General features: G+C 36.0%; 1 protein-coding gene and 1 long non-coding RNA gene across 4 annotated transcripts; both read left to right on the forward strand.

Annotated features, from left to right (window-relative positions):
- The first annotated feature begins 27,177 nt into the window (after positions 1 to 27,177).
- On the forward strand, positions 27,178 to 41,211 carry LOC142234576 (uncharacterized). 3 transcript variants are annotated; one of them, XM_075305743.1, is made up of 4 exons: positions 27,178 to 27,534; positions 27,596 to 27,777; positions 39,977 to 40,528; positions 40,600 to 40,757. In XM_075305743.1, exons 1-4 carry the CDS (start codon positions 27,441 to 27,443, stop codon positions 40,612 to 40,614), a joined length of 843 nt encoding a protein of 280 aa, XP_075161858.1. In that variant the 5' UTR covers positions 27,178 to 27,440; the 3' UTR covers positions 40,615 to 40,757. The 3 variants fall into 3 exon arrangements, with proteins under 3 accessions (XP_075161858.1, XP_075161857.1, XP_075161856.1); XM_075305742.1 differs by having other exon boundaries at positions 27,179 to 27,534; positions 27,713 to 27,777; positions 39,977 to 41,211; XM_075305741.1 differs by having other exon boundaries at positions 27,181 to 27,534; positions 39,977 to 41,211.
- Positions 41,212 to 56,760: 15,549 nt separating this feature from the next.
- On the forward strand, positions 56,761 to 57,220 carry LOC142233968 (uncharacterized). The gene is made up of 2 exons (XR_012721526.1): positions 56,761 to 56,962; positions 57,025 to 57,220. It is a non-coding gene; the product is annotated as an uncharacterized LOC142233968 (long non-coding RNA).
- The last annotated feature ends 14,869 nt before the right edge of the window (positions 57,221 to 72,089 follow it).

Genomic DNA, 72,089 nt, shown 5'->3' on the forward strand with positions numbered 1-72,089 from the left:
TTCGATGCTAACAAACTTTTTGTTGCCAAAAATGAAAGAACTGAACTTGGTTGACATGTGGTTTCAACAAGATGGCGCTACATGCCACACAGCTCGCGATTCTATGGCCATTTTGAGGGAAAACTTCGGAGAACAATTCATCTCAAGAAATGGACCGGTAAGTTGGCCACCAAGATCATGCGATTTGACGCCTTTAGACTATTTTTTGTGGGGCTACGTCAAGTCTAAAGTCTACAGAAATAAGCCAGCAACTATTCCAGCTTTGGAAGACAACATTTCCGAAGAAATTCGGGCTATTCCGGCCGAAATGCTCGAAAAAGTTGCCCAAAATTGGACTTTCCGAATGGACCACCTAAGACGCAGCCGCGGTCAACATTTAAATGAAATTATCTTCAAAAAGTAAATGTCATGGACCAATCTAACGTTTCAAATAAAGAACCGATGAGATTTTGCAAATTTTATGCGTTTTTTTTTTTTTAAAAGTTATCAAGCTCTTAACAAATCACCCTTTATATAAAATTCAATCTATGTTTGTTTATTTGTTTGTTTGTTTGTTTGTATGTACCGAGTTGGCTCCGAAACGGCTGAACCGATTTACTTGAAACTTTCAGAGATCGAAGGGGGCGTTCATGTGGTGAAAATAGGGTACCTGATTGTTTGACACCTGGTCGCGGAGGGGGACCTCCCCTTTGTCGGACTTTTTGAAAATTGGACTAAAGTTGACCGATTTGGTTGAAATTTTCGTTGAAGATTGGGGTTGGCATCTAGACAAAGATCCGCTACTTTTTATTTCGATATTTGGTGGCGGAGGGAGGCCTCTCCTTTGTTCGACTTTTTTTAAAGTACAGTGAAAAAACTAAAATTCTCTTATCTGAGATTTACAGAGAACATGTGGTGAGGTTATGGAATTAATATGGGGTACCCGATGATTTCATATGTGGATGGGGAGGGGGACCTCCCCCTTGCCCTACTTTTTGAAACTTGGAACAAAATTATACGATTTGCTTGAAAATTTCATTGAATGTTGGGTTTGGCATGTAGACAAAAATCCGCTACATTATTTTTCGATATTTGGTCGGGGAGGGGGACCACCCCTTTGCCCAAATTTTTTTTTGAAAGTTCAAACAAAACTAAACTCCGCTGACTGAAATTTTACAGAAAAAATGGGTTACGAAATTTATATCAAAAAAAAAAAAAAAAAAAAAAAAAAAAAAATCCTATTCAACCGTCGAACGGAACGGACGTGTTTTTTCAATAGCGGATAAACTCATAGTAATAGGTACCTACTACGAATTTCAAGTGTGGTGGGATATTAAGCCACCATGCAGCGAAATTCCAAGTCATCCACTGGGTTGCTAACTTCAGGGCCCAGTGGACGGGTATCGACTGGAGTTATAAATCTGGGCAATGACCAAGAGTTAGGCCCAATTAGTCGACCTGTAGACGGGTCGACAGGTGGCGACACACTGACAAGTCGAACTTTTTCTAAGGTAACGACATCAAAAGGAGGTAATCCCTCACGAAAGAGATTCAAGGAACGCAGACATGCTTTGTTTATCCTAAAGAAGTTAGGATCAGTCGACCCAAGCACGTTGTCGGCTAAACAAAGCGATTCCTTAAAATGGGCTCAAGGAATTCTTGAGACTGGAAAAAGGGAACGATCGCCGGATGAGCTGCCATCCTCCAAAAGGGATCAAAGATCGTTTGCCTCAGTTGCTAAAGATAGCCTTGTGATGGCTATCATTAATAAAGGAGCATTGGACGGTATGGTTCCAAAGCAAAAATGGGGGGAAATTGAGAATGCTCTATCTGTCGTCTACTCACAGGTACTGGAAAAGTTTCCCGGCCCAGATCCTCGACACCAAGAGGCTGGTTGGTATCAAGGACGATTTAAGCTAGTCGCATTTGAGGACCAGAGGTCTATAGAATGTTTTAAAGCTGCTCTGATACTAATTGGTGAAGTTTGGGAAGGAGCTGCTCTAGAGTTAGTCGAGAAGAAAGACATACCGGCTAGACCTAGAGCACATGCCTGGATACCTGCAAACCCTTCTGACCCTGAATCTATTTTAAATAGACTGAAACGATGCAATCCAGATCTTCCAACAGCTGATTGGAAGGTTGGCCGTTTGGATGAAGTGGATGGACCAAGACGGCATGCAGTGTTTATATTGAACACTCAGTCTTTGCCACATCTGGCAAAGTCCCAGGGCCGTGTATGTTATGGCTTTCATTATATCCAAATGAAGGTGTATAAAAACGATCAGCTAAAGGATTCAGAAATGGACAAGCCTCTGTCTGAATCAGAAGTAAGCGGATCCTCTTGCGAAGTCGAGGGAGATACCAAAGTTGAAGACATGGATAGATACCGTATGCGTGAGGAGGCTTCTATTGCCTCAGAACTCACCAAAGTCGAACCTATGGTTATTGCGAGAGTCACCGATATCTCTGAAGAGGACATTCTTGATGACTCGATCGAAGCGGCTGATGTGACGGTTGTTGAAAATCTCGATGGTCCTACGGATCCTCCAGATAAATCTTCATCATTGTAAGGCTGCATGTGCTGCCTTAAAAGTTCTCCTGATGAAAGGGGACATAGATATAGTTCTTATTCAAGAACCATATGTTTACAAAAACAAAATATGTGAATTAAGTACTCCGGGGTTCAAACTATTGCAGTATACTGGTAATGATGTAAATCGAGCCTGTATAATTGCTAAAAACGAGCTCAATTTGTTTCTGCTTCCCTCAATGTGCAATACAGACACTGTCGTTGCAAGTTTAGAAATAGCCAAATGCAAATATTGGGTATCTTCGGTCTACATGGGACATGACAGGGAGATGCCTCCATATGCCGTTAAGATCTTAGTGGAGGAGTCACTGAAAACAAAGGCGAAACTCATTATGGGATGCGATGCGAATGCACATCATAGTATATGGGGAAGTAGTGATACTAATGCAAGGGGAGAGTCGCTAATAGAGTTTATTTTGCGTACTAATCTGGTAGTTTGCAACAAGGGAGATGTCCCAACCTTTGTCACTAAAAACAGGCAAGAGGTTTTGGACATCACCTTGGCCTCGCAAGAACTAAATGAAATGATACCTGAGTGGCAGGTTTTAAGTGAACACAGCTTCTCAGATCATCGCTACATCAGTTTCAAATTTGATGTTCATATCACCAAGATCATATTTCCGCCAAATGTTAGGAAAGCTGACTGGAATAGGTATAGGGAATCGTTCAATATGATGATACCGGAAATAACAGAGACAAATATGAGAAATGTGCAAGATATCGAACACGCAGTGGAGCGGATTACTAAGGCCTTCAACATCTCACTGAAAGCTGCATGCCCTAGAGGAAAGCCAAGGGGGAAACATCGACCACCATGGTGGTCTACGGAATTAAGTAATATGAGGAAATCCTGCAGGAAGCTCTTTAACAAGGCAAAGTCCACCAGAGCCCCTGAGGACTGGGACGCTTACAAGAAGAATCTGAGAGGATACAAGCGAGAACTGAGAAAGGCTCAGCATAACTCTTGGAATGCTTACTGCAGCAGTATTGAGAATACGTCCGAGGCTTCCAGACTACGGAAGGTTCTAGCATCCACCAACTCCGCTCCAGGTTTCATTAAAACATCGGAGGGCAATTGGACAACGTCCAGTAAGGAGACGCTGGAGGAACTATTGGACACACATTTTCCTGGAAATCAGACGGTTGAACCATGTACTGGCGGTGCCACAGTTGCTCAGCGGTCGTTTCCTGTCGAGGAAATTGTATCGGAAACTAGAATAAGATGGGCGCTAAATAGCTTTGGACCATTCAAATCCCCTGGACCTGATGGAATTACTCCGGCGGAGTTACAAGCTGTAACTGACAAAATTATCCCCTGGTTGTCGGTGATATATAAAGGATGTATCAACTTATCATATATCCCAGGAAAGTGGAGGGAAACAAAAGTCGTTTTCATACCTAAAGCGGGAAAAGCCTCTCACTCGAGGGCGAAGGATTTCCGACCAATCAGCTTATCCTCATTCCTACTTAAGACTCTGGAGAGGATGATAGATATTTATCTTAGAACTAGCATCGATTCAAGTTTGTTCTCGAAACGACAGCATGCATACTCGAAGGGCAGGTCTACTGAGACCGCACTACATGAACTAGTCAGCTTTATTGAAAGCTCACTATCTGTCAAAGAATACACAATCGTGGCGTTTCTAGACATCGAAGGGGCGTTCAATAATGTCCATCCGAGCTCGATATTAAATGGACTGACAACTCTGAATGTTGATCCATGTATACTCAGGCTGTTAGACGAACTGCTAATGAAGAGACGTATTTCAGCCACACTAGGACAAGCAAACATACAAAGGTATGTGAACAGAGGCACTCCCCAAGGAGGAGTCCTATCACCTCTTCTTTGGAATGTTGCTATAAATAGCCTTCTGGTTACTCTAGAAAAAGAAAGGATAAAAGTGGTGGCATACGCAGATGATGTGGCTCTGGCAGTCAGGGGAAAATTCCCATCCACAATCAGAGATATTATTCAGAGGGCCCTCCGGATGACTGAGAAATGGGCGAAAGACAATGGTCTTGGGGTAAATCCTGCAAAGACAGAATTAGTCATGTACTGCAACGATCGCAAAACTCCCACGGTTAGGCCTATTTCCTTAGGGGGTATTGAAATTCCCTTTGGTGAATGTGCAAAATACCTTGGCGTTATTTTGGACAGGAAGCTGAACTTTAAGCTTAATATTGAAGAAAGGGCGAGAAAGGCAACTGTAGCTTTGTACTCGTGCAAAAAGGCAATAGGAAAAAAGTGGGGACTGAAACCAAAAATTGTGCATTGGCTATACACGGCAGTGGTTAGACCTATAATGCTATATGGTGTTGTAGTCTGGTGGCCGGCACTTCAAAAACCGACTTGTTTAGATAAAGTTCAGCGTATGGCGTGTTTGTGTATTTCAGGCGCATTCAGCAAGACAGGAACAAATTCCCTTAATGTCGTGCTGCATCTATTGCCTTTAGACATTTTGGCCAAACAGTCAGCTGCAACAACGGCTGTGCGGTTGCGCGAACTATCGCTGTGGTCGGAAAAAGGTTACGGTCACAGTTCTGTCCTCAAAACAATGCCAGATGTGCCTAACGTAGTGGATTACACTTTGGCGAGTCCACTTTTCGACAAAAAGTTTGAGACTCTAATCACCAACAGTGAGGCGTGGTGCACACAGACCCCGGGGAATAAAGAATATATAGATTTCTACACTGATGGCTCCAAATTGGATGGACAAGTGGGGCTCGGAGTATATTCTAATGATCTGGAACTTCGAATAGCGAAAAGATTACCTAATCACTGTAGTGTTTTTCAGGCTGAAATATTAGCAATAAGAGAGGTGGCGAATTGGCTGAGAAGTAATGTTCCAAAAAATGTGGGCATTAATATATACTCAGACAGTCAACCTGCAATAAAATCCTTGGACTCTGTGTTCCTCAACTCGAAAACGGCCATCGACTGCCGCAAATCTCTCAATGAGATGGCTGAGCAGTACAATATTCACCTAATATGGGTGCCTGGCCATAGGAACATACCGGGGAACTGCGAAGCGGATGAGTTGGCAAGGCTAGGGACTACCTTACATATTCCAGGGGAACTAGAATTTGTTGGTATGCCCCTAGCTACCTGCAAGCTCATGCTGCGTGAGAAGGCTGTTATGATGGCAAATGTTCGATGGGAGAATTGCAAGGGTTGTAACGACACCAAGCAAATATGGCCCCATTTCAACTTAAACCGCACACTAGATATGCTAATGTTCTCGAGACGTCAGATATCACTCCTGATATCTGCTATAACGGGTCGCTGCCTGATAGGCGATTTTGCAAAAACTATTGGCGCGAAGTATAATGACTATTGTATGAGCTGTCATGATGCGGAGGAAAAAGAATCAATTAAACACCTCTTGTGTGAGTGTCCTGCATTTTGTGTAAAGCGCAAGCAACTTTTAGGAGCATATAGCTTCAGATTACTGGCGGATCTGGAAAACGTTAACTTAAGCAGTCTGCTACTGTTTTTGGAACAATCTGGTTGGTTCAACAAAGAAAAATAATCAAGAAGGTTCAGCGGTTAAAACTAGAAGTGCCCATATGTAATAGGTACTTTTAGTTAATGTGGTATCACAATGGACTGAATAGTCTAAGTGAGCCTGAATCTTAATCGGGCTGCCACTTTAACCTAACCTAACCTAACCATCAGGTTCCTGATTTTTTAATAAAAATAAAAGGACATAGGGAGACATCCGCTTCTCTTAAGTACATACAGAGTAACAATTAAAATTTACCGAGTTACTTGAAATTTACAGAGGACTGGGGAGAGATCGTAACCTCCGTCAACCGTAATAGTTGATACCTGATTTTGTGATATTTGGACGGAAGAGAGGCCGCCCCTTTAGGCTTATAATTTGCTTGACATTTTCTGGGACGTTTACAAAAGATACGCTAAATCACTTTTCGATATTTGGTTGGGGAGGAGGCAGGGCTGTGGAGTCGGAGTCGGAGTCTTGGAGTCGGAGTCTGAAGATTTGGCTGGAGTCGGAGTCGGAGTCGGAGTCTGAAGATTTGGCTGGAGTCGGAGTCGTAAAAATTTTGCTCGACTCCGACTCCGGCTAAACCAAAATTTTTAAAACACTTCACATTTTTGTAACTAAAAAAGTTTTTACGCAAATTAGTTTCCAATGCGTTATGCATTCGATCAATGTACACCACGATTGGAAATAAAAATCAACTTCCAATTACGGCTATCATTTTATGTTTCCTAGAATGTTAGACTAGCAAATGGGCTGGATCGATCCATTTTAATCCCCATATCAATTTATTTGAAATAATTCGAACAATAATTCGAATTTATTGTTTTTAATTTTATTTTAAGGCTATATACCTACACACATATGACAGAAAAAATTGTCAAAGGTGTTTTTTATAGAAAATTTTGTCACTATTGTATTTATATGGAATGTTTTGTCAAAATTTAATTTCTATAAAAAAATTATTCGAAATATTATTACTATAGAAAATTTTTTTCCTATAGAAAATTAAGTCAACATTTATTTCTATAGAAAATAAAAAATAAAACAAGTATATACAGCAGTATGTTCGTCCGGGCCAAATCATAAATACCCACCACCATGAATCAAATATACTAATTTCCTTAGAAAATTTCATGGGGGTTTGATGACAGATCAGTTTAACCAGTTCGCATCCCGAAAATAAATGCAAAGATTTTACCTATCAGATTCCGGATTTATAAGAACTATTTTTGTTTGAGTTTTAAAGGAATCATAAACATATCCTGTAAATGTGCAAGAAAATTAAGAAAAAATACCTTGATTTGAAATCTAAAATCTATAGTACACCAACTGTTTTATGATTACGAGAAGTAATATCTGGCAAATTTACATTTATGGTAAATGCACCTTCTGTATCCTCAATATCTGAAATCGGTCTATATGGAGGCCTTACCAGCGTTGCAACAACGAATTTTTATTTTGGACCAAATTTTTCCAAAATTCGTACCAGGGGACCAGTTTTCTAATTTAAATTAAAATAATTTAAAAGTTACAATTTTTCTAAAATTTTTCTTCGAAAGAAAATTTTTTCAAAATTTTATTTCTATATAAAATGTTGACCTCATTCTATCTCTATCGAAAATTTTGTCCATGTTTTATTTCTATAGAAAATTTGGTCCAAATTTTATTTCAATAGATTTCATTTTAGCCAAAATTTCAATTTAGCCAAAATTTAATTTCTATAGAAAATGTAGCCAAAGTTTAATTCTATTGAAAATTTAGCCAAAATTTAATTTCTGTAAAAAATTTAGCCAAAATTTTATTTCTATTACATATTTAGCAGAAATTTGTACAAAATTTTTGCATAATATTGTATCCCAAAATTTTTTAAGAAGCTTATTTCTATACAAAATTTTGTTAAAATTTTATTTCTATGAAAAATTTGTTAAAATTTTATTTCTATGAAAATTTTGTTAAAATTTTATTTCTATAGAAATTTTTGTCCAAATGTTATTTCTGCAGAAAAATTCCATTTGGTCTGACCATCGGACCAACTTCAATAATTTTTTGGGTCTATTTTGGTCAATCGGACTAATGGGGCTAAGCCAAAAACATGGAAGGATACGTACAGTATTCAGCACATCTATTGTAGTTCTAGAATATAGACTCCAAAACGGAGGGCCGGTTTATAAGGGGACTATATCAAAAACTGGACCGATACACAATATATTCGGCACACCTCTTAATGGTCCTAGAATACCTCCAGATTTCAAATTTCAGGCAAATTGGATAAAAACTACGGATTGTAGAAGTCCAAGAAGTAAACTCGTAACATCGGTCTAAAAGGGGGCTATATCAAAACTTCGTCCGATAGTGACCATCTTCGGCACGCCTTGTAATGGTCCTATAATACCTCCAGATTTCCAACTTCAGACAAATTGGATAAAAACTACGGATTCTAGAAGCTCAAGAAATAAAATCGGGAGTTCTGTCTATATGGGAGCTATATTAAAACATGGTCCGATAATCACCATTTTCAGCACTCCTCCTTATAGCCCTAGAATACCTCTAGGTTTCCAATTTCTGGCAAATTGGATAAAAACTACGGTTTTTATAAGCCCAAGACCACAAATCGGGCGATCGGTTGATATGGGAGCTATATCAAAACCTGGACCGATCTAGCTCATCTTCGAAATGACGAACTTATTATACCCCTGTCACCATTCTATGGTGGTGGGTATAAAAATATTTTTATGTAGAACATTTTGTCAAAAATTTATTTCTATAGAAAATTTAGCCAAAATTTTGCTTCTATAGAAAATTGTGCAAAATTTTATTTACACAAAAAATTTTCCAAAATTTCTATTAATAATTTTTTCAAATTTTTTTCTATAGAAAATTGTGCCAAAATTTTGTTACTATAGATTTTTTTTTTTATAAAAAATTTATACAACATTTTATGTCGATAGAAAATTTAGTCAACATTTTATTTTTATAGAAAATGTAGTCTAAATTTCCTTTCTATAGAAAATTTTGCAGCATTTTATTTCTTTAGAAAATTTTGCAAAATTTTATTTACTACACAAAAAATTTTCCAAAAATTTCTATTGATATTTTTTTCAAAATTTTATTTCTATAGAAAATTTTCTCAAACATTTATTTATATAGAGAATTTAGTTCAAATTTTGTTTCTATAGAAAATTTTGCAAACTTTTATTTACTACACAAAAATTTTTCAAAAATTTCTATTTATATTTTTTTTCAAAATTTTATTTCTATAAAACAATTTGTCAAAATTTTATTTATGTAGCAAATTTTCTCAAATTTTTTTCTTACTGCTACTCACTGCTAAGTCGAAAACAGGTAAAAGTGACTCAAATTTTGCTATATAAAAAATTATGAATGTTTCCCAAATATTGCACGAGATTTTGTAGAAGTCTGATTTCAGATTTTATCAAAATGTTGATCTAAATACAAAGTTGTGCAGAGTATGTTACAATCGGCCCGCCCGACTTTAGACTTTCTTTGCATTTTTATTTTTTGCTATAATTGTGTTACGTCCCATAACGTTAGATTTAAATTTTAGGTACAGAGATTTTATAGAAGTATATACAATTTTGTCTAAATCGATTCAGATTCAAATTCATGCATATGGGAATATAACCCTTTATAATAATTTTCGTCCACAAATACATATACTGTCGGTATCATCTCATATTATGATGGGTATTTATATCATTATTTTATTTATTAAACATTGCCCTAAATTTGAAATAAAGAGTTTAATTGGTATAAATGCGAAATTAAGACCTTTCTTGCACACATAAATAAATACGATACTTTATATCGATCCATATATATACCCCATATATATCCCCTCAATAGAACTACAAATTAGTGGTACTAAAATGAGATTTAGTTATATTACCCGGAGTCGACTCCGGAGTCGGAGTCGGAGTCGAGCTGATGAAAAATGCTGGAGTCGGAGTCGGAGTCGAGCAAAATTGGCTCGACTCCACAGCCCTGGGAGGAGGTCCTCCTCTAAAACTACAAAAAAAAATTAAGTTTTCTTGAAATTTACAAAGGCAGTGGGGGGGAGGTTATGAACGAAGAGGCAACCTTCATTGCCCCACACTTGAAGGAAAGTTTCAAGAATTTTCAGGGAAGGTTAGGGGTGTCGATATTGTATCGGGGAAAGTGACGTCCCTTTAAAACAATAGAGGGACGTGGCAGGAGGTGATTAAATTTATACATAATTTTTAAATTACTATATGATTTTTCGATATCTGGTTGGGGAAGGGGAAAATTGAAATAAACTTTATCGATTTACTTCGATAGAATTTATAGGGACCATTGAGTAGTTGCGAAATTAATATAGGGTACGTGATAGTCCGAAATCAGGTCGGAGTGGAGCGAAGGTGGGGAGAGGGTTCCCTTTTGTCCGTTTTTTTTTTTCTTAAATTGAAAGTAGAGGGATGTCCGTAAATGGGAACTCGGTACATAATTTTATGATTTTTGCACAGGCTTCTGCCAGACTTCTTTTTAGTCTTCTTTTTAGTAAAGAGAGGGTTCCCTTTTGTCCGTTTTTTTTCTTAAATTTAAAGTAGAGGGTTGTCCGTAAATGGGAACTCGGTACATAATTTTATGATTTTTGTTCAGGCTTCTGCCAGACTTCTTTTTAGTAAAGAACTTAAATTTACATAAAATTGGCAGCCAACGTAGAGGGTGCATCATTTTCCAACATTTAAGCAAATGTTAATGTGGTAAATTTTTTTACTACTTTTGCTTTTTCCGATTTATTGGATGGGAAACAGTAATTCTTTGTATGTTATTATAATATAGTGCTTAATTTTCAGATATGTTGAGGAGAAGGATACCTTTCCTTGACAAACCCCACTTAAAATTCACAAGAAATATAGAAGATTGTCCAACTACTTGAATACAGAACATTATTAAAAAAATTTGAAGGAAAGGGTACACCCTCTCCCGCCGTATTTGTACCTATAAACGAAAAATCAAGTAGTCCGATTTGTTTAAAAGAATTGAAATCTTTTCGAATTTGTTTTCAGCACGAAGGATATAGTTGACTAAGTTAATGCAAAATGTTCCTCCAAATACGCTTCGGAAGGCGCAGCGAAGCGGGCCGGGTTACGCTAGTTTTCTATAAAAATAAAATTTTGGTAGATTATTTTTGGCTCGAGTGGCATCCATGATTATGAACCGATATGGACCAATTTTTGTGTGATTGGGGATCGGCTATATATAACTATAGACCGATATGGGCCAATTTTGGCATGGTTACTAACGGCCTTAGACTAACACCACGTTGCAAATTTCAACCGGATCAGATGAATTTTGCTTCTCCAAGAGGCTTCGGAGATCAAATCTGGGGAACGGTTTATATGGGGGCTATATATAATTATGGACCGATGTTGACCAATTCTTGCGTGTTTGTTAGAGACCACATTCTAACACCATGTTCTAAAATTCAACCAGATCGGATGAATTTTACTCCTCCAAGAGGCTCCGAAGGACAAATCTGGGGATCGATTTATATGGGGGCTATATATAATTATGGACCGATAAGGACCAATTCTTGCATGGTTGTTGGAGACCATATACTAACACCACGTACCAAATTTCAGCTGGTTCGGATGAAATTTGCTTCTCTTAGAGGCTTCGCAAGCAAAATCGGGGGATCGGTTTATATGGGGGCTATATATAATTATGGACCGATGTGAACCAATTTTTGCTTGGTTGTTAGAGACCATATACTAACATCATGTACCAAATTTCAGCCGGATCGGATGAAATTTGCCTCTCTTAGAGCAATCGCAAGCAAAATTTGGGGGTCCGTTTATATGGGGGCTATACGTAAAAGTGGACCGATATGACCCATTTGCAATACCATCCGACCTACATCAACAACAACTACTTGTGCCAAGTTTCAAGTCGATAACTTTTTTCGTTCGGAAGTTAGCGTGATTTCAATAGACGGACGGACGGACGGACGCACGGACGGACATGCTCAGATCGACTCAGAATTTCACCACAACCCGGAGATATATACTTTATGGGGTCTTAGAGCAATATTTCGATGTGTTACAAACGGAATGACAAAGTTAATATACCCCCATCCTATGGTGGGGGGTATAATAAAATGGATTTTAAGCGTCGTTTCATAACTGTTGATGAGACATGGATCCACCACTATACTCCAAAGACAAAAGAACAATCAAAACAATAGACTGAAGCTGGAGGAAGTGTCCCAAAGAAGGCAAAAACAATACAATCGGCTGGTAAGGTTATGGCAACGACTTTTTGGGACTTCAAAGGTATTATATTGATTGCCTCTCTGCAAAAGGGTAAAACAATAAATTCAGAGTACTATTACAACCTTTTGGATAAATTAAATGTACAAATTCGAAATAAACGTCCTGGCTTACAACACAAAAAAATAATTTTTCATCAAGACAACGCACCAGCGCACAAGAGTGTTTTAACAATGGCTAAAATCAACGAATTAAAGTACGAGTTGCTTTACCACCCACTTTATTCACTTGATTTAGCTCCCAGTGACTTTTACTTATTCCCAAATCTAAAAAATTCCTTGCTGGCAAGCGTTTTACCCAAATGAAGATGCAGTTGTAACCACTATTTTGAAGACCTTGAGGAAAACTATTTTAATCAAGGGATATAATTGCTAGAAAAGCGTTGGACTAAGTGTATTGAAGTTTCAGGAGATTATATTGACCAAGTATGTTATATGCGGCCGTAAGTTCGGCCAGGCCGAATCTATGTACCCTCCACCATGGATTGCGTAGAAACTTCTACAAAAGACTGTCATCCACAATCGAATTACTTGGGTTGTGGTATCTTAAAACTTCTTAAAATCGTTTTCTAAATCGTGAGTTAGTCCATACGTGGTATATATTAGACAAAAAAGTTATGTATAGGTAAGTCTACAAATAATTACGGATCGACATGGACTTTTGCACGGTACGTAGAGAGCCAGAATCGAAATATGGCGGTCGCTTATATGGGGGCTATATAGAATTATGAACTTGATATGGACCTATTTTTGTGTGATTGGGGATCGATTTATGTGATGGCTATATATAACTATAGACCAATATGGACCCAGTTAGGCATGGTTGTTAACGGCCATATACTAGCACAATGTACCAAATTTCAACTGTCTCGGATGAAATTTCCTCCTCCAAGAGGCTCCAAAACCAAATCTCGGGATCGGTTTATATGAGCGCTATATATGATTATGGACTGATATGGACCACTTTTGGCATGGTTGTTAAATATCATATACTACCACCACGTACCAAATTTCAACCAGATCGGATGAAATTTGCTTCTCCAAAAGGCACCGGAGGTCAAATCTGAGGATCGGTTTATATGGAGGCTATATATAATTATGGACTGATATGAACCAATTCCTGCATGATTGTTGGATACCATATACTAACATCACATACCAAATTTCAACCGAGTTGGATAAATTTTGCTCTTCCAAGGGGCTCCGGAGGTCAAATCTGGGGATCGGTTTATATGGGGGCTATATATACCCAGCAAAAAAATTGGAAGTTTTTCAACAAACATTTATTTTAAAGCCCATCCCAGAATCCCCCATCGATTTTTTTCAACTTCCGATGCAGTCCTTTTGGACAAGTCCACAAACATTTCTTCTAAAGCGCATCATGGGATCTCCCAATGATTTTTTTCCTCTCCCGATGCAGTCCTTTTGGACAAGTCCACATACATTTCTTCTAAAGCGCATCTTGGTATCATCCAATGCTATTTTTCTACTTCCTCTGCAGTCCTTGTGGACAAGTATTAGAAAGCCTATTTTAAGTGTAAATTTTTAACAATTAAATTTTGAAAAAAAACAGTAAATTAGTAAAAAAATAGAAAATTATAAAAAAGAAAAAAAATAATAATAAACAAAAACTAAATTTCATCTCCGCTGGGATTTGAACCTATGCCGTTTGACTTTTTCGCTTCCTTGGAAGTTCTTTTGCGAAGGTTTTGCAAATTACGAGAATTTTTAATTTTTTTGTTGATTTTTATAATAAAAAATAAAAACGATGCATAACATAAAAAAATATTTTTTTAGAAAAATATTTGATAAAAAAAATTGCCGCTGGTGAGATTTGAACTTGCGTTTCTTATTTTTTTCGTTCATACTAATAAAGAACATCTCGATTAGAGATTCTATTCCTTGGTGTCGTATTACGATCATATCACAAACATTTGAATTAACCTTTCGACGCTTTATGTTCAATGGCGTTTGTGGCTGAGTATGCTAAGGCGTTCTGTTATGGTGCCATCAATCCCAGGTTCAACTCCTGGTCGGAGCGAAAAAGTTTTTCAAATTGTAAAAAATTAGCTAATAGGAAAATAATAGTGTAATAAAAAATATTGTTGAAAAAAAAAAGAAATTGGTTGAAAAAAAAATTTTTTCGCTTTTTAAATTTCTTCATTCAAATTAACTTCCAGGGCACAACTTCTAAAGCAATGCAAAGGATCCAAAAAGTGAGTTCTTCCGTCCTATGACAAGCCCATGTAAAATTCATTGGAGATGATCCAAGTTTGCACTACTTCCGGATCACAGATTGGGGATCCAAACTACTTTTTTTGGAAGCTCTTTTTTTGCTGGGTAATTATGGACCGATTTCGACCAATTTATGCATTGGTGTTTGAGGCCATATATTAACACCACGTACCAAATTTCAACTGAGTCAGATGAATTTTGGTCTTCCAAGAGTCTCCGGATGTCAAATCGGGGGATCGGTTTAAATGGGGGCTATATATAATTATTAACCGATGTGGACCAATTTTTGCATAGATGTTAGAGACAATATACCAACACCATGTACCAAATTTCAGCCGGATCGGATGAAATTTGCTTCTCTTAGAGGCTCCGCAAGCCAAATCGGGGGATCGGTTTATATGGGGGATATATATAATAATGGTCCGATGTGGACACCAACTTGTATTTCTTTCAATTTTGCATTTAAAAAACCTGAACACCCCTCATTTTGAAGGTGTGTGTGTGTAGAATATTGCTCTTATTTTGATTTTTTCACTCTTCAGTTGTCAAAATGCCGTCCAAGCAAGAAGAGCAGCGTATCAAAATTTTGCTCGCGCATCCCGAAAAGTTGCCAAATCAACCGTTACAAACGTAATTAAAGTGTTTGGGGAACGTTTGTCGACAGCCAGGAAGTCTGAATCGGGGGGAAATCGAAAACCGGAAGCCGCTGAGACGACAAAGAGAGTTGCCGGTAGTTTCAAGCGAAACCCTAACCTCTCTCTCCGAGATGCCGCAAATAAGCTGGGTGTATCGTGTACAACAGTGCATCGAGCCAAAAAACGAGCCGGACTATCGACTTACAAGAAGGTAGTGACTCCAAATCGCGATGATAAACAAAATACGACGGCCAAAGCGCGATCCCGGAGGCTGTACACGACGATGCTGACGAAGTTTGACTGCGTGGTAATGGACGACGAAACCTACGTCAAAGCCGACTACAAGCAGCTTCCGGGACAGTAGTTTTATACGGCAAAAGGAACGGGAAATATAGCAGACATTTTCAAGCATATAAAACTGTCAAAGTTCGCAAAGAAATATCTGGTTTGGCAAGCCATCTGTACCTGTGGCTTGAAAAGCAGCATTTTCATCGCTTCCGGGACTGTCAACCAAGAAATTTACGTGAAAGAGTGTTTGAATAAACGTCTGCTGCCTTTCACCGATTTACACGCGTTTTCCCTTGACCAAATCCGAACCGTATCACCCTTTAAGAAAATTATAGAAAATTTTAAAATATTAATAATCCCAATTAACATTTTAATTCAAGTGTTTTTTTTTTTTTAATTCCAATTAATTGTGTCCCTAGTACCACTCTCCGCCCACAAAATGGTTTGGAGTATAAATGCGAGCAATTATGTTAAAAACTGAAAGTGTCGTCGGTTTAGTTCTCCCAAAACGACAAAAGTATTTCTATATAAACAATAATATCAATTAATTAAAAGCGTTGCCCTTATATTTTTATCCAATAAATTATAAATAAACTTTGGAAATAATCGCTTCGGATTGGGCGTGTTGCAGATAACACTACAGGCGTCACAACTATCTTATCATCAAAATTAAACAACACGAGCTGGCACTCGATGAGAACAGTGGTATCAAAAAGTACAAGACAAGATAAAAAATTTATTATGTGTCACTACTATAACATACATATCAAAAGAGAGAAAGTCCCGCACTCCAACAAAATAATGGAAAATGGAAAAAATAACTAAATTGTTATAAAGTCGGGCATGGTGGAGGAGCTCTTCTTGACCATATATCGGTGAGGTGCAGCAAGGAGGAAGTCCCCTTTCCGTTCATGAAAAATCAAAACGGAATGTTCACAGATTCGTCCACGTGCGTTCACGATTTCATGAACGGCTTTCGTTTTTCTTTGGCCAGGAAAAATCTTAAAATATTCGTTAGACATGGCAACTCCGTCGGTGGTGCTATGTGCTAAGGCGACTGTTAACGCGTATGGAGCAGACAATCCAGGTTCGAGTGACGGTAGTGGATTTTTTTCTTATAACTTCGTACCCTTTAAGTTTTCATATCATGAACGCTCATTGTTGTTTTGACAATGCATAATGTCATTTTATCGTTGTCAGATTGACATTGACATGTTCTCAGTTTTGACACCACATCTGTGTTGATTCAATTTCATGTACGGATCGTTCTGAAAAGGGGCATGAATGGGTGTAAGTTGAAGTTTAAGTTAAATTAACTAAAACTGATGAAACAAGTAAGTAAAGTCTAAAGTCGAATGGGGCCATCTCAAGGCCTTCAAATTTGTTGGGAGCTATATAAAGGTTTATGTTTACATATACATACAAATATTTAACTCGGCTAACGCTGTGAAACGAAACACAATTAAGTACAAATATATGGCAATTATAACGCTACACCCAAAGAAAAGTGGACTTCTAAAATCGAGTTTAAAATTTTAAGTAATTTTAAGTAATTTTAAGTAATTTTAAGTACGCAAATTCTAAGTTATACTCATAGTAAGTACACGCTCACAAAAAATCGCTTCTGTAACATATATTCCCAAACATATTTTGCTTCAAGCATATACATTTTTGGCTATTGCCCAAACATTTATATGTTTGATCTCTACCAATATATAATATGTTTGAAAGCATATTGGTCTAAACAATATATGTTTGGGTAGTCTAAGTTCCAAACATTTTGTATTTTTGCATCCAAATTCAATAATGTTGTCTTCCAAAAAACAATATGTTATTATGTGACCATATAATATATTTGGAAGCATTTTGCACCCAAAAATATTATATGCTTAAAAAAATTCTCCCAAACAATATTGTGCTCAAAATTTTATTTATTTATTTATTTATATATTTACAATCATAATGAATTATGAAAATAAACAGGTAATATAGGTGCTAACAACATAGGTTTTCGACCTGAATGCTCAAAATTTTGTTTCTGCCCAATTGTATATTCCCCGACATCTTTCTCACTTCCACGAGATTTTTTAGTTCTTAGCACCTTTTTCTGTAATACAAACATTGTAGAAGAAATTATTCAATTGTATGATTTTTTTATTTTAATTTTACCCTTTGCCGGACGGGGATTCGAACAGCGGACCACACAGTTTGTAAGGATCAAAGAAGTAGCTGATCAATTGCCCAAGGAAAAATAAAATGTTAATTTTGTAATAACAAGCAACAACCACCAACTTAATTCAATATCGCTCCCTGTTAAATAGCGCTCCAAGCTACTAAACACATATATGTTTATAGGCTATTTCTAAATTAATATATGTTTGCATCCAAGCATATTATATTTACAAACATTTTATGTCCCAAACATAATATGTTCTAACATATTAACATATATGTCCCAAACATGTTATGCTAGTTTATGAACATTATATGCTTGCACTTAAAAATAGTGTGTTTAAAAATGTGTGTTCCAAACATATAATGTTTATAGCCAAACATATGAAAAACAGTATTTTTCATCCGTGTAGCTGCCATATATATTTTTCACCGATATGGTCATAATTGGCGTGTATATCAACCGATCTTCCTCAAATTCCGTTCATCCGAATATTTTATGAGTCTCGAAAAACTTGCAAAATATCAGCCAAATCGGTTCAGATTTAGATATAGCTCCCATATATAGCTTTCGCCCGATTTACACTCAAATGACCACAGAGGCCAATTTGTTGCTCCGATTTAGTTGAAATTTTGCACAGGGAGTATTATTAGCATTATAGCTATGCGTGCCAAATTTGGTTGAAATCGGTTCAGATTTAGATATAGCTCCCATATATAGCTTTCGCCCGATTTACATTCATATGACCACAGAGGCCAATTTTTAACTCCGATTTAGTTGAAATTTTGCACAGGGAGTAGAATTAGCATTGTAGCTATACGTGCCAAATTTGATTGAAATCGGTTCAGATTTAGATATATCTCCCATATATAGCTTTCGCCCGATTTACACTCATATGACCACAGAGGCCAATTTTTAACTCCGATTTAGTTGAAATTTTGCACAGGTAGTAGAATTAGCATTGTAGCTATGCGTGCCAAATTCGGTTGACATCGGTTCAGATTTAGATATGGCTCCCATATATATCTTCCCATATATATCTTGACCAGGGGGGCCAAAGTTATACTCCCATTTACGTGAAATTTCGCGTAGATAGCAGAATTATTATTCTAACTATACATGTCAAATTTAGTCAAAATCGGTTCAGATTACGTACGTACACCAGAGTTGGGGAAATATGGTAGACTGTTACACATTTTAGACCCATTTTCAATGGAAGTTTCCTCCAATTAACTGGATAGCGTTAGCCGATTTTAATTTTAATTCTTTAATTTGTGCCAAATTTGGCACAATTACGGATACAACTAAACGTACTCCTTATGCGAAATTTGAAGCAAATCACGGCAAAACCTGGATTTTGAGGCCATATAAGTTCAAATCTGAATCGATCAAATCTGAATCGATTTTGACCATATTTGGCACATATAATAGTATCGTTAAAAGTACCACTTGTGCAAAATTTGAAGTAAGTCAGGGCAAAACTCTGGCTTTTGAGACCATATAAGTCCAAATCGGGCGAAAGATATATATGTGAGCTTTATCTAAATCTGAACCGATTTTAACAAAATTTAACACACTTAACAATACTATTAAACGTACCCCTTGTTCAAAATTTGAAGCAAATCACGACAAAACTCTGGCTTTTGTGGCCATATAAGTTCAAATCGGACGAAAGATATATATGGGAGCTATATCTAAATTTGAACCGATTTCACTCAAATTTACCAAGCATTGGTAGAATGTCAATTCTACCCTCTGTGCAAAATTTCACGAAGATCGGTAGTAAACTTTGGCCTCTGTGGTCATAAGAGTCTAAATCGGACGAAAGATATGTATGGGAGCTATATCTAAATCTGAACCGATTTGGCTGATATTTTGCAAGATTTTCGAGATTCATGAAATATCTGGATGTACGGTATTTCAAGAAAATCGGTTGATAAACACGCTAACTATGACCAAATCAGGGATAGATATAAATGGCAACTATATCTAAATTTGAACCGATTTTTTCCAAAACCAATAGTGATTGTCCCTGTCCCAAGAAACGGCCCTATGCCAAATTTGAATACGATCGGACTTAAATTGCGAGCTGTACTTTGTGCACAAAATTACATGTACAGACAGACGGACAGACAGACAGACAGACAGACGGACATCGCTAAATCGACTCAGAATTTAATTCTAAGCCGATCGGTATACTAAAAGATGGGTCTATGACCACTATTTCTTGGCGTTACATACAAATGCACAAACTTATTATACCCTGTACCACAGTAGTGGTGAAGGGTATAAAAAGTTGAGACAGCATACAAATATTTAAAAGGTAAGTAAAAACAAGTATATACGGCCGTAAGTTCGGCCAAGCCGAAGCTTATGTACCCTCCATCATGGATTGCGTTGAAACTTCTTCTAAACACTGCCATCCACAATCGAATTAGAATAAGTTGCGGTAACGCTTGCCGATGGCAAGGTATCTTAAAACCTCCTAACACCATCTTCTAAATTGTATGTAAGTCCATACGTGGTATATATTAAATCAAAAAAGATCGATCCAATACGTATATAATTCAGTTTGACAAAGTAGACATAAAATTTTGACAAAATTTTCTACAGAAATAAAATTTTAACAAAATTTTCTATAGAAATAAACTTTTGATAAAATTTTCTATAGAAATAAACTTTTGACAATGATGAAAATTTTATTATGAACCGAATAAAATTTTAACAAAATTTTCTCTAGAAATAAAATTTTGACAAAATTTTCTATAGAAATAAAATTTTGGTAGACTATTTTTGGCTCTAGTGGCAACCGTGATTGGACCAATTTTGGTATGGTTGTTAGCGACCATATACTAACACCACGTTCCTAATTTGAACCGGATCGGATGAATTTTGCTTCTCCAAGAGCCTCCGGAGGTCAAATCTGGAGAACGTTTTATATGGGGGCTATATATAATTATGGACCGATATGGATCAATTCTGGCACGCTTGTTAAAGATTATATACTAACACCATGTTCCAAATTACAACCGGATTGGATGAAATTTGCTTCTCTTGGAGACTTCGCAAGCCAAATCTGGGGATCGGTTTATATGGGGGGCTATATATAATTATGGGCCGATGTGGACCAATTTTTGCATGATTGTTAGAGACCATATACCAACACCATGTACCAAATTTCAGCCGGATCGGATGAAATATGCTTCTTTTAGAGGCTCCACAACCATATCTGGGGATCGGTTTATATGGGGGCTATATATAATTATGGACCGATATGGACCAATTTTTGCATGGTTGTTAGAGACCATATACCAACATCATGTACCAAATTTCAGCCGGATCGGATGAAATTTTCTTCTCTGTGAGGCTCCGCAAGCCAAATCTGGGGATCGGTTTATATGGGGGCTATATATAATTATGGACCGATGTGGACCAATTTTTGCATGGTTGTTAGAGACCATATACTAACACCATGTTCCAAATTTCAGCCGGATCGGATGAAATTTGCTTCTCTTTTAGGCTCCGCAAGCCAAATCTGGGGATCGGTTTATATGGGGGCTATATATAATTATGGACCGATGTGGACCAATTTTTGCATGGTTGTTAGAGACCATATACCAACACCATGTACAAAATCTCAGCCGGATCGGATGAAATATGCTTCTGTTAGAGGCTCCACAAGCCAAATCTGAGGGTCCCTTTATATGGGGGCTATACGTAAAAGTGGACCGATGTGGCCCATTTTCAATACCGTCCGACCTACATCGATAACAACTACTTGTGCCAAGTTTCAAGTCGATAGCTTGTTTCGTTCGAAAGTTAGCGTGATTTCAACAGACGGACGGACGGACGGACATGCTTAGATCGACTCAGAATTTCACCACGACCCAGAATATATATACTTTATGGGATCTTAGAGCAATATTTCGATGTGTTACAAACGGAATGACAAAGTTAATATACCCCCATCCTATGATGGAGGGTATAATAAAGTTTATTAGTTCAAAATGGCTACTTGCCAATAAATATGTATTTCATGATATTTAAATTGATTTTGCATACATCTATTAATAAACGTAGCGTCTATATACTAACAAAAAAAAATTTCGTCATTGGTATACCAAGAATAATGTCGGCTTGATTCAAGTAATGCCAACTCAAAAGTCGTCACATCGTTTTATAGAAATAATTGTTATAATTATTTTATGTTTTGAAATATGTTTTAAATAGGGAATAATACTTCTTGTTTTACAACCTCTACTTAATACCAAGGTGTGGAAATGGAAATCCATGCGGGAATTTGTGAAAATAGGACGACGCGGCCCCTCCAAAAGTTCAACAAACGAAATATCACAAGTCATCATCTATGTAACTACTTCATCACCTAGGTGTATTATTTGTATAATGCAGTTTCTTATTTTACATCTTTTACTTTTCATTACAAATGTATGTATCGATATAAAACAAGTATATACGGCCGTAAGTTCGGCCAGGCCAAAGCTTATCTACCCTCCACCATGGATTGCGTAGAAACGTCTACCGAAGCCGATGGCACGGTATCTTAAAACTTCCTAACAACGTAATATATACCACATAGTCCATACGTGGTATATATTAAACTACAAAAGGGCCGATTAAATACGTATATAATTAAGTTTAAAGTTTCTATAGAAATAAAATTTTGACAAAATAAAATTTTGACAACATTTTCTATTGAAGTGAAATTTTGACAAAATTTTCTATAGAAATAAAATTTGGAAAAAATTTTCTATAGAAATAAAATTTTGACAACATTTTCTATAGAAATAAAATTTTGTCAAAATTTTCTATAGAAATTAAATTATGACAAAATTTTCTAAAGAAATAAAATTTTGACAAAATTTTCTATAGAAATAACATTTTGACAATGTTTTCTATAAAAATAAAATTTTGGTAGATTATTTTTGGCTCGAGTGGCAACCATGATTATGAACCGATATGGACCAATTTTTGTGTGATTGGGGATCGGCTATATATAACTATAGACCGATATGGGCCAATTTTGGCATGGTTATGGCGAACGGTTTATATGGGGGCTATATATAATTATGGACCGATATTGACCAATTATTGCGTGTTTGTTAGAGACCACATTCTAACACCATGTTCTAAAATTCAACCAGATCGGATGAATTTTACTCCTCCAAGAGGCTCCGGAGGAAAAATCTGGGTATCGATTTATATGGGGGCTATATATAATTATGGACCGATATGGACCAATTCTTGCATGGTTGTTAGAGACCATATACTAATACCACGTACCAAATTTCAACCGGATCGGATGAATTTTGCTCCTCTAAGAGGCTCCGAAGGACAAATCTGGGGATCGATTTATATGGGGGCTATATATAATTATGGACCGATAAGGACCAATTCTTGCATGGTTGTTGGAGACCATATACTAACACCACGTACCAAATTTCAGCCGGATCGGATGAAATTTGCTTCTCTTAGAGGCTCCGCAAGCAAAATCGGGGGATCGGTTTATATGGGGGCTATATATAATTATGAACCCATGTGGACCAATTTTTGCTTGGTTGTTAGAGACCATATACTAACATCAGCCGGATCGGATGAAATTTGCCTCTCTTAGAGCAATCGCAAGCAAAATTTGGGGGTCCGTTTATATGGGGGCTATACGTAAAAGTGGACCGATATGGACCAATTTTTGCATGGTTGTTAGAGACCATATACTAACACCATGTACCAAATTTCAGCCTGATCGGATGAAATTTGTTTCTCTTAGAGGGTCTGAAAGCCAAATTTGGGGGTCCGTTTATATGGGGGCTATACGTAAAAGTGGACCGATATAGCCCATTTGCACTACCATCCGACCTACATCAATATCAACTACTTGTGCCTAGTTTCAAGTCGATAGCTTGTTTCGTTCGGAAGTTAGCGTGATTTCAACAGACGGACGGACGGACAAGCTCAGTTCGACTCAGAATTTCATCACGACCCAGAACATATAGAATTTATGGGGTCTTAGAGCAATATTTCGATGTGTTACAAACGGAATGACAAAGTTAATATACCCCGATCCTATGGTGGAGGGTATAAAAAAGTGTTGTTCCACCAAGATAACGCACCGTGCCACACACAAGTCATTGAGAACGATGGCAAAAATTCATGAATTGGGCTTCGTATTGCTTCCCCACCCACCGTATTCTCCAGATCTGACCCCCAGCGTCTTTTTCTTGTTCTCAGACCTCAAAAGGATGCTCGCAGGGAAAAAATTTGGCTGCAATGAAGAGGTGATCGCCGAAACTGAGGCCTATTTTGAGGCAAAACCGAAGGAGTACTATCAAAATGGTATCAAAAAATTGAAAGGTCGTCATAATCGTTGTATCGCTCTTGAAGGGAACTATGTTGAATAATAAAAACGAATTTTGAGAAAAAATGTGTTTCTTTGTTAGACCGGGGACTTATCAGCCAACCTGTAATATGGGACCTATATCTTAATCTGTGCCGATTTCAACTAAAATTGACATACAAAGTAAGTTAATTCTACGCCCTGTGCAAATCTAAGAAAAATATTTATTAAACAAATAATTAAAAATTTTATTCGGAATTAATTAGTTTCATGCTATTAATTAGTTCATTAAATTAAAAATCAAATCTAAGGAAAATGCCAACTACGAGTATATACATAATCAGAAAACTTACCAAAAAGTATGAACTCTGAAAGGAAAAATTAAAAAAAATTAAAAGTAATTATAAATAAATAAACAAAAAATAATTGCTCACCTCAATTATAACAATTAATTGAGTTAGATTTCGACCAAAATCTATTAAAATTTTAATTGAACCAATTAAACAATTAATTGAAAGTGCTAGAAGAAGTACATTAATTTTTTAATCAAATATTTTTTTATTTCTAATTAGCTAGAGCATTGCATGAGAACATTCATTCATAGCGCACACAACTGCACTCATGAAATTGTTCGAGAAGACTGAATAATCTTCGTTGATCGAATGAATAGAATGAGAACACTGGCTTGATCGAATCGGTTCGAATGAATGTAAATGTATGAATGAGACATGGTTTGAATCACACCAAATAATTCAGTATCGAGTGAATGTTGTTGTGACGTCACATCATTGAAGTTGTGCATTTGTTTCCATTCTCGGTCGCAAGCAAACATTCGATTGCATTTGGTAAAACGGGATAATCGAGAATACTCGAACATTTAGCGGGAGTTTCGGGAATTTGCAACGTTCTCGAGTATGTTATGACAAAAAATGGAATCATGCTTAATGAGAAAAGAAGTCATACAGTTTGTGTTTCTTTAGATATACGTGTGTAATTAATAGTTAAGCTTATTGACGATAAAATGAGTAATTCTAACAAGGTAAATGTTTAAATTTGTTATGTTTTTATATGTAACTAGCAAAAGTAAATTTATTTTTGTATTTTTTGTCTGTTTTTTATACCATCCACCATAGGGAGGGGTGTATATTAAGTTTGTCATTCCGTTTGTAATACTTCGAAATATTGCTCTAAGACCCCCATAAAGTATATATATTCTGGGTCGAGGTGAAATTCTGAGTCGATCTACGCATGTCCGTCCGACCGTCTGTTGAAATCACGCTAACTTCCGAACGAAACAATCTATCGACTTGAAACTTGGCATAAGTAGTTGTCATTGATGTAGGTCGGATGGTATTGCAAACGGGCCATATTTTATCAAAATTTTATTTGTATAGAAAATTTTATCAACATTGTATTTCTATAGAAAATTTTATTAAAATTTTATTTCTATAGAAAACTTTGTGAAAATTTTATTTCTATAAAAATTTTTATCAAAATTTTATTTCTATAGAAAATTTTATCAAAATTTTATTTCTATAAAATATGTTGTCATAATTTTATTTCTATAGAAAATTTTGTCAAAATTTTATTTCTATAGAAAATGTTGTTAATATCTATAAAAAAAATTATCAAAATTCTATTTCTATAGAAAATTCTATCAAAATTCTATTTCTATAGAAAATTCTATCAAAATTGTATTTCTATAGAAAATTTTGTCAAAATTTTATTTCTATAGAAAATTTTGTCAAAATTTTATTTTTATAGAAAATTTTATCAACATTATATTTGTATAGTTCGGCTTGAGGTCATATGAATAAAAACAGATGTTGTTGTTTTTTTGAGTTGTATTTTTATTTAATATTATCCAATATTTCGAAACATCTCCGATGTTCGTCTTCAGGGAAATTTTTTTAGAAGTAAAGAAAATGAACTTATTCGCAAACGAGTAAATCTATAAAATTTTATTTCTATAGAAAATTATTAACATTTTCTCAAAATTTTATTTCTATAGAAAATTTTGTCAACATCGTATTTCTATAAAAAATTTAATCAAAATTTTATTTCTATAGAAAATTTTATCAAATATTTTATTTTTATAGAAAATTTGGTCAAAATTTTATTTCTATAGAAAATTTTATCAACATTTTATTTCTATAAAAAAATTTGTGAAAATTTTATTTCAATAGAAAATTTTGTCGACATTTTATTTCTATGGAAAATTTTGTCAAAATGTTATTTCTATACAAAAAGGAAAAATGTTTTATTTCCTTTAAATACGAATGCCCCTTATTTTTTATACGAAAAAATTAATTGCATTTTTAACGATTACTTACTATAATGCCCAAAAATATCATCCCAAATGTTTCTACTAAAAACTAGATCAATATTTTGTTTTGCTGTTAATACAAAAGGTACATACATAGAAATGCAGAAGGTTTTGTCCACTTTATGTTATTTTTTTTACTTCATACACAAGCGCCTTTCCATCAACTTACAACTAAACAAACGTACAATACATATAAAAGTTGTTGTTATTGTTACTACGTGAGGGCAAAAAAAGATTCGAAATCCTCGATTCCTTCACTTTGTTTTCGAAAACAATTTGACTCATTGTGTTTGATCCCGAAGACTGAAGTTGTTTGATTGACCGTTTCATACAACACAAACGAGAACGAGTTATGGTTGTATTCGAACTTACAAACATCGGTCCAAACGGGAACGACTACAAATCTCTACCTTACTTGTTGGGCTTCGAGATGTTCTCGAACACAAAAATATATGACCGATGCAATGCTCTATAATTAGCTATACGATTGATATTATCAATTTCGTGATTGAAGAAATTTCAAATAAAAAATTAATTGGATCAATTATTTTCGTGATTGAATCAGATTGTGTATATCGAAAAGCGTAGAAGCGGATTTTTGTCTAGAGACCACATTCAGCCTACCTTGAAAAAGCATTCCTTTCTAGTATTCTTCTTAGTATTTTTCTTAAATTTTCAATAACATTTTCGATTTTATCACCACTGTGCAGTGGCCCCACCAATCTCTCTGGGTGAATTTGATTGCGGGAAAACTGAGTAGTGACACTAAATGTGAAGTCGGTGTAATTAAGTGAGCTGAAATGATATTCGCCCATCGTAAATTGCGAATATTTATTTAATATTTATTGATTTGGTTTGTGGTCCCACTAGCAAGAAAGTTATTTGAATTAGTATAGCCAGTTGTTTGAAGAAGAAGAAGTCAGTAATCGATGTGATTTTCATACCGCAAATCCACTGAACGAGTACGCAATGTTTCCATTTTGAGATTTTACCTTTTAACACGATGAATTGGTCAACTTAGGATATCATCAATTAGACAGAGAAACATGCCTTTATTACCCACAATCAAGGAGGAAGAAACTCAGACATGCTTCCAACAATTGTGGCATTGCCGTTATCAATTGGAGCTTATGATTCCAGGTATAGAGCCAATGGTTTATAGTTGAAGTGCGAATTTTTGGTGTAATAATGACATTTGTAGCATCTTTAGTGTTTTTCGCTGGAGGCTTGAAATTGGCTTGGACCATTTTCGAAGCTCCACCCCCATACTTCGACTATGAGTACAATAGTAATCTCTTGACTGCGGCTTTATTTATAGGCGGATTACTGGGATGCATAACCGCTTCTGCATTTGTTGGACGCATTACCAAGAATATAGCACACGTAAGTAGGTACATTATCATTGACGTAGATAGGGGGAACCACCCCCTGAAAAATGTTAGCACACCCCTCCCCAATCACAGATTTTTTATCGGTATATTTCGTCACACATTTAAATTCAAACATTACTTGTGTTCCTTTACCTACTCGTAGCTAGTACTTTTACCAATTCTCACTAGAACCGTTCCTCAACCCCAAAAATTAGTAAACAATTCTAAGAGAACAATGTAAATTTTTGGCAAGTTTTCTACTAGAAGATACTCGACAAATTTTTCCAAACACGGTTGCCACAGTTTGTAGAATTCTACCAAAAATAGTAGATTTTTTACTGCTTGGTAGATTGGTAGAATTATTGATGTTTTGGTAGATTTTGCAACTAAATTTTGACAAAACATTTATACAGAAATAAAATTTTGACAAAACATTCTATAGAAATAAAATATTGACAAAATTGTCTATAGAAATAAAATGTTGACTAACCTTTCTATAGAAATAAAATTTTGACAAAATTTTATATTGAAATAAAATTTTAACAAAAATTTCTACAGAAATAAATTTTTGACAAAGTTTTCTATAAAAAAAAAAATTTTGACAAAATTTTCTACAAAAATAAAATTTTGACAAAATTTTCTACAAAAATAAAATTTTGACATAATTTTCTACAAAAATAAAATTTTGTGCAAGAAAATTATAAAATAACGTCTTGATTTGAAATCTTAAATCTGTAGAAGTAAAATCTGGATATTTTACATTGAGTTTCCAGCAATTTTCATGATCAGTGCGCCTTCTACACCCTCAAGAAGTGAAGTCGGTCTATATGGAGGCATTACCAAATGGACCCATAAAAACTTAATCCGATACACGTTTTTGTGAGCCTAAAATACCAGAATATTTACAATTTCAGGCAAATCAGATAAAAACTACTGTTTCTAGAAACCCAAGGAGTTAAATCGGGAGATCGTTCTTATGGGGGCTATACTAAAATATGGACCGATACTCACCGTTTTCGGCACACATCTTTATGACCCGAAAATACCTCTAGATTTCCAATTTCAGGCAAATAGGATAAAAACTTCGGATTCTAGAAGCACAAGAAGCAAAATCGGGAAATCGGTCTATATGGGGGCTATACCAAAATATGGACCGATACTCACCATTTTCGGCACACCTCTTTATGGTCCTAAAATACCTCTAGATTTCCAATTTCAGACAAATTGGATAAAAACTACGGTTTCTATAAGCCCAAGACCCCAAATCGGGAGGTCGTTTTATATGGGGACCATACCAAAACATGGACCGATACTCACAATTTTTGGCACACGTATTTGTGATCATACAATACCTCTAGATTTCCAATTTCAGGTAAATTGAATAAAAACTGCGATTTCTATAAGCCCAATAAGTAAAATCGGGAGATCGGTCTATATGGGGGCTATACCAAAATATGGGCCGATACTCACAATTGTTGGCGCACGTATTTGTGGTCCTACAATACCTCTAGGTTTCCAATTTCAGGTAAATTGAATAAAAACTGCGGTTTCTATAAGCCCATGAAGTAAAATCGGGAGATCGGTCTATATGGGGGCTATACCAAAACATGGACACACCTCTTCATGGTCATAAAATACCTCTAGATTTCAAATTTCAGGCAAATAGGATAAAAACTACGATTTTTATAAGCCCAAGACCCCAAATCGGAAGGTCGGTTTATATGGGGACTATATAAAAACCTGGACCGATATAGCCCATCTTCGAACTTGACCTGCCTGCAGACAAGAGACGAGTTTGTGCAAAATTTCAGCACGATTGCTTCATTATTGAAGACTGTAGCGTGATTACAACAGACAGACAGACGGACAGACAGACGGACATCGTTATATCGTCTTAGAATTTCTCCCTGATCAAGAATATATATACTTTATATAGTCGGAAATCGATATTTCGATGTGTTACAAACGGAATGACAATTATTATTATATCCCCGTCACCATTCTATGGTGGTGGGTATAAAAAACAAAACGAATGGGAAAATAAAACTTTGGCAAAATTTTCTACAGAAATAAAATTTTGGCAAAAGTTTCTACAGAAATAAAATTTTGACAAAAATTTCCTATAGAAATAAAATTTTGACAAAATTTTTTATAGAAATAAAAATTTGACAAAATTTTCTATAGAAATAAAATTTTGACAAAATTTTCTATAGAAATAAAATGTTGACAAAATTTTCTATAGAAATAAAATTTTGACAAAATTTTCTATAGAAATAAAATTTTGGCAAAATTTTCTATAAAAGTAATTGTTTGTATAATAACCACAAAAATGTAATCAAGCAATGCAAGATAAGATTTTTCTATTTCCCGTGTAAAAATTGGGGGATCTAAGTAGATATGATTAGATCTCAAAATTGGCCGCCTTGGATCCAAGCAGACTTACTTAGATATGATGAGACACTATTAGATATTATTATATATAATTCCACATATGACGAGATCAAACATTAGATAAAATTTGGTAGATTATTTTTGGCTCGAGTGGCAACCGTGGTTCCAAATCGCTGTTCATTTGCAAATAATTCTGAAACTTCTGAATGGATAAAAATATTACAAAGTTTTTTCTTTGTGTGAAAGCTGATGTGTTCTCCTCTAAGTTTGCAAGTTTTTGGATCTCTAGTTGGTCCACGGGCTGGCGTATAGGCGTTTAAATTTGGTCGCCTCAGGTTATACAATTTTGTTTTAGCTGTCAAATCCGCAATTAACATATGAACCGGTTTCCATCAAATTTCCTATACTAGATAGAACTTTTAATCTCCTGTACAAGAGAGATATTGGTCTTAAAATAATTTTTTTTTTTGCAAACTTTTAACGAAGTTGGATCAGTATTTTGAACCTTGTTCTTCTATTTGCTTAACAGCATTCCTTGCAAAATTCTACGTATTCTAGAGGGAAAAAATGCGTAACAATAATAAAATATTGACCGATTCACACTATATTCGGCAAAAGTACCTCTACGATCTGAATTTTATAAATTTCAGGAAGGTGAAGACCTCCAAAGGTGGTCTGTTTATATGGGGGCTATATACCTAGGCCAATGTAGCCCATCTTCGACCTTGATCTGCCCGTACACAAAATACGAGGTTCATTATTGAATGTTGTAGCCAACAGACAGCCAGACAGACGGACTTCGTTATATGACTATAGATATAAAGTCAGAAATTGATATTTATACACACAAAAAAATTCTGATTCAATCACGATATTTATTGAGTCAATTAATTTTTTAATTGAAACGTCACAGAAATGAAAGAATAAAAATAAACAAATATATACAGCAGTAAGTTCGGCCGTGCCGAATCTTAAATACCCACCACCATGAATCAAATATTATAGTTTGCTTTAAAAATTTCAGCCAGTACGCTTCCCGAAGATAAATTTAAAGATTTTACCTTTAAAAACTAGATCAGATTCTTCATTTTTAAGAACCACTTTTGTTTGAGTTTTAATGGAACTATAAACATCTCTTATAGGTGTGCAAGGAAATGATGAAATAACGCCTTGATTTAAAATCTAAAATCTGTAGATTTTACCCCCATTATTTAAATGATTACGAGAAGTACAATTTGGAAATTATACAATCAGTTTAATGAAATTTTCATGATCAGTGCGCCATCTATACCTTCAAAAAGTGAAATCGGTCTATATGGAGTCATTACCAATTGGACCGATAAAAACTAAATCCGGTACACGTTTTGTGAGTTTAAATTCCAGTATATTTACAATTTCAGCCAAATCGGATAAAAACTACGGTTTCTAGAAACCCAATGAGTTAAATCGGGAAATCGGTCTTATGGAGGCTATGCCAAAAACGTTGACGGATACGCACAATATTCAGCACATGTAATTGTAGTTCTAGAATCTAGACCCCAAATCGGAGTGGCGGTTTATAGGAGAGGGCCGACACACAATATATTCGGTACACCTATTTATGGTCCTAAAAAACGTCTAGATTTCCAATTTCAGGCAAATTGGATAAGAACTACGGTTTCTAGAATCTCCAAAAATAAAATCATTTCTTGCACACCTATCTATAGTCCTAAAAAACCACCAGATTATCAATTTCAGGCAAATTGGATAAAAACTACGGATTCTAGAAGCCCAAGAAAAAAACATCGGGAGATCGGTCTATATGGGGTAGGGTTTCCATATGGATAATTTTCAAAAGACAACTTTCGCTTTAAAAAAAGAGAACATTTGAACTAAAAAAGAGTTTACAATAAAAAAATTCTTTATTAAATATTGATGTTAAAATTAAAATAATAATAGTTTCTAATGATAGAAACAACGAAATAAATATATAATAAAACAATAAAAAACAAAAAGAATCACATTTTCTTAAAAAAATAAACAAAATAAATTGACGACGACAACGTATTGGCGTATTTACGTCGTACGTTCAATTACATATATTTCTAATTTTTACGCCGTACGTCGAAACGTCGCAATTGTGTTCCGGCCTTTAATTTGTCAACAGATTTAACCCAGTAAACAATTAGTGGCGAACAATTGTGGCGAATTCTTATTAAATAAATAAAATTCCATCAATCTAGGATTTTTTTGAAATAGAGTACATAAAGAGCACTGTTGGACATAAAAATCCGGCACTAAAAAAAGAGAGTGAACAAAAAGATATGAACACAAAAAGAGAACATGTTCTCTTTAAAAGAGATGTAATGGACAGCCTAATATGGGGCTATATCAAAACATGGTCCGATACTCACCATTTTTGCCACACCTCTTAATGGTCCTCAAATACCTCTAGATTTCAAATTTCAGGCAAATTGGATAAAAACTACGGTTTCTATAAGCCTAAGATCCCAAATCGGGAGGTCGGTTTATATGGGGACTATATCAAAACCTGGGCCGATATAGCCCATCTTCGAACTTGACCTGCCTGCAGACAAAAGTTTGAGTTTGTGCAAAATTTCAGCACGATTGCTTCATTATTGAAGACTGTAGCGTGATTACAACAGACAGACAGACGGACATGGTCATATCGTCTTAGAATTTCTCCCTGATCAAGAATATATATACTTTATATAGTCGGAAATCGATATTTCGATGTGTTACAAACGGAATGACAAACTTATTATACCCCCGTCACCATTCTATGGTGGGGGGTATAAAAATTAAGTAAAAGTAAAGAAGAAAATCATTGGCGCCATACCATGACAATTTTAACCATACAGTAGTTCATTCTTACTATTTTTTGGAATCGTACGAAAATCTTCTTTTGCTTTAGTTCATATTGAACTTATGTGTACGGTCATTGAACTTTATACCCACGTTTAGTTCATACAATTTTTGAGACATACTTAAAAAAAGTAAGATTTCATTAAGCTGTAGAAAATTTCGAAAAAAAAGTATAAAATTTAACTACTAGCACATAATATTTTTCCAATAAAAATAAGTTAAATTGAGCGTTAGTTTAACTACGGAAATTTTTTTCTGTGTAGAATGGGGGTATATTAACTTTGTCATTCCGTTTGTGACACATGGAAATATTGCTCTAAGATCCCATACAGTATATATATTCTGGGTCGTGGTGAAATTCTGAGTCGATCTAAGCATGTCCGTCCGTCCGTCTGGTGAAATCACGCTAACTTCCGAACGAAACAAGCTATCGACTTGAAACTTGGCACAAGTAGTTGTTATTGATGTAGGTCGGATGGTATTGCAAATGTATAGCCCCCACACGCAGAGAAGGAATATGATCACCTCAAACATGTTTCAAGAGCAAAATGTTATTTTTGTATGGTGACAATGTAACATGTTTGTCACTCGTCAAATATAACCTGCTTGCCGAAATCAGATACATGATTTCCGAGAAAATAACATGGTTACGAAAACCATGTTACATGGTCACCACCCAAAGATAACATTTTGCTCTTAAAACATGTTTGAGGTGATCATATTCCTTCTCTGGGTGCATATATGTTAAACCGACGCTCAGATTTGGCTTGCGGAGTCTCTTGGAGGAGCAAAATTCATCCGATCCGCTTGAAATTTGGTACATAGTATTAGTATATGGTCTCTCACAGCTATGCACAAATTGGTCCAAATAGGTCTATAATTATATAGCCCCCATATAAACCGATCCCCAGATTTGACCTTCAGAGCCTCATGGATGAGCAAAATTCATCCGATTCGGTTGAAATTTGGTACGTGGTGTTAGTATATGGTCTCTGACAACCATGTAAGAATTGGTCCATATCGGTCCATAAATATATGTAGCCCCCATATAAACCTATCCCCATATTTGACCTCCGGAGCCCCTTGGAAGAGCAAAATTCACCCGATCCGGTTGAAATTTGGTACGTGGTGTTAGTATATGGTCACTAATAACCATGCAAAGATTTGTCCATACCGGTCTTAATTATATATAAGCTCCATTTAAACCGATCCCCAGATGTGACCTCCGGAGCTATTGGAGGCGAAAAATTCATCCGACCCGTTTGAAATTTGGTACGTGGTGAAATTTGGTACAATCTATAATCTATCAAAAATGGTATAATCTACCAAAATTTTACTTCTATAGAAAATTTTGTCAAAATTTTATTACTACCCGTGTAAAAATTGGTGGATCTGGCCAGATATTATTAGATCTCCTGCCATATCTGATTAGATATGATAGTATATGTAGGCAGATCTGGACAGATCCGAAAAATGGTAATATCTGATCAGATCTAATTCTAAAGGAATTAGATCTGATCAGATCTCAAATTTGGCCCACATCTAATTATATCTAATTATATCTAATTTGATATAATTAGATGTTAATATATCTAATTATATATAATTTTATCTACAAATTTCCAAAATTAGTGAAATTACAGTAATTAATAAAAAAGATTTATTTTATTGTTTTATAATGAAAAGAGTATTTAATATTATAAGTTGGATCAAACATATGTACATTATATATATGTCTAGGTATAAAAGCCTAAGAATTAAAAAACAAAATATATACATAGCCACCAAGGGTCCTGGCATTTAAATTTCCCAAGGCGTTAGTACATTGCTCTCTGCAAACAGTTCTTTAAATGAGTCTCGCAATTCCTTTATTTTGCTACTCGGAATGAAAACTCTGAAAAATATAAAATATACAGAAGAATTATCAGTATTTAAAGATATATTTGCAAATAATACATATACTTACCAAAATTTGCATCTCGTACCCAATAATTTAAACCAGCGCTGTATTGAATGGTTTGTGCGAAGCTCCAAATGCCATACTATAACTAATTGCACGGGAATGTATCCGGTTCACAATGCAAATCATCTCCAAATTTGTATTCTTTTTGATATTGGAAAATACTTCCTTCTATCGCAACTTCGGATATGGCCTGGTCATAAATCTTTACGTTGTCTTCCTCTGTCTTCTTTTAATCTTATCCTGGGCTACCATAAATTCATCCTCCTAAAACAGAGAAAATATTCAATATATAAAAATAGGAACAAAATAAAAAACTTACCCTATCACAGCTTCTCATACTCCTTTATCTTCCTCGAAAAATGAGAAGACATTCGATTTTTATATGAAATAAAAATATGAAACTCGCATTATCAAATATTTGATATATATTTTTTCAAATTTAATAACAACAGGCGTTGCTAATGGTGATAGTTATGGGGTGACATTTTTGAAAACAAAAAGACGGTTGTGTCTGAAAGTTAAGCATTTTATGAAGACACTTCAAAATTATATTTAAAAGGGTTTCTTGAAACTGTCACAACATATAAAGATTTTTTGGTTATGTCACCATATGTTTTGATGTGCGACCATACATACGTGCTTGTAACCAAGTATATCACGTTAGTATTCTCATAACAAACACATTATTTTTACACACAAACATATACAAATATTTTTTTATCCGTGTTACACAACTGGTTCATGATTTAATGCGATATATATAATTAGATATGGAGATATATATATAATTAGATATGATGTCATATATGACGATATATAATTAGATCTTACCAGATATGACTGATATAAATAGATATAACAACATATATAATGAGATCTTGAATCAGATCTAATCATATATAACACTATACATAACATATCTCCGTAGATCTATTTATATCTACGACCATATCTGAGCAGATATAATTATATATACTTTGATATTATTAGACATGATTAGATCTCTCAATTTTTACACGGGTATACAAAATTTTGTCATAATTTTATTACTATAGAAAATTTTGTAAAAATTTTATTACTATACAAAATTTTTTTCAAGATTTTATTTGTATAGACAAATTTGTAAAAATTTTATTTCTATAGAAAATTTTGTCAAATTTTATTGCTATAGAAAATTTTGTCAAACTGAATTATGTACGAATTTAATCGGCCTTTTTTATACCCACCACCATAGAATGGTGACGGGGGTATAAAAAGTTTGTCATTCCGTTTGTAACACATCGAAATATCGATTTCCGACTATATAAAGTATATATATTCTTGATCAGGGAGAAATTCTAAGACGATATAACGATGTCCGTCTGTCTGTCTGTTGTAATCACGCTACAGTCTTCAATAATGAAGCAATCGTGCTGAAATTTTGCACAATCTCGTCTTTTGTCTGCAGGCAGGTCAAGTTCGAAGATGGGCTATATCGGCCCAGGTTTTGATATAGTCCCCATATAAACCGACCTCCCGATTTGGGGTCTTGGGCTTATAGAAATCGTAGTTTTTATCCAATTTGCCTGAAATTTGAAATCTGGAGGTATTTTATGACCATAAAGAGGTGTGCCAAAAATGGTGAGTATCGGTCCATGTTTTGGTATAGCCCCCATATAGACCGATCTCCCGATTTTACTTCTTGGGCTTATAGAAACCGCAGTTTTTATTCAATTTACCTGAAATTGGAAATCTAGAGGTATTGTAGGACCACAAATACGTGTGCCAAAAATGGTGAGTATCGGTCCACGTTTTGGTATAGCCCCCATATAGACCGATCTCCCGATTTTACTTCTTGGGCTTATAGAAACCGCTGTTTTTATTCAATTTACCTGAAATTGGAAATCTAGAGGTATTGTATGATCACAAATATGTGTGCCAAAAATTGTGAGTATCGGTCCATATTTTGGTATAGCCCCCATATAGACCGATCTCCCGATTTTACTTCTTGGGCTTAAAGAAATCGCAGTTTTTATTCAATTTACCTGAAATTGGAAATATAGAGGTATTGTAGGATAACAAATACGTGTGCCAAAAATTGTGAGTATCGGTCCATATTTTGATATAGCCCCCATATAGACCGATCTCCCGATTTGGGGTCTTGGGCTTATAGAAACCGTAGTTTTTATCCAATTTGTCTGAAATTGGAAATCTAGAGGTATTTTAGGACCATAAAGAAGTGTGACGAAAATGGTGAGTATCGGTCCATATTTTGGTATAGCCCCCATATAGATCGATTTCCCAATTTTACTTCTTGGGCTTCTAGAATCCGAAGTTTTTATCCTATTTGCCTGAAATTGGAAATCTAGAGGTATTTTCGGGTCACAAAGAGGTGTGCCGAAAATGGTGAGTATCGGTCCATATTTTAGTATAGCCCCCATAAGAACGATCTCCCGATTTAACACCTTGGGTTTCTAGAAACCGTAGTTTTTATCTGATATGCCTGAAATTGTAAATATTCTGGTATTTTAGGCTCACAAAAACGTGTATCGGATTAAGTTTTTATCGGTCCATTTGGTAATGCCTCCATATAGACCGACTTCACTTCTTGAGGGTGTAGAAGGCGCACTGATAATGAAAATTGCTTGAAACTCAATGTAAAATTTCCAGATTTTACTTCTACAGATTTAAGATTTCAAATCAAGACGTTATTTTATAATTTTCTTGCACACTTACAAGAGATGTTAATGATTCCTCTAAACCTCAAACAAAAATGGTTCTTATAAATCCAGAATCTGATATAGTCCTCATAGGTGAAATCTTTAAATTTATCTTCGGGAAGTGTCCTCAAGTCCTCCTGCAATTTCAAAGGAAACCCTAATATTTGGTTCATGGTGGTGGGTATTTAAGACTCGGCCCGGCCGAACTTACTGCTGTATATACTTGTTTTTTTTTTTTTTTTTGTTTTGTTTAATATATACCCCGTATGGACTAACTAACAATTGAGAAGACGGTGTTAAAAAGTTTTAAGATACCTTGCCATCGGCAAGTGTTACCGCAACCCAAGTAATTCGATTGTGGATGACAGTCTTTAGTAAAAGTTTCTATGCAATCCATGGTGGAGGGTACATAAGATTCGGCCTGGACGGTATGTTGAGGAGAAGTATACCTCCCCTTGAAATTCACAGTAAATGTAGAAGATTGCCCAATGATTTGAATACAGAACAATTAAACAAGTATATACAGCAGTACGTTCGGCCGGGCCGAATCTTAAATACCCACCACAATGAATCAAATATAATAGTTTACGTTGAAAACTCTTCGTCGTAGCGGGTTACTTTATAATATAATATAGAATATCAGGGGATTTGATGACAGATATTCCCCTTAAGCAGATCAGTTCAACCAGTATGCTTTCCGAAGATACATTTAAAAATTCTACCTATGAAGACTAGATCGGATTTATAAGAACCAATTTTGTTTGAATTTTTTAAGAAATCATAAACATATCGTGTAAATGATGAAATAAGCCTTGATTTGAAATCTTAAAACTGTAGATTTTTACCGCCATTATTAAAATGAGTACGAGGAGTAAAATCTGGAAATTATAGTTTCAAGCAATTTGTATGATCAGTATGCCTGTTATACCCGCAAGAAGTGAAATAGATCTATATCGATACCTTACATAAGGGATCGGTAAAACTAAATGCGATACAAATTTTCGACGGTCTAAAATACCAGTATATTTACATTTTCGAGCAAATCGGATAAAAACTACGGTTTTGAGAAGCCCAAGGAGTTAAATCGGGAGATCGGTCTATGTGGGGGCTATACCAAAACATGACTGGATACACACCATATTCGGCTAACATATTTGTGGTCCAAAAATACCTATGATTCCAATTTCAGGCAAAGTGGATCAAAACTACAGATTCTAGCAGCGCAAGAAATAAATTCGGGAGGTAGGTCTATGTGGGGGCTAAACCAAAACATGGACCAATTCTCACCATTTTCGACTCTCCTCTTAGAGGTCCTCAAATACCTCTAGAATTCAAATTTCAGACAAATTGGGTAAAAACTACGAATTCTACAAGCCCAAGAAGTAAAATCGGCAGATCAGTCTATATGGGGGCTATACAAAAACATGAACCGATAGGCACCATTTTCAATACACCAATTTGTGATTCTAAACTACCTCTTGATTTTCAATTTCAGGCCAATCGGATAGAAAATACACTTTCTAGACGCCCAAGAAAGAAATTTGGGAAATCGGTCCATATGGGTGCTATACCAAAACATGGACCGATACTGACCATTTTCGATAAATCTCTTTATGGTCCCAAAATATCTCTAGATTTCCAATTTCAGGCAAATCGGATTGTCAATATAGTTTCTAGACGCCCATGAAGTAAAATCGGGAGATCGGTCTATATGGGGGCTATACCAAAACATGGACCGATACCGCCCATTTTCAACACACCAATTATTGGTCTTAAAATATTTCTAGATTTCCAATTTCAGGGAAATAGGATAGTAAATACAGTTTCTAGACGCCCAAGAAGCAAAATCAGGAAATCGGTCCATATGGGGGCTATACCAAAACATGGACCATGGACCATTTTCGGTACACTTTTTGATGGTCCTAAAATACTTCTAGATTTCCAATTTCAGGCAAATTGGATAAAAACTACGCTTTTTATAAACCCAAGACCCCAAATCGGGAAGATACAGCCCATCTTCGAACTTGACCTGCCTCCAAACAAAAAACGAATCTGTGCCAAATTTCAAGACGATAGCGCCATTATTGAAGGCTGTAGCGTTATTACAACAGACAGACAGATGGACATGCTTATATCGTCTTACAATTTCTCCCAAGAATATATATACTTTATATAGTCGGAAATCTATATTTCGATGTGTTACAAATGGAATGACAAACTTATTATACCCCCGTCACCATTTTATGGGTGTAAAAACTGAAAATAATATCGAAACTTTCTTCTAATTGTTTCAGGTTGCCAGCGGATCTCTTCTGATACTGGGTGGAATCTTATTCATTGCTGTACCAAATATGTTTTTTGCCCTAATATTTAGTTGTATATTTGAAGGTGCAGCTTTGACAATCTCGCAGGTACAGGCTTTCTCCGTAGGTCCGGAAATGGCTAACAAGGATTTGCGAGGATTTGTTATGTCGATGGAACGATGTTGCCTCTGGTTTGGCATACTTACCCAATTGACTTTTACGCATGTATGGTATGCATATGAGTCTCCTATTTCAGGCCAACGCTCCATACATTCCGAACAAGTACATGGACTTGTGGTTGCATGTCTAGGATTCGTTTCGATTGTCGTAGCTTTAAAACAACGCACCGAATCTCCTTTGCTTCTACTGCGCCAGCAGAGAGAGTTGGCAGCTAGTGCAGCGTTAAAGCGACTTGTTGACACCCAACTGACTACCACCGAAGTTATGCGATTGCGTGAAGATTGTTTGCAACTCTTGAGTATTGACGCTGACCAGAGCGGATGGTTTGTCTTCCGGAAACTTAACGCAAGACCATTACTTAAGGTATTCATCTTACGTCTCTTTGTCGCTCTGACAATGTCTCAACCATTTAATCGGATTTATCTGTCTGCCAGCTGGTTAGGCTTTGATTGTGACACTAATTGCTTGTATACAATCGCAGCGGCGGGAGTATGCGGCAGTGTACTGGGCAGTTTGCTCATTGATAAATACGGCCGTCGGAGAATGAGTGTGGCCACATTGTTGCCGGCCACAATTTTCATGCTAATTACTGGTGGAATATTGGAGTTTTTTGGAAAGCCCAATGTGGCAGTGGTTCAAAGCGATTTGGAAATTGTAGCCTGCTTGATGCTGCTCTTCCAATTCATCATTTGTGTGGGGATTTCAATTGCAGCCAGTGTCTACATGTCCGAGGCATTCACAATCACCCAAAAATCCAAATGCATAGCTGTTATACTGGCCGGGGAGAATCTTCTACAAATGGTCCTTGCCTTGGTGTCATCCTCAGTGGTCATAAGTGACATGGTCTTCTCCTTCGCCATAGGATTTCTTTGTATGCTCTTGGGATTGTGCGTATTCTTTTGTATGCCCGAAACAAAGTGTTTGACCATATATGAGGCTCTACAAAAGTTTAAGAGGGTATAATTTATTTAGAATATGTACATACATATATTAAAATAATTTAAGAAATACTGACTACCAATATAAGTTAATCTCATCTATCCGAACTATGTTTGTTTGTATGTTGCGGGTAAGCTGGGAAACGCCTAAACCGATTTACTTGAAATCGGTTTAGGATATGTTACATTGGAGGAGCAAATTTCATCCGATTCGTTTGAAATTTTGTACAATGAAAACCATGCAAAAATTGGTCCATATCAAGTCATAATTATATATACATGGGTACGTAATTATTTATAGACACCCCTATATATCAGCTTTTTTGTCTAACATACATATAACCCATATGAACTATCTTATAATTTAGAAGACAATGTTAAGAAGCTCAAAGATACATTGCCATCGGCAAGTATTACCGCACCCAAAATAATTCGATTGGCGATTACAGCCTTTACTAAAAGTTTCTACGCAATACATGATGAAGGGTATACCCTTGATTGCATATGTATACAAAAGATTCGGTCAGGCCGAATCTTACGTCCGTATATAGATGAATAAGTATATACTCTATATCTCTGGTGTGTATTGAATATTCGAACATGTTTCGAACACGTTTTACCGAGCGGAAATAGTGGTCGCTTGAAATAGTGCACCATCTATATTTCACCAATCTACTCAATTTTATTTAAGTGAATATGGGTGAATTGCCGTGCTGGATATAATTCACAACTAAAACTGGATGGGTTTTGGTCTGTACTACATTGGAAAGCATGGCAAAGTGTAACCATAGACCAATTAATATAGAAACATACCTTGACAATTCACCATGGTTTTGTTTATTTGCAGCAGTGTTGCCTGGTTGGGGGTTTCCCCCCCCCCAAATTTAGGGTTTTTTACACGTTTAGGGGGATTTTTAGGGGTAACTTTTATTTGGGGGGATTTTTGGGGGTAAAAAAAATATCTTAGATCTTATAAAGTGGAGCAATTGTCAACAAAATTTGGAACAATTCTGGCATTAATTTTGAGAAAACAAAATAAGGGAAGTCAACCCATGTTCCTAAATACAAGCAAGTATGCAATGACATTCTTTTTTAAACGCATCTGTTGAAGGGACATTTTTAATATTTGATACAATTAAAAACCTCCTAAAGGGACCTCCTTTTTATAGCCGAGTCCGAACGGCGTTCCACATTGCAGTGCAACCACCTAGGTTAGGTTAGGTTATGTGGCAGCCCGATGTATCAGGCTCACTTAGACTATTCAGTCCATTGTGATACCACAGTGGTGAACTTGCAACCACCTAGAGAAGCTTTGAAACCCTCAGAAATGTCGTCAGCATTACTGAGGTGGGATAATCAACCGCTGAAAAACTTTTTGGTGTTCGGTCGAAGCAGGAATCGAACCCGAATTTGTGACAAGTGGTGTAATGATTTTATCTAATGATTTTTATTTACTTCAAAAGAAAAATTTTAGGATAAAAAAAAACTTATTTTGTCTAAAATTTTGTTCCTCAGAAAAAATCTTCTTTCAGTTTATATATTTGTGTTAAATTTAATTTTTTAATTGTATCACTTCAGGATTTTTAACGAAATTTTGGGCCTCTTTTTGTATTATTTACATACATACAATTTTTGGGGGTTTTTGAAAAAAGTTTAGACCAATTTAGGGGTTTTTTCTTAATATTTGGGGGGAAGAATCAAAAATTACCTGGCAACACTGTTCCTGCAACCAATTAAAATAGAGACATACCTTGATAATTCACCATGGTTTTGTTAATTTGCAGTGCGCAGTCATTCCACTCAATTGCGCAGTCAAGTGACTCAATTTCTTTTTGGAAAACGAGAATTACCATACAAATAAGTCAATTTGCATTACAAAAAATGTGTGGATGTATAGAATTTTACATGTTTTTCGAATATTTGGTGTTTCATCAAAAGAACAAACGAAAGAAAACAAATTAAAGCCAAATTTAAAAATCACTCAATTGCAGACGAAAAAGAGCCATCTATCGTGTGCAAACAAACTACAGCGCTGTGAATTCACTTTCGTTGTCTACACCTCGGTCTATGGTCATTCCTTGGTCTATGGTCATTCCACTCAATTGCGCAGTCAAATGACTCAATTTCTTCTTTTTTTGAAAACGAGAATTACCGTACAAATCAGTCAATTTGCATTACAAACAAGTAAGTAAAGTCTAAAGTCGGGCGGGGCCGACTATATTATACCCTTCACCCACAATTTATGTTACCATCTCAACTACTTCACATTTGCAGGAAGCTATATAAAGGAGACAATTTTTTTTACTTCTACAAAATCTCTAGAATTAAAAATTAAATCGGCTAACACTATCCAGTTAATTGGAGGAAACTTCCATTGAAAATGGGACTAAAATATGTAACAGTCTAACATATTTCCCGAACTCTCGTGTACGCATATATAGGAGCTATACATATTCTGAACCGATTTTGACTAAATTTGACATGTATAGTTAGAATAATAATTCTGCTATCTATGCGAAATTTCACGTAAATGGGAGTATAACTTTGGCCCCCCTGGTCATATGAGTGCAAATCGGACGGGAGATTTATATGGGAGCCATATCTAAATCTGAACCGATTTCAACCAAATTTGCCACAATTACCTATACTACTAAACGTACTCCTTTTGCGAAATTTGAAGCAAATCACGGCAAAACCCTGGATTTCGAGGCCATATAAGTTTAAATCGGACTAAATATATATATATGGGAGCTATATCTAAATGTGAATCGATTTTGACCATATTTGGCACATACAATTGTATCGTTAAAAGTACCGCTTGTGCAAAATTTGAAGTAAGTCAGGGCAAAACTCTGGCTTTTGAGACCATATAAGTCCAAATCGGGCGAAAGATATATATGTGAGCTATATCTAAATCAACCGATTTTAACAAAATTTGACACACTTAACGATACTATTAAACGTACCCCTTGTGCAAAATTTGAAGCAAATCACGGCAAAACTCTGGCTTTTGTGGCCATATAAGTTCAAATCGGACGAAAGATATATATGGGAGCTATATCTAAATTTGAACCGATTTCAATCAAATTTACCAAGCATTGGTAGAATGTCAATTCTACCCTCTGTGCAAAATTTCACGAAGATCGGTAGTAAACTTTGGCCTCTGTGGTCATATGAGTCTAAATCGGACGAAAGATATATATGGGAGCTATATCTAAATCTGAATCGATTTGGCTGATATTTTGCAAGTTTTTCGAGACTCATAAAATATTCGGATCTACTGAATTTGAAGAACATCGGTTGATAAACTCGCCAATTATGACCAGATCGGTGATAAATATATATGGCAGCTACATCTAAATCTGAACCGATTTTTTCCAAAACCAATAGCGATTGTCTCTGTCCCAAGAAACGGCCTTATGCCAAATTTGAGGACGATCGGACTTAAATTGCGAGCTGTACTTTGTGCACAAAATTACATAGACAGACGGACGGACAGACAGACGGACAGACAGACAGACGGACAGACAGACAGACGGACATCGCTAAATCGACTCAGAATTAAATTCTAAGACGATCGGTATAATAAACGATGGGTCGCAGACTTTTCCTTCTTGGCGTTACATACAAATGCACAAACTTATTATACCCTGTACCACAGTAGTGGTGAAGGGTATAAAAATCACTCAATTGCAGACCAAAACAAGTAAGTAAAGTCTAAAGTCGGGCAGGGCCGACTATATTGTACCCTTCACCATTATGTAGACCAAAATTTGTGTTACCATATCAACTCCTTCAAACTTGTTGGTAGTTATTATCAAAATTTATATTCCTATATACAAATATTTATATCTGAAACGATTTGGAGACAATTTTTTTATACCCACCACCATAGAATGGTGACGGGGGTATAATAAGTTTGTCATTCCGTTTGTAACACATCGAAATATCGATTTCTGACTATATAAGGTATATATATTCTTGATCGGGGAGAAATTCTAAGACGATATAACGATGTCCGTCTGTCCGTCTGTCTGTCTGTCTGTCTGTTGTAATCACGCTACAGTCTTCAATAATGAAGCAATCGTGCTGAAATTTTGCACAAACTCGTCTTTTGTCTGCAGGCAGGTCAAGTTCGAAGATGGGCTATATCGGTCCAGGTTTTGTTATAGTCCCCATATAAACCGACCTCCCGATTTGGGGTCTTGGGCTTATAGAAATCGTAGTTTTTATCCAATTTGTCTGAAATTTGAAATCTAGAAGTATTTTATGACCATAAAGAGGTGTGCCAAAAATGGTGAGTATCGGTCCATGTTTTGGTATAGCCCCCATATAGACCGATCTCCCGATTTTACTTCTTGGGCTTATAGAAACCGCAGTTTTTAATTAATTTACCTGAAATTAGAAATCTAGAGGTATTGTAGGACCACAATTATGTGTGCCAAAAGTTGTGAGTATCGGTCCATATTTTGGTATAGCCTCCATATAGACCGATCTCCCGATTTTACTTCTTGGGCTTATAGAAACCGCAGTTTTTATTCAATTTACCTGAAATTGGAAATCTAGACCACAAATACGTGTGCCAAAAATTGTGGGTATCGGTCCATATTTTGGTATGGTCCCCATCAGAACGATCTCCCGATTTAACTCCTTGGGTTTCTAGAAACCGTAGTTTTTATCTGATTTCCCTGAAATTGTAAATACTGATCATGAAAATTGCTTGAAACTCAATGTAAAATTTCCAGATTTTACTTCTACAGATTTAAGATTTCAAATCAAGACGTTATTTTATAATTTTCTTGCACACTTACAAGAGATGTTAATGATTCCTCTAAAACTCAAACAAAAATGGTTCTTATAAATCCAGAATCTGATATCGTCCTCATAGGTGAAATCTTTAAATTTATCTTCGGGAAGTGTCCTCAAGTCCTCAAGCCCTCCTGAAATTTCAAGGAAACCCTAATATTTGGTTCATGGTGGTGGGTATTTAAGATTCGGCCCGGCCGAACTTACTGCTGTATATACTTGTTTACTTCTACAAAATCGCTAGAATTAAAAATTAAATTGACTAACACCCTGGGATGAAATACAATGTTAGTAAAAAAATATGGGAAATATAAAGCTAGAGAAATTTTGATGCAATTGTACAAAAGAGCATTTATGATTTATCGGGCGATACATATGCATTGGAGATATAGGACAATTTGAGTAATATCTACAATTTTTTCTACTCAGCAGTATCGATTTTACAAGGATATTGGTTAAATCTCTCCAAGATATATGGTCAATTGTGGGTTGTGATATATTATTTGGCCAATTCGGGTGATATTTCCACAAGTCGGAGCTTTATTTAGAATGCGACCATTCTGTGAAAAGTTTGGCATTACAGTGTGTAGAATATGACTACGATATGGGGAAATCATCACACAATTTTGTGTAAAATGTGGGTATTTTGGCCATATTAGATCAAGATGACACACTTAAATAGCATATTAAATATATTCTCTGTGGAAACTATCGAGTCAATTCGAGGAAACTCCCATTGAAAATGGGTCTAAAATATGAGACATTCTACCATATTTCCCCAACTCTGGCGTACATATATATGGGAGCTATATCTAAATTTGGTACACTTAATGATACTATCAAATGTACTCCTTGTGCAAAATTTGAAGCGAATCAGGGCAAAACTCTGGCTTTTGAGGCCATATAAGTTCAAATCGGACGAAAGACATATATGGGAGCTATATCTAAATCTGAACTGATTTGGCTGATATTTTGCACATCTTACGAAAGCCCCAACATATTTGGCTGGCCGAAATTTTGAGAAAATACGTTGATAAACACGCCAATTATGACCAGACCGGCGATAAATATATATGGCAGCTATATCAAAATCTGAACCGATTTTTTTCCAAAATAAATATCGATTATCTTGGTCCCGAAAAGACCCTACGCCAAATTTGAAGACTATCGGACATAAACTGCGACCTGTACTTTGCACACAACAATACATGAACAGACACACGGACGAAAAAGACTGTTTTTCATATGTTTGGGTGTAAAATGATATGTTTGGAACGCAAATTTTTTGACACAATATTTTTATGTGCAAGCATATAATGTTCATAACCTAGCATAACATGTTTGGGACATATATGTTAGAACATATTATGTTTGGGACATAAAATGTTTGTAAATATAATATGCTTGGATGTTAAGATATATTAAATTGGAAATAGCCTAGAAACATATATGTGTTTAGAAAGAGAGACCTAGAGAGTATGCTGCAAGTAAAATAATGGAAGTAACCAATTGGCGCCTTAAAAATATATCCACTCAAAGAAAAGTTGATTTAAAATTTTTTACTACCAGTGTATGTCCTAAGATGAAACATAATATGTTTGAACAATACAAACAATATTTTGTTTGGACCAATCCTGAAAATATATATGCTTGAAGCAAATGTGTTTGGGGTATATGTTACAGAAGCAATTGTTTTGAGGGTGCATACATACAGACGGACATAGCTAAATCGATTCAGAATTCAATTCTAAGACGATCGGTGTACTAAACGATGGGTCTCTGACTTTTCCTTCTTGGCCTTACATAAAAATGTACAAACTTATTATACCCTTTACCACAGTAGTGGTGAAGGGTATAATAATGAAAGGAATTAACTATTGGGGGCCTTAAAAAATTATATGCTTAGGGTGAAGTACAAACCATAGTTTGTTTGAATAAATTCTGAAAATCTATATGCTTGAAGCTGATTATGTTTGGGGGTATATATTGGAGGGTGTATCCTATCGTATAAGTGTGACTTGTGTGAGCTTGACTATTTTCATGAGAGTCTTTTTCCGAAATTTGCTACTCACGAACAGACTATTTTCATTACAAACGCGACATTTGATCGGTACGACATTTGATTGATTAATCGCCTCCAAGCTGTTGCCATCAGTGTGTGTCACATGTGAAAATCTCTAACATACATCCAAGCGAAATATTCAGTTTCCAACTAAAAAGGCGTTACTACAGAATGTTATTTCTCTTCTGGTTATTGCTGTTTTATAATTGTTCGTAGCTATATATTGGCACAATAAATATTTACAAAGTAGATTAAATGTTATCGCAAAAGAAAACCAATTTAAGGGTTACATGCATACATTGAACATCACACTCGCGCCCACATAGGTATCCATTATTGAAAATATGCTAATGATACCCAATTATCATTAATTTTCAGAATATTGCGGGCAAATTGTCCTGATTAAATGATGGGTGAGATGATTTTCTTCAATGTTTGTTTAAAAGTAAATTAACTGACCATCGATCCATGTTATCTTAAATTAAAAACTGGCTAAAACTAAAAGCAATGACACTCTACCCAGGTTATACTCAAAAAATTGTTTTGGAATATTGCGGGAAAATTCTTCTCACTAAAAGGTGGGGGGAGATTTTCATCAATGTTTGTATAAAAGCAAATTAAGTGACTATCAATCCATGCTACCTTAAATTAAAAACTAACATATTTAACTAAAAGCAAAGACACTCCACATATGTTATATTCATGGGTACATTAATATTATAATATTCGCAAAAAAACAACAAGTAAGGAAAGTCGGGCGGACCGACTATATTACATCCCTCGCCACTGTGTACACCCAAGTGGTCGGAGAAAAGACATGTTCGATTTCAAAAAATTTGTCTTTATACTATTGAATTTGATATTGATTCCGAGCCAAAGAAGAGGAAGATTGATGTAAGGATACTTTTATGAAATTATGCTATGTTTCAAACACAACAAGTATATACGGCCGTAAGTTCGGCCAGGCCGAAGCTTATGTACCCTCCACCATGGATTGCGTAGAAACTTCTACTGAAGACTGTCATCCACAATCGAATTACTTGGGTTGCGGTAACACTTGCCGATGGCAAGGTATCTTAATACTCCCTAACACCGTCTTCTAAATTGCAAGGTAGTCCATACGTGGTATATAGTAAACTAAATAAGTATATATAGCAGTAAGTTCGGCCGGGCCGAATCTTAAATACCCACCACCATGAACCAAATATTAGGGTTTCCTTTGAAATTTCAGGAGGGCTTGAGGACTCTTCCCGAAGATAAATTTAAAGATTTCACCTATGTGGACTATATCAGATTCTGGATTTATAAGAACCATTTTTGTTTGAGTTTTAGAGGAATCATTAACATATCTTGTAAGTGTGCAAGAAAATTATAAAATAACGTCTTGATTTGAAATCTTAAATTTGTAGAAGTAAAATCTGGAAATTTTATATTGAGTTTCAAGCAATTTTCATGATCAGTGCGCCTTCTGCACCCTCAAGAAGTGAAGTCGGTCTATATGGAGGCATTACCAAATGGACCGATAAAAACTTAATCCGATACACGTTTTTGTGAGCCTAAAATACCAGAATATTTACAATTTCAGGCAAATCAGATAAAAACTACGGTTTCTAGAAACACAAGGAGTTAAATCGGGAGATCGTTTTTATGGGGGCTATACTAAAATATGGGCCGATACTCACCGTTTTCGGCACACCTCTTTATGACCCGAAAATATCTCTAGATTTCCAATTTCAGGCAAATAGGATAAAAGCTTCGGATTCTAGAAGCCCAAGAAGTAAAATCGGGAAATCGGTCTATATGGGGGCTATACCAAAATATGGACCGATAGTCACCATTTTCTACACACCTCTTTATGGTTCTAAAATACCTCTAGATATCCAATTTCAGACAAATTGGATAAAAACTACCGTTTCTATAAGCCCAAGACCCCAAATCGGGAGGTCGTTTTATACGGGGACCATACCAAAACATGGACCGATACTCACAATTTTTGGTACACGTATTTAAGGTCCTACAATACCTCTAGATTTCAAATTTCAGGTAAATAGAATAAAAATTGCTGTTTCTATAAGCCCATGAAGTAAAATCGAGAGATCGGTCTATATGGGGGCTATACCAAAATATGGACCGATACTCACAATTTTTGGCACACGTATTTGTGGTCCTACAATACCTCTAGATTTCCATTTTCAGGTAAATTGAATAAAAACTGCGGTTTCTATAAGCCCAAGAAGTAAAATCGGGAAATCGGTCTATATGGTTAGGTTAGGTTAAAGTGGCAGCCCGATTAAGATTCAGGCTCACTTAGACTATTCAGTCCATTGTGATACCACATTAACTAAAAGTACCTATTACATATGGGCACTTCTAGTGTTAACCGCTGAACCTTCTCGATTATTTTTCTTCGCTGAACCAACCAGATTGTTCCAAAAACATTAGCAGACTGCTTAAGTTAACGTTTTCCAAATCCGCCAGTAATCTGAAGCTATATGCTCCTAAAAGTTGCTTGCGCTTTACACAAAATGCAGGACACTCACACAAGAGGTGTTCAATTGATTCCTTTTCCTCCGCATCATGGCAGCTCATACAATAGTCATTATACTTCGCGCCAATAGTTTTTGCAAAATCGCCTATCAGGCAGCGACCCGTTATAGCAGATATCAGGAGTGATATCTGACGTCTCGAGAACATAGCATATCCAGTGTGCGGGTTAAGTTGAAATGGGGCCATATTTGCTTGGTGTCGTTACAACCCTTGCAATTCTCCCATCGAACATTTGCCATCATAACAGTCTTCTCACGCAGTATGAGCTTGCAGGTAGCTAGGGGCATACCAACAAATTCCAGTTACCCTGGAATATGTAAGGTAGTCCCTAGCCTCCGCTTCGCAGTTTCCCGGTATGTTCCTATGGCCAGGCACCCATATTAAGTGAATATTGTACTGCTCAGCCATTTCATTGAGAGAAATGGTGTGCACCACGCCTCACTGTTGGGGATTAGATTCTCAAACTTTTTGTCGACAAGTGGACTCGCCAAAGTGTAATCCACTACGTCAGGCACATCTGGCATTATTTTGAGGACCGAACTGTGACCGTAACTTTTTTTCCGGACACAGCGATAGCTCGCGCAACCGCACAGCCGTTGTTGCAGCTGACTGTTTGGCCAAAATGTCTAAAGGCAATAGATGCAATATGACATTAAGGGAATTTGTTCCTGTTTTGCTGAATGCGCCTGAAAAAACACGCCATACGCTGAACTTTATCTAAACAAGTCGGTTTCTGAAGTGCCGGCCACCAGACTACAACACCATATAGCATTATAGATCTAACCACTGCCGTGTATAGCCAATGCACAATTTTTGGTTTTAGGCCCCACTTTTTATACCCTCCATCATAGGATGGGGGTATATTAACTTTGTCATTCCGTTTGTAACACATCGAAATATTGCTCTAAGACCCCATAAAGTATATATATTCTGGGTCGTGGTGAAATTCTGAGTCGATCTAAGCATGTCCGTCCGTCCGTCCGTCCGTCCGTCTGTTGAAATCACGCTAACTTCCGAACGAAACAAGCTATCGACTTGAAACTTGGCACAAGTAGTTGTTATCGATGTCGGTCGGATGGTATTGAAAATGGGCCATATCGGTCCACTTTTACGTATAGCCCCCATATAAAGGGACCCTCAGATTTGGCTTGTAGAGCCTCTAACAGAAGCATATTTCATCCGATCCGGCTGAAATTTGGTATATGGTGTTGGTATATGGTCTCTAACAACCATGCAAAAATTGGTCCATATCGGTCCACTTTTACGTATAGCCCCCATATTAACGGACCCCCAAATTTGGCTTGCGATTGCTCTAAAAGAAGCAAATTTCATCCGATCAGGCTGAAATTTGGTACATGGTGTTGGTATATGGTCTCTAACAACCATGCGAAATTTGGTCCATATCGGTCCACTTTTACGTATAGCCCCCATATAAACGGACCCCCAAATTTGGCTTGCGATTGCTCTAAGAGAAGCAAATTTCATCCGATCCGGCTGAAATTTGGTACATGCTGTTAGTATATGGTCTCTACCAACCATGCAAAAATTGGTCCACATCGGTCCATAATTATATATAGCCCCCATATAAACCGATCCCCAGATTTGGCTTGCGGAGCCTAAAAGAGAAGCAAATTTCATCCGATCCGGCTGAAATGTGGTACATGATGTTGGTATATGGTCTCTAACACCCATGCAAAAATTGGTTCCCATCGGTCCATAATTATATATAGCCCCCATATAAACCGATCCCCAGATTTGTCTTGTGGAGCCTAAAAGAGAAGCAAAATTCATCCGATCCGCCTGAAATTTGGTACATGATATTGGTATATGGTCTCTAACAACCATGCAAAAATTGGTCAACATCGGTTCATAATTATATATATCCCCCATATAAACCGATCCCCAGATTTGTCTTGCGAAGTCTCCAAGAGAAGCAAATTTCATCCAATCCGGTTGTAATTTGGAACATGGTGTTAGTATATGATCTTTAACAACCGTGCCAGAATTGGTCCATATCGGTCCATAATTATATATAGCCCCATATAAAACATTCTCCAGATTTGACCTCCGGAGCCTCTTGGAGGAGCAAAATTCATCCGATCCGGTTCAAATTAAGCACGTGGTGTTAGTATATGGTCGCTAACAACCATACCAAAATTGGTCCAATCACACAAAAATTGGTCCATATCGGTTCATAATCATGGTTGCCACTAGAGCCAAAAATAATCTATCAAAATTTTATTTCTATAGAAAATTTTGTCAAAATTTTATTTCTGTAGAAAATTTTGTCAAAATTTTATTCGGTTCATAATAAAATTTTCATCATTGTCAAAATTTTATTTCTATAGAAAATTTTGTCAAAATTTTATTTCTATAGAAAATGTTGTTCAAATTTTATTCGGTTCATAATCATGGTTGCCACTCGAGCCAAAAATAATCTACCAAGATTTTATTTCTATAGAAAATTTTGTCAAAAGTTTATTTCTATAGAAATTTTTGTTAAAATTTTATTTCTGTAGAAATTTTTGTCAAAATTTTCTTTCTATAGAAAATTTTGTTATACAATTTAGAAGATGGGGTTAGGAGGTTTTAAGATGCCTTGCCATCGGCAAGCGTTACCGCAACTTAAGTAATTCGATTGTGGATGGCAGTGTTTAGAAGAAATTTCTACGCAATCCATGATGGAGGGTACATAAGCTTCGGACTGGCCGAACTTACGGCCGTATATACTTGTTTTCCTATTGCCTTTTTGCACGAGTACAAAGCTACAGTTGCTTTTCTCGCCCTTTCTTCAATATTAAACTTAAAGTTCAGCTTCCTGTCCAAAATAACGCCAAGGTATTTTGCACACTCACTAAAGGGAATTTCAATACCCCCTAAGGAATTTGGCCTAACCGTGGGAGTTTTGCGATCTTTGCAGTACATGACTAGTTCTGTCTTTGCAGGATTTACCCCAAGACCATTGTCTTTCGCCCATTTCTCAGTCATTTGGAGGGCCCTCCGAATAGTATCTCTGATTGTGGATGGGAATTTTCCCCTGACTGCCAGAGCCACATCATCTGCGTATGCCACCACTTTTATCCTTTCTTTTTCTAGAGTAACCAGAAGGTTATTTATAGCAACATTCCAAAGAAGAGGTGATAGAACTCCTCCTTGGGGAGTGCCTCTGTTCATATACCTTTGTATGTTTGCTTGTCCTAGTGTGGCTGAAATACGTCTCTTCATTAGCAGTTTATTTTATTTATTTATTTATCAATTAATTACATTTACAACAAAATTATAAATATAATTGTAAGCTATGACTGCTAGGGTCTTAAGCTTGTTAGGAATTAAAACAAAAAATGTGAATTAGATGAGTATTGTGTTTTTAAAGTTATATTGAATTGTAGAGGCTACTTTTTTAAGGAAGTTTACGATTTCAGACTTATTACAATCTGAGTACAAATTATTCAAAATATCCAATAAATTTTTGTTGGGTATAATTTGATTGCAAAGTGTTTTAATATGTGGACATTCGACGAGTAGATGTTTCATATTAATAGAAGTTGACATACAGAACTGACATTCTTTTTTTATGTTTTTGTCGAGTAAATGATTGTGTGTTAATTTACAATAACCTAAACTCAGTCGCAGTAATTTTATCTGGTCATTTCTAGCTAGTAAAGTATCCTTCGCTAAGAAGCTTTGTAAAGTGGACTTGTTAGTGTTAAGTTCCCTATACCAGTATGATGTAATATTCCATAGATCGCATTGTCTTGAAGAGAATTGGTTCTTTAGGAATTTCTTACTGTCACAATATGAAAGATTCTTTGTAACGATTAGGGGTAGTCTGGTAGCTTCCTTTGCTGATTGGTCGGCAAAAACATTGCCCTTTATGTTCGAGTGACCAGGAATGATTTTTACCTTCATATTTATCCTTGCTAATAGGTTTCTAATCCTTCCTTGAATCTCTTTCGTGAGGGATTACCTCCTTTTGATGTCGTTACCTTAAAAAAAGTACGACTTGTCAAAGTCTCGCCACCTGTCGACCCGTCTACAGGCAATTGGGCCTAACTCTTGGTCATTGCCCAAATTTATAACTCCAGTCGATACCCGTCCACTGGGCCCTGAAGTTAGCAACCCAGTGGATGAACCCAGTGAATTTCGCTGCATGGTGGCTTAATATCCCATCACACTTGAAATTCTTAGTAGGTACCTATTACGATGAGTTTATCCGCTATTAAAACACACGTCCGTTCCGTTCGACGGTTGAATAATATCGGCTTGTGAGTATCGGTCCATGTTTTGGTATGGTCCCCATATAAAACGACCTCCCGCTTTGGGGTCTTGGGCTTATAGAAACCGCAGTTTTTATTCAATTTACTTGAAATTGGAAATCTAGAGGTATTGTAGGACCACAAATACGTGTGCCAAAAATTGTGAGTATCGGTCCATATTTTGGTATAGCCCCCATATAGACCGATCTCCCGATTTTACTTCTTGGGCTTATAGAAACCGCAGTTTTTATTCAATTTACCTGAAATTGTAGGACCACAAATACGTGTACCAAAAATTGTGAGTATCGGTCCATGTTTTGGTATGGTCCCCATATAAAACGACCTCCCGATTTGGGGTCTTGGGCTTATAGAAACGGTAGTTTTTATCCAATTGTCTGAAATTGGAAATCTAGAGGTATTTTAGAACCATAAAGAGGTGTGCCGAAAATGGTGAGTATCAGTCCATATTTTGGTATAGCCCCCATATAGACTGATTTCCCGATTTTACTTCTTGGGCTTCTAGAATCCGAAGCTTTTCTCCTACACCCAGAGAAGGAATATGATCACCTCAAACATGTTTTAAGAGCAAAATGTTATTTTTGGGTGGTGACCATGTAACATGGTTTTCGCAACCATGTTATTTCCTCGGAAATCATGTATCTGATTTCGGCAAGCATGTTATATTTGACGAGAATATAACATTTTAGGGACAAACATGTTACATGGTCACCATACAAAAATAACATTTTGCTCTTGAAACATGTTTGAGGTGATCATATTCCTTCTCTGCGTGTATTTGCCTGAAATTGGAAATCTAGAGGTTTTTTCGGGTCATAAAGAGGTGTGCCGAAAACGGTGAGTATCGGTCCATATTTTAGTATAGCCCCCATTTAACTTCTTGGGTTTCTAGAAACCGTAGTTTTTATCTGATTTGCCTGAAATTGTAAATATTCTGGTATTTTAGGCTCACAAAAACGTGTATCGGATTAAGTTTTTATCGGTCCATTTGGTAATGCCTCCATATAGACCGACTTCACTTCATGAGGGTGTAGAAGGCGCACTGATCATGAAAATTGCTTGAAACTCAATGTAAAATTTCCAGATTTTACTTCTACAGATTTAAGATTTCAAATCAAGACGTTATTTTATAATTTTCTTGCACACTTACAAGAGATGTTAATGATGCCTCTAAAACTCAAACAAAAATGGTTCTTATAAATCCAGAATCTGATATAGTCCTCATAGGTGAAATCTTTAAATTTAGCTTCGGGGAGAGTCCTCAAGTCCTCAGGCCCTCCTGAAATTTCAAAGGAAACCCTAATATTTGGTTCATGGTGGTGGGTTTATAAAATTCGACCCGGCCGAACTTACTTCTATACACCCAGAAAAAAGTGCCTTCGAAACTAAAGGAAAAAATTTTCATCAATATAGTTTATCCATTTTATTTCCATTAAGGTAAATTTTTGTGAAAAATAATAAAATTTACTCGTTTCAGTAAAAAAATCCTAAACTGTAAGCAGTTAGGAATAGTTCATTAACTAGAATAAGGCATGGAATTTTACTCATACTATTTTCTTCGCTGGGTATAAGAATTTACTACTGAAAAAGAAAATTTTATTCACCGATAACAAAGCATTCGTAAAAATAAACAAAAACCGAACTAAACCCGAGTTTCCTCAAAATTAGTAAAATTTCTTATAAAATGATAATTGCGACTTCCTTTATAATAGAAAGTTTTTCATACATACGAACAACACTTGGCATAGAAAAATATTTTAGTTCATTCGTACTAAGAAGTATGCAATTCTTTCAAAACTTAAGGAAACACACTTGTTAGAATATAGGAAATTTTCCTAAATTTCTATTGTCTACCTGTAATCGATACCTGTCATCGTAATCGATGTGTTTGCGCGTGGGTGTAATCGATATATTTGCGCGTCGGTTGTTTTTTTTTAGTTGGAATCGCGTTGTTTTGGTATACGGAGAGATTGTTAAAAAATAATATGGTAAAATAATATAATAAATAACAAATAAAATATATAAAATATTTGTTATTTTAAATTAGTGAGAAAATTTTTCGTTTTTTTAAATAAATCTATCAATGTTCGTGATAGTGTATAAAGAAAGAAAACACCAGCAGAATAACAACCCTTTCATTTGTCTTCATTTTGGAATCTTCAATTATCAGGTAATATTCAGTGACGCTAACCTTTTGCAACAAAAATGTTTTATGATTTTTTATATTTGTAGGTATTGAAATTGTAAAAGGAGGACAAAATCGATAGGCAGCAACTTATTAAAAGTGAAAAGTACAAGAAGAAGAAAAAGTGCGTTTTACAGTTGATAATATCACACGGACATTGGAAATAGTGGAATAATAAACTAATATTTCAAAGAGATTCGATGCTGTTGATTCTTAATAAATATATTCAATATATTAATAAAACATGTCTTTTATTGAAGATAAAATTGCTTATAGAAATAAATAAAATTGTATTTAAAAACGAAGGTAAGCAGTTCTAATTATGAAGTAAAAGTTTTACCACAAATGTGTAAGATTTGTCGAAATGAATGAAAAAATTTCAATAAAATCATTCCATATATGAATTCAAATTAGTTAAATTTTTTCATTCTGTAGTATAGTGGTATATAAATATAGGAAAATGTTAACTAATATATGGAATGCATTATTCCTAATTTCTACGAAAATCACATCGTTCAAACAAATAAAAATGTCTTTGGCGCTATACGAAGTTCAACTTTCTTCACAATGAGTTCATTTTAACTTAAAGAAGGGGTCACTTTTTTCTGGGTGTATATACTTGTTTTTGTTTAATATATTTATACCCCGTATGGACTAACATACAATTGAGTTGACGGTGGTAAAAAGTTTTAAGAACCTTGTCATCGGCAAGTGTTACCGCAACCCAAGTAATTCGATTGGGGATGACAGTCTTTAATACAAGTTTCTATGCAATCCATGGTGGAGGGTACGTAAGATTCGGCCTGGCCGAACTTACGGCCGTATATACTTGTTTATATTGTTATTTTCGGCATATGTTTCTGCATAAATATGCTTTTCCATTAAAAATCACAAAAAAAAATTAAAAATGATCGTAATTTGTAAAACCTTTTCAAAAGAAGAATTCCTTACTTTCTAAGACTTGTCCAAAAGACTGCATATGAAGTGGAAAAAACCCGATGGGGGTTTCCGGGATGCTCTATAAAAGAAAAGTTTATGGAAACACTTTTTTTTTTGTTGGCTAAAGAGAACTATATTACCAAGATATAAGTTAATACGATTCAGGATAAAGAAATTTTGGCCAAATAAAAATTTTGCAATTCTGAATTTCGGAACATGGGGGAATATTTACACTGAAAAAATATTGTCGTGAGGTCAAAGATTTCATGTCTTTAAAATACGAATGAATATTTTGCTTCGCATAGAAGACGCATTTCGCTAATATAAAGGTCTAAGGTCAACTTGACTTTAATAATTTAAAAACCAGTAAGGAAAGTCTAAAGTCGGACGGGGCCGACTATATTATACCCTGCACCACTTTGTAGATATAAATTTTCGATACCATATCACATCCGTCAAATGTGTTGGGGGCTATATATAAAGGTTTGTCCCAAATACATACATTGAAATATCACTCGGTCTGGACAGAATTTGATAGACTTCCACAAAATCTATAGACTCAAAATTTAAGTCGGCTAATGCACTAGGGTGGAACACAATGTTAGTAAAAAAAATATGGGAAACATATAAATCTGAAGCAATTTTAAGGAAACTTCGCAAAAGTTTATTTATGATTTATCGCTCGATATATATGCATTAGAAGTTTAGGAAAATTAGAGTCATTTTTACAACTTTTCGACTAAGCAGTGGCGATTTAACAAGGAAAATGTTGGTATTTTGACCATTTTTGTCGAAATCAGAAAAAGATATATATGGGAGCTATATCTAAATCTGAACCGATTTCAACCAAATTGGGCACGCATAGCTACAATGTTAATTCTAGTCCCTGTGCAAAATTTCAACTAAATCGGAGTAAAAAATTGGCCTCTGTGGTCATATGAGTGTAAATCGGGCGAAAGCTATATATGGGAGCTATATATAAATCTGAACCGATTTCAATCAAATTTGGCACGCATAGCTACAATGCTAAATCTACTCCCTGTGCAAAATTTCAACCAAATTGGGCCAAAACTCTGGCTATTAGAACCATATTAGTCCATATCGGGCGAAAGATATATATGGGAGCTATATCTAAATTTGAACCGATTTCAATCAAATTTTGCACACTTAACTCTACTACTAATTGTACTCCTAGTGCAAAATTTCAAACAAATTCGGCCAAAAATCTGGCTTCTGGGACCATATAAGTCCATATCGGGCGAAAGCTATATATGGGAGCTATATCTAAATCTGAACCGATTTCAACCAAATTTGGCACGCATAGCTACAATGCTAATTCTACTCGCTGTGCAAAATTTGAACCAAATTGGGTAAAATTCTGGCTTCTGGGACAGTATTAGTCCATATCGGGCGAAAGATATATATGGGAGCTATATCTAAATCTGAACCGATTTCTTCCAAAATTAATAGGGATCTATTCTGAGCCAAAACACATACTTGTGCCAAATTTGAAGTCGATTGGACTAAAACTGCGACCTAGACTTTGATTACAAAAATGTGTTAACGGACAGACGGACAGACGAACATGGCTATATCGACTCAGGAGCCCACCTGAGCATTTTTGCCAAAGACACCATGTGTCTATCTCGTCTCCTTCTGGGTGTTTCAAACATATGCACTAACTTATAATACCCTGTTCCACAGTGTGGAGCAGGGTATAAATATTCTTTTTTCGTCCGTGTGTGCATTAGAAATCCAACCTCTGCCGGGTTTAGGTAAAAGTGTCGCAAATGAACGTAAGGGAAATCTGAAATTTATGAATTTAACGAAGTTAAAAAGGTACCAAATGTACAAATTGTCAACATTATCAATTTTCCTATCTTCTCCTTCTATTGTCTTTTGTGTTAATATAGATGAACCCTGAACATATGAAAAGTTCGATTGGTGTATAAGAGACTATGGTTGCGGGTGTGGTGTTTGAACATCTTATACGCAACATGAAAGATTCGATCATGCGCCTTATATAGCAAACCTGTATGTGTTTGAAGGGGTAGCACTAGAAAAGGAAATTGTTCCATGGACAATTTCCTATCAGGATTGAGAGGTTGAATGCAACAGCATCAAGTGGTTTAGTCAACAATAAAATTGTAATTAACACCAATAAAAACAAAAAAAAAAAAAGAATTTTGGGGGAGTTGTTTCCATTGCACAAACCATAAAACTTGATACACACACGCATACAACACTTACATTCTAGTGTTTAACATTTCAAATGGAGTGCAGGAAACGGAAACATGATGTCTAGTGGATAACAGCAATAACCAATTTGTAAATACCTGCACTATATCCATTTTTGAAACCTTTCGAGTGTTGTCTATCCCAAAAAAAAAAAGACAAAACATCAAAAAACTTGATGGATTGTTCCATAAGTTGTTCACGGATTATATCAAAAGTTATTGTCCCAACTTACACTTGTATACTTCAGAAGTTTTCGCATTAGGAAATCTCTTTCCCGTAGGCTTATGATTGGCTTCTGTTAGCGAACTATTGGACGTTTTTCCTCCATAAAATGTGTTAAAAAGTTTCTGATAAAATATCTTAAGCGCAAAAAATGCAGATGTTGCAGTTCCCGTTCAGGCTAACGTGTCTAGAATCTTTTTGCTGATGTTTTTTCTATCCAGCATCTGTTGGAGTATTGGAGAGCGAAACAGAAACAAAAAACAGAAAAAACGATGTTGCAGAGATTTATGACTGTTCTCTGTTGTTTTCCATGGAAATCTTTATGGAAAATAGACAAACAAACATACATGTACTTGGTAATATATTACTTGCTTTACACCCACACTGGGGATTGTAGTCAGAATCGACAGTAAAGTCGACTTGGTGATTGTTTTTTTTTTTCAAATTGGGAAAATTCAATATACGGAATTTCTGAAAATTGGAGAAATTTTTTCGAATTTCAATTAACCATTGCACCACGGGAGCCACCGTGGTGCAATGGTTAGCATGCCCGCCTTGCATATACAAGGTCGTGGGTTCGATTCCTGCTACGACCGAACACCAAAAAGTTTTTCAGCGGTGGATTATCCCACCTCAGTAATGCTGGTGACATTTCTGAGGGTTACAAAGCTTCTCTAAGTGGTTTCACTGCAATGTGGAACGCCGTTCGGACTCGGCTATAAAAAGGAGGTCCCTTGTCATTGAGCTTAACATGGAATCGGGCAGCACTCAGTGATAAGAGAGAAGTTCACCACTGTGGTATCACAATGGACTGAATAGTCTAAGTGAGCCTGATACATCGGGCTGCCACATAACCTAACCTAACCTAAGTATACCCACCAAAACCAGAGTCAAAATTTTACAACTACTTACCATCAGCTTTTGTGCCATACTCACAGCAATACCGTATACTTGGGAATAATGACTTCCCATCATCGCACATTTATAGTTACCATACGTCCGAATTCCATATGGACTGCCTTGTAGCAAACACATATATTATTATATTTTGACATACTACATTGTTGGTCATGTCTCATGCATGCTTACAATTTCTTGGTAATATTGGGCATAAGTATTTTCCCCATAGGAAAGAACGACAACATTTCGATTTAATATTGGGAGTGCAAATTAAAAATGCCGACCTTTTACAAATATTTGAGATTTAAAGTTTAACAAGTATATACAGCCGTAAGTTCGGCCAGGCCGAAGCTTATGTATCCTCCACCATGGATTGCGTAGAAACTTCTACTGAAGACTGTCATCCACAATCAAATTACTTGGGTTGCAGTAACACTTGCCGATGGCAAGGTATCTTGAAACTCCCTAACACCTTCAAAATTGCAAGGTAGTCCATACGTGGAATATATTAAACTAAACAAGTATCTATGGCCGTAAGTTCGGCCAGGCCGAAGCTTATGTACCCTCCACCATGGATTGCGTAGAAACTTCTACTGAAGCCGATGACAAGGTATCTTAAAACTTCCTAACACCGTAATATATACCACATAGTCCATACGTGGTATATATTAAACTAAAAAGGCCGATTAAATACGTATATAATTAAGTTTAAAGTTTCTATAGAAAATAAAATTTTGACAACATTTTCTATAGAAGTAAAATTTTGACAAAATTTTCTATAGAAATAAAATTTGGAAAAATTTTTTATAGAAATAAAATTTTGACAAAATTTTCTATAGAAAAAACATTTTGACAATGTTTTCCATAAAAATAAAATTTTGGTAGATTATTTTTGGCTCGAGTGGCAACCATGATTATGAACCGATATGGACCAATTTTTGTTTGATTGGGGATCGGCTATATATAACTATAGACCGATATGGACCAATTTTGGCATGGTTATTAGCGGCCATATACTAACACCACGTTGCAAATTTCAACCGGATCGGATGAATTTTGCTCCTCCAAGAGGCTCCGGAGGACAAATCTGGGGATCGATTTATATGGGGGCTATATATAATTATGGACCGATATGGACCAATTCTTGAATGGTTGTTAGAGACCATATACTAACACCACGTACCACATTTCAACCGGATCGGATGAATTTTGCTCCTCTAAGAGGCTCCGGAGGTCAAATCTCGGGATCGGCTTATATGGGGGCTTTATATAATGATGGGTCGATGTGGACCAATTTTTGCATGGTCATTAGAGAACATATACCAACATCATGTACCAAATTTCAGCCGGATCGGATGAAATTTGCTTCTCTTAGAGGCTCCGCAAGCCAAATCGGGGGATCGGTTTATATGGGGGCTATATATAACAAGTAAGTAAAGTCTAAAGTCTGGCGGGGCCGACTATATAATACCCTTCACCCCCATGTAGACCAACATTTGTGTTACCATCTCAACTACTTCAAATTTGCTGGGAGCTATATAAAGGTTTGCATTTCCAGATACAAATAACATACTTATAATGGAGACAATTTTTTGTACTTCTACAAAATCTCTAGAAATAAAATTGAAATCGGCTAACGCCCTGGAATGAAACACAATGTTAATAAAAAATATGGGAAATATGAAGCGAGAGAAATTTTAACGCAACTGTACAAAAGAGCATTTATGATTTACCAGACGATACTTATGTATTCGAGATATAGGACAATTTGAGTAATATTTACAATTTTTGCTACTCAGCAGCGACGATTTTACAAAGATATTGGATCTTGCCAAGATATGTGGTCAAGTGTGGGTCCCAACTCTGGTGTACATATATATGGGAGCTATATAATCTGAACCGAGCGAAATATATATATGGGAGCTAAATCTAAATCGGAACCGATTCAACCAAATTTGGCACACTTACCGATACTGTTAAACGTACTCCTTGTGCAAAAGTTGATGCAAGTCATGGCTTTTGAGGCCATATAAGTGCAAATCGGGCGAAAGATATATATGGGAGCTATATCTAAATTTGAAACGATTTCAACCAAATTTACCAAGCATTGGTAGAATGTCAATTCTACTCTTTATGCATCGGTAGTAAACTTTAGCCTCTGTGGTCATATGAGTCTAAATCGGACGAAAGATATATATGGGAGCTATATCTAAATCTGAACCGATTTAGCTGATATTTTGCAAGTTTTTCGAGACTCATAAAATATTCGGATGTACTGAATTTGAAGAAGATCGGTTGATAAACACGCCAATTATGACCAGATCGGGGATAAATATATATGGCAGCTATATCTAAATCTGAACCGATTTTTTTCAAAATCAATAGCGATTGTCTTTGTCCCAAAAAACGAGCCTATGCCAAATTTGAGGACGATCGGACTTAAACTGCGACCTGTACTTTGCGCACAAAAATACATGGACAGACGGACAGACAGACAGACAGACAGACAGACAGACGGACATCGCTAAATCGACTCAGAATTTAATTCTAAGACGATCGGTATACTAAACGATGGGTCTTAGACTTTTCCTTCTTGGCGTTACATACAAATGCACAAACTTATTATACCCTGTACCACAGTAGTGGTGAAGGGCATAGTTATGGACCGATGTAGACCAATTTTTGTATGGTTGTTAGAGACCATATACAAACACCATGTACCAAATTTCAGCCGGATCGGATGAAATTTGCTTCTTGTAGAGCAATCGCAAACCAAATTTGGGGGTCCGTTTATATGGGGGCTATAGGTAAAAGTGGACCGATATGGCCCATTTGCAATACCATCCGACCTACATCAATAACAACTACTTGTGCCAAGTTTCAAGTCGATAGCTTGTTTCGTTCGGAAGTTAGCGTGATTTCAATAGACGGACGGACGGACATGCTCAGATCGACTCACACACAGAGAAGAGGTTGGTTGGAAACGGGTGAAGTAATGAAAATTCTACATTTGTAATTAAATATCAATTACCCCAATCTATGTACTATATTTGCAATCATACGTTGGTCTTTACTATAATGTTTCTACTATTTCATTGGATTCACGTTTGTGATAGACGACAGACAGTTGTAAGAACTGAATATCTCTACTTTGAAAAATTATGCTTGAATTCGGATGACACGATCTGCCGTAATTAATTGTCGTAACTGTCATTTAGTTATCACCACTTACGGACGGTTTTCACAACCGAATGTCATTTGAATTATTTGACAAATGTCATTTCTATTAAAATATTAATTTCATATGTAAAGGAGACTTATTTTTTGACTTCAAATTAAAACGGCAGAATTTTCAGCTGTGGTAATTCTTAATCATCTAAGCATGCACCAAATTATCTGGATAATTCGGTATGTAACAGATAGGATGATACTAAAATACTGACCAGAGATGTTTATAACAGAAATCCATGCCGAAGGAAATATAAACTTTCGCGATATCTGGCGAAGTCGGAAAAATGTTTTCAGGTAGTTTGGAATACTTATTAACGTTCATATACATATTTATACAAAAGTTTCTATACTCTGATAAATGTATTTCAGATTTACTTCTGAACCATTTGAACCGACCTTTCTACGTTAAGATTATAGTAAGAATCAACATGATATGTCCACAAATGGGGTGGTCCGTAAATGTTTATAATCTGCTACAGTCCCAATAGTACCGATTTTCACCATTTTACGTCCAAATCAGCTAAAAAGGTGCAGATGTTCATGTCATATGTTACGTGATATTCGGCCCGGCCGACTTTTCTGTCGTATTTAGTTGTTTTTTATATGAATATATATAAGAATCAATTTATTAATAAATTTTTATTTTATTTGTAGTAAAAAATCATAAAGTGCAATTTGCATCATTTGATATCAAACACATTGTATTTAGATTTATATGCACCATTATACATATATTTAAATAAAATAAAATATAATATTTATTTGGAAAGGAATTGGTTTTTAATTTGGCTATGAGTATTACTAAGGTTGGGCAGCACAACCGAATGAAGAAGGTAGCTACAACCGATGTCGTTGGCAGACCCAACCAATACCATATGAGATATTAGTTGTGTCGACCGAATCAGTCGGGTGACACAACTGCCAACTAATAGTTGCTACAACTGCCAAAAGGAGGTTGGCAATAAATTCGATTGTCACAACCAATCTGTATTCTCTGTGCAGAATTTCACCACGACCCAGAATATATATACTTTATGGGGTCTTAGAGCAATATTTCGATGTGTTACAAAAGTAATGACAAAGTTAATATACCCCCATCCTATGGTGGAGGGTATAAAAAGGCCGATTAAATACGTATATAATTAAGTTTGATAAAATTTTCTATAGAAATAAAATTTGATAAAATTTTCTATAGGAATAAAATTTTGACAAAATTTTCTGTAAAAATAAAATTTTGAAACAAATTTTCTATAGAAATAAAATTTTGGTAGATTATTTTTGACTCGAGTGGCAACCAAGATTATGAACCGATATGGACCAATTTTTGTGTGACGGGGGTTCGGCTATATATAACGGTAGACCGATATGGATCAGTTTTAGCCTGGTTATTAGCGGCCATATACTAACACCACGTACCAAATTTTAACCGGATCGGATGAATTTTGCTCCTCCAAGAGGCTCCGGAGATTAAATCTGGGGAACGGTTTATATGGAAGCTATATATAACTATAAACCGATATGGACCAATTTTTGCATGGTTATTAGCGGCCATATACTAACACCACGTACCAAATTTCAACAGGATCGGATGAATTGTGCTCCTCCAAGAGGCTCCGGAGATTAAATCTGGGGAAGCTATATATAATTATAGACCTATTTCGACCAATTTTTGCATGGTTATTAGAGGCCATATACTAACACCACGTACCAAATTTCAACCTAATCGGATGAATTTAGCTCCTCCAAGAGGTTCCGGAGGTCAAATCTGGGGATCGATTTATATGGGGGCTATACATAATTATGGACCTATATGGACCAATTCTGGCGTGTTTGTTAGAGGCCACATACTAACACTACGTTCCAAATTTCAACCGGATCGGATGAATTTTGCTCCTGCAAAAGGCTCCGGAGGTCAAATCTGGGGATCGGTTTATATGGGGGCTGTATATAATTATGGACCGATATGGACCAAATTTTGCATGGTTGTTCGAGACGATATATTTTTACTATGTACCAAATTTCAGCCGGATCGGAAGAACTTTGCTTCTCTTAGAGGATCCCCAAACCAAATCTAAGATCGGTTTATATGGGGGCTATATATAATTATGGACCAATAGGGTCGAATTTTTGCTTGGTTGCTAGAGACCATATACTTACACCATGTACCAAATTTCAGCCAGATCGGATGAAATGTGCCACTCTTAGCGGCTCCGCAAGCGAAATCTGGGGGTCCGTTTATATGGGGGCTATACGTAAAAGTGGACCGATATGGCCCATTTGCAATACCATCTGACCTACATCAATAACAACTACTTGTGCCAAGTTTCAAGTCGATAGCTTGTTCCGTTCGGAAGTTAGCGTGATTTCAACAGACGAACGGACGGACATGCTCAGTTCGACTCAGAATTTCACCACGACCCAGAATATATATACTTTATGGGGTCTTAGAGCAATATTTCGATGTGTTACAAACGGAATGACAAAGTTAATATACCCCCCCATGCTATGATGGAGGGTATACAAAATTTAAAAGACTCATCAATCGAATTAGTGTCCATCGTTAGCCACTACCTTTTCCCCTCTTTCTGGTAACATACGGATATCGCGACGATAAAACGACTAGTCTTTTTACTCAATCCGCGAATCGATCCAATTTTTGGTTTCCTAATAAGAACGAAAATACTGATCAACTAGGTCATGTGTCATAGATCGGAACAATTGGTAATGAGGTGGAGATATGTCGTGGTGTAATGATTAGCGTGTACGTTTTGCATACAAAGGGTTATAGGAGCAACCCTAGTTTCGATCGAACACCAAAAAGTTTTTCAGCGGCGGATTTTGCAAATGACATCAGCATTTCTGAGTGTTTCAAATCTTCTTTGAGTGGATTCACCGTAATGTGAAATGCCGTTCAGACTCGGCTATAAAAAGGTGGTCATTGAGTTATTTATGGAATCGGGCAGCATTCAGTAATATCACAATGGCTTGAATAGTCAACGTGAACATGAAATAACCTATCCTATCCAAATAATTTTTTAAGGATTTTACTACATGTGGTCGAGCGTTGTCGTGCTGCAAAATCATCTTGCCGTGTCGTTCTGAATATTGTGGCCATTTATAATTTATCGGCTCAAATGCTTTAATTAACCCTTTACTATCGAAATAAACCTAATATTAACAAGTAAGGAAAGTCTAAAGTCGGGCGGGGCCGACTATATTATACCCTGCACCACTTTGTAGATCTAAATTTTCGATACCATATCACATCCGTCAAATGTGTTGGGGCTATATATAAAGGTTTGTCCCAAATACATACATTTAAATATCAATCGATCTGGACCGAATTAGATAGACTTCTACAAAATCTATAGACTCAAAATTTAAGTCGTCTAATGCAGGAGGGTGGAACACAATGTTAGTAAAAAAATATGGGAAACGTTTAAATCTGAAGCAATTTTAAGGAAACTTCGAAAAAGTTTATTTATGATTTATCGCTCGATATATAGGTATTAGAAGTTTAGGAAAATTAAAGTCATTTTTTAAACTTTTCGACTAAGCAGTGGCGATTTTACAAGGAAAATGTTGGTATTTTGACCATTTTTGTCGAAATCAGAAAAACATATATATGGGAGCTATATCTAAATCTGAACCGATTTCAACCAAATTTGGTACGCATAGCTACAATGGTAATTCTACGCCCTGTTCAAAATTTCAACTAAATCGGAGCAAAAAATTGGCCTCTGTGGTCATATGAGTGTAAATCGGGCGAAAGCTATATATGGGAGCTATATCTAAATCTGAACCGATTTCAACCAAATTTGGCACGCATAGCAACAATGCTAATTCTACTCCCTGTGCAAAATTTCAACAAAATCGGAGTTAAAAATTGGCCTCTGTGGTCATATGAGTGTAAATCGGGCGAAAGCTATATATGGGAGATATATCTAAATCTGAACCGATTTCAACCAAATTTGGCACGCATAGCTACAATGCTAATTCTACACCCTGTGCAAAATTTCAACTAAATCGGAGCAAAAAATTGGCCTCTGTGGTCATATGAGTGTAGATCGGGCGAAAGCTATATATGGGAGATATATCCAAATCTGAACCGATTTCAACTAAATTTGGCACGCATAGTTACAATGCTAATTCTACTCCCTGTGCAAAATTTCAACTCAATCGGAGTTAAAAAATGGCCTCTGTGGGCAAATGAGTGTAAATCGGGCGAAAGCTATATATGGGAGCTATATCTAAATCTGAACCTATTTGGCTGATATTTTGCAAGTTTTTCGAGACCCATAAAATATTCGGATGTACGGAATTTGAGGAAGATCGGTTGATATACACGCCAATTATGACCAGATCGGTGAAAAATATATATGGCAGCTATATCTAACTCTGACCCGATTTTTTCCAAAATCAATAGGGATCGTATTTGAGCCGAAACAGGACCCTATACCAAATTTTAGGACAATCGGACTAAAACTGCGAGCTGTACTTTGCACACAAAAATACATCAACAGACAGACAGACGGACAGACAGACAGACAGACAGACAGACGGACATCGCTAAATCGACTCAGAATTTAATTCTAAGCCGATCCGTATACTAAAAGATTGGTCTATGATTACTCCTTCTTGGCGTTACATACAAATGCACAAACTTATTATACCCTGTACCACAGTAGTGGTGAAGGGTATAAAAACTTTCATTGTTCTTCTTTTTATACCCTCCACCATAGCACTTAACTTTTTCATTCCGTTTGTAAAACATCAAAATATTGCTCTAAGGCCCCATAAAGTATATATATTCTGGGTCGCGGTGAAATTCTGAGTCGATCTGAGCATGTCCGTCCGTCCGTCCGTATGTTGAAATCACGCTAACATCCGAACGAAACAAGCTATCGACTTGAAACTTGGCACAAGTAGTTGTTATTGATGTAGGTCAGATGGTATTGCAAATGGGCCATATCGGTCCACTTTTACGAATAGCCCCCATATAAACGGACCCCCAAATTTGCTTTGCGGATCCTCTAAGAGAAGCAAATTTCATCCGATCTGGTTGAAATTTGGTACAAGGTGGTAGTATATGATATTTAACAACCATGCCAAAAGTGGTCCATATCAGGTCATAATCATATATAGCCCCCATATAAACCGATCCCGAGATTTGGTTTTGGAGCCTCTTGGAAGAGCAAATTTCATCCGAGTCAGTTGAAATTTGGTACATTGTGCTAGTATATGACCGATAACAATTATGCCTAACTAGGTCCATATCGGTCTATAGTTATTTATAGCCCTCAGATAAATCGATCCCCAATCGCACAAAAATTGGTCCATATCAAGTTCATAATTGTATATAGCCCCCATAAAGGGTGATACGGTCAAAATTTGGTCAAGGGAAAACGCGTGTAAATCGGTGAAATCGTTTATTTAAAAAATCAAATTAAATTTCTTTTTCAAGTTCAATTAGTATAAAATTCAGGAAAAATATTCAGTTAGGCTTTCGCGTTTCCAAATCCGAATTGCCGGGCCTCACGCTTGACACCTGCCATCAGATTTTGTACAGCCACCTTCTTCGCCGCAGAAAGCCAGTTTGCCTTGAACTGCTGCTCGTCCTTAGCAGTTTTTTTGGTCTTCTTTAGGTTCCGCTTGACAATAGCCCAGTATTTCTCAATTGGGCGGAGCTCTGGCGTATTGGGAGGGTTCTTGTCCTTGGGAATCCTTGTTGGCGGCGTACCACTCCATGGCCTTTTTATCGTAATGGCAAGATGCCAAATCCGGCCAAAACAGTACGGAACAACCGTGTTTCTTCAGGAAAGGCAGCAGACGTTTATTCAAACACTCTTTCACGTAAATTTCTTGGTTGACAGTCCCGGAAGCTATGAAAATGCTGCTTTTCAAGCCACAGGTACAGATGGCTTGCCAAACCAGATATTTCTTTGCGAACTTTGACAGTTTTATATGCTTGAAAATATCTGCTACCTTTCCCCTTCCTTTTGCCGTATAAAACTCCTGTCCCGAAAGCTGCTTGTAGTCGGCTTTGACGTATGTTTCGTCGTCCATTACCACGCAGTCAAACTTCGTCAGCATCGTCGTGTACAGCCTCCGGGATCGCGCTTTGGCCGTCGTATTTTGTTTATCATCGCGATTTGGAGTCACTACCTTCTTGTAAGTCGATAGTCCGGCTCGTTTTTTGGCTCGATGCACGGTTGTAGACGATACACCCAGCTTATTTGCGGCATCTCGGAGAGAGAGGTTAGGGTTTCGCTTGAAACTACCGGCAACTCTCTTTGTCGTCTCAGCGGCTTCCGGTTTTCGATTTCCCCCCGATCCAGACTTCCTGGCTGTCGACAAACGTTCCCCAAACAATTTAATTACATTTGTAACGGTTGATTTGGCAACTTTTAGCGATTTTGCCAGCTTTGCGTGCGAGTAGCTCGGAATTTCGCGATGCGCGAGCAAAATTTTGATACGCTGAGGAGTGAAAAAATCAAAATAGGAGCAACATTCTACACACACACACCTTCAAAATGAGGGGTGTTCAGGTTTTTTAAATGCAAAATTGAAAGAAATACGTCAAGTTTATATTGACCAAATTTTGACCGTATCACCCTATATAAGCCATCCCCATATTTCAATTATGGCTCTCTACGTACCGTGCAAAAGTCCATGTCGATCCGTAATTATTTGTAGACTTACCTACACTGTTAGAAAAATATGTTTTTCATATGTTTCGATATAAACAAAATGTGTTTCGGGCACAATTTTTAAACACCATATATTTAAGTGCAAACATGTAATGTTCTCAAACTAACACTAAATGTTTGGAACACATATGTTAATATGTTAGAATATATTATGTTTGGGGCATGCATGTTTCATAAAAATTATATGTGTGAATGTAAACATATATACATTTACAAATTTCGAGTAAACATATATATGTTGTGATATTTTATTCAGAGAGCGACAGAGAGAGAGAGAGAGAGTATAGAGAAAGAAATAGAGATAAAAACCGGGAGGGTCGACGAAAGATATCAAATTAACACAGCGAGAGAATCAAAAGAGAGCAATTTCTGTGAAACCGCTTATATGTTGTTTCGGAAACTGCTTTATGATAAGGCCTAATTATTATTTAATTTGTGTATATTATAAAATTATTTATGTTTATACTCGACCCCACGTTCCTCCTTTGTTAGAGTTTTTGAATTCCTTCCAAAATTTCAAACTTTTATACCAAAACCAGTTTTTTATTACAAAATTGTTATTTTTGCAATAAAAAAATAATATCTTGGCCAAAAGCTCCGTCCATTTCGTTTATATCAAGCACTGTTTCTGACTGTAAATCTTTAATAACCCACATTTCGAAGTTTCATTATAAAAATTTAATATAGTATAAATATAAATGTGTAAATAAAAAAAATGGTGTTTGGTCGGAGCAGGGATTGAACCCACGACCCTTTGTATGTACGGCAGACATGCTAACCACTGCTCCACGTTGCCAACACATGTATGTTTCTGTTAAATAATGTTATGTTTGCATGGGCTCGTGGGCGCTGCAAACTATGCTATATAAATG

This window comes from Haematobia irritans, chromosome 4 (assembly GCF_050003625.1).
Source record: "Haematobia irritans isolate KBUSLIRL chromosome 4, ASM5000362v1, whole genome shotgun sequence".
Classification (NCBI taxonomy): Eukaryota; Metazoa; Arthropoda; class Insecta; order Diptera; family Muscidae; genus Haematobia; species Haematobia irritans.

Excerpts from the sequence above, each read along its gene's own strand:
- LOC142234576 (XM_075305741.1), top strand. The coding sequence starts at position 27,441 with ATGCCTTTATTACCCACAATCAAGGAGGAAGAAACTCAGACATGCTTC. Across the intron at positions 27,535-27,595 it reads ATTGGAGCTTATGATTCCAG|CATCTTTAGTGTTTTTCGCT; the intron begins GTATAGAGCCAA and ends TGACATTTGTAG. Across the intron at positions 27,778-39,976 it reads TTACCAAGAATATAGCACAC|GTTGCCAGCGGATCTCTTCT; the intron begins GTAAGTAGGTAC and ends TAATTGTTTCAG.